The sequence below is a fragment of the Acomys minous genome (assembly GCF_964271855.1).
Source record: "Acomys minous genome assembly, chromosome: 7".
Lineage (NCBI taxonomy): Eukaryota > Metazoa > Chordata > Mammalia > Rodentia > Muridae > Acomys > Acomys minous.
Window position 1 is genome coordinate 95430510 of NC_140488.1, and position 72089 is coordinate 95502598.

A 72089-nucleotide genomic window follows, 5' to 3' on the forward strand; every position below is an offset into this window, starting at 1 on the left:
TAACAACAACAACAACAATAATGTATTGTTAACAATAAAAGGGATCCAGAATCACAGAGTGCAATCATGCAACAACTATTTTTATTGAACATTGGATACATGCATCTGTCCAGTTCATAAATTATGCTTTCTTGTCACAAAATAAGAGCAATTATCTTCTACTACTTCAAACATTCAGCTTACTACACTGGATTCAAAATACGGTCACATAGAGCACACAGGATAGAATAGTGACACTGGATGCATTTCTGGAAAACTCGAAATTCAATTGCAGAGCAGACTTTCTACAGAGAGAGTTTCACCCGGCCACACAGTTACACACATGGCAGGGTTAAAGGGATCTAAGCCAGTCACGTTCATATTGTGAATTTCTTCTACATAATTCATTAATCCAGAGTCTAGACAAAACCAAGCTATGACATTATTTACACTAAGTTCCACACCTGGAACTCATTCTGAGTTATTTAACACAGAGTATATTTTTCAGGGCAATAAATATTTATGCTAATATTAACAAGTACAATTATAATTTACAAAACATGTGCCTAGTATTTAAAACAAAACATAAAATAACACTAAAGAAGCTTGTGTAACATCGTTTCACAACTCACTGGACTGTATCATCTCAAACCCTGTTGTCTTGAATGTAAGAAAGGTCATGTACAAATCAGTAAAGCTCAGCTTAGAGAACAAAATATTTTTTAAGGGAAAACATTTTTACTTTTTCATTGTCATAGAATATCAATGACAATAGCTAGGGCCAACACAAAGAAAACTTTGAGTTATACAGTGCGTCTTAAATATTGAGGTCTTAACACACAGAAAAAAATTCAAGCTTGTCTGGGAGTTAATGAAGTCTTGAATGTACAAAGTTTTATCATCCATTAAAATGATTCTCTTAAGAAACCATAAAGTTATGAAAGTCTCCTCATGTTTTACTACTCAGGGAGTGAATTTTGAATTTGGAGAAAATGTAAATCTTATCTCCTAAAAATGTATAAGCTCAGAGAGAGAGCAGAGAGACAGTAGGATCTGGGATTCTAGCAGGGCATCCACAGCTGGGCATCCTGACTACTGAATCATTATTTGAGTTCCTGGCCAATATTCCATAAATTATTTTTAAATTAGAGGCCATTCATGTAGCTTACATCCCCAGGCTCCCAGAAACCATGCATTGCCATCCATATTTATTCATTTAATGAGGAAGAGGGAGAGTGAGTGAATGGTAATGCCTCTTTCCTGATACCTTTTCTCTAATGAATCCTTATTAAAAGAAAGCTTGATTGTTAGTATTTGGGTCCTCTTCTCAGACACTGTCCATTGCTGAGTTATTTGTTGTTGAATCGGTTTTTTTTTTTTGGTTGTGTTTGTTCTTGTTTCGAGACAAAGTCTCACTATGTCGCCCTGGCTGGCCTAGGCCTTGCATCTGTTCTTGTGCCTCATCCTCTTGAGTGCTGGGATTATGATCATGTCATTTAGTTGGTGCTTTCAACTGAAGTATATCTCTGGGTTGGAATGAGAGTGTAAGCTAAGGGACTTCCATGCTCCACCAGTTGGTGCTGCATCCCAGCCTTGGTCTTCAATGAGCCCTTTATCTGTGTGTTTTGATCTCCTTCAAGTCTATCACTAGGCCAGGTCTTTGGCCAACGTCTAGAGTAGTAGGATTTGTATTAAGTCTTGTGAACTTTATTTCTCACACATGCTGGATTTGGGGATTAATTCTGGATGGAGATGTGGAATCCAGAAAAATTATAGTCTATAGGTATATTGTGCCTCTCTACTCTTCCATGTGACCTTAGGATTACTAAGTAATGGCCTTGAATTGTGGCTTCACGTACCCAACACAGCAGTTCATATATGAATGTTTGGTTCATTGCCTTCTAGCATATTCAAAGCCATAGGACTCCAGGTTTTGGATAAGTGCTACACATTTTATGGCCATTGTTTTTCCCCAAGCATCTTGTCCTGTGTCTCTGCCTTCCACTTATACCATGGAAAGTTATTCCCACTTCCATTTAGTCAACAATAACATTATTAACTCTTTTGCACCAAGGTAAGCAGACTCTGTCTAGGAGTACCAAACTGTTCTGGAAACCAAGGAAGCAATGATTGTCATTTTCACAGAATGAGCCATAAGAATAAAGTACAGTTAATTCAGTTCAGAGGAAAATGAGATCAGATTCAATTGCAGTGTGGATGAAACAGCCTTTTCGTAGGTCAAATATGGTCTGATTTTGACAGCTCATGTTTCAGTCCCATGGTTTCATGGACATTTTAATTCAGTGCTGGATGGTCACAAGCAAGTGAATTTAATACTTCTAAATTCCCATAGTAAAAGATGTAAATGAGTTCTTTGACCAGTGGGAAAGGCTTCACTTTAATGAGGTAATGAGTGTGAGAATACTTTATAGACCATGAACATGAGGTAAATGCAATATTCTTTTAAATTAATCATGGGCTGTAATAGTCTAATCCAAGGCTCCTAAATTGAATACATGTGCAACCTTGAAACTTTAAGAAAATATTTAAAATCCACTGAGTGCCTTTCTAACATGAGGTTCTGTAGGAGGGAAGTTTGTTCTTCATGTGCTGTTTGTTGACTGCTCTAGATATATATTCTCCTGGGGCATATGCTTGATCCTCCTTTATCTAACAGAGAATACCTTCGAAGGCCCAAACAATAATACTTTAAAATTTCTTATCATTACCTTTTATCTGTGTATGTAGGGGGGTGTTATGTGTGGGACATGCATGTGCCATAGTGCATGTGTGGAGGTCAGAAGACAACTTGCTGGACAGTTGGGCCACCCTTTCTACCACATGGGTTCTCTGAGTGGACCGCAGCTTGTCTGCTTGGTGGTAAGTGCCTTTACCAGTTGAGCTATTTCACTGACCGTGAAAGGCAAAGTTATAGTAAGAAGGGAACGGTGTTAAAATTGCTGTGTCTCTGTGCTGTGGGAGAGGGGTGGCTGGGAGAAATAGCTATCCAGACACGGAAGGAAGAAGAGCTTGGAGTGGGATGTTTTCATGGAATAGCATGTGTGCGTGTATACACAGAGAGTCAAACGAAGAGAGAGAAGGAGAACAGTGAGAGAGGGTGAGAGCTAGTACACCCGAGAGATTGGTCCCATAGAAGTAAAGAAGTTCTACTTCCTTTCAGCTGCTAGTTCATTCAAGGAAAATGAGGCCAAAGTTAGAGGAATTTTGTAAAATATGCTGTTCCTTCCAAAACCCCAAGGCTAGGACTAATCCAGTTTCACAATAGCTCCCTCCTAGTACGAACGGTACAAGAGAGGATGACAAGAAAGTGTGCATCACCCTCATATTATCATGATTTAAGGCGCACTGTTCATTCAATTCTCGTACAGTCAAGTCCTCAGGGCAATTGTTTCTATCTGGCTTCTGCGGAAACTGACTTAGCCACCTTTTAGCCCATAGATGAGGGTGCCATTCACCACGTCATTCTCCAAACAAAGATAATCCCTTTTACTAGAGGCCGTCCTACATATAATGGGGCTCGGAAGCCAATAGCCAACTGCTACTCTTGGCGGAAGTGAGAAGTTTATAACCCAAGTTCTCCCACGTCCTACAGCCAAGCGCATTTATTTCTGTTCAGTGTGTACTTTTGTAAGAAGACAAGGTTGCTTCATCTGTAGCAGCTTCTGAACCATTTCCCTATAGACTCTCCATCCCCTAAGCTGAAGAACCAAGTTATTAGTGGGGCAAAGAGGCCTTGCTAATGAGGCAGAAAGTTAGTGGGGAAGTGAGAGCAGCCAGAAGGACTGTGTTGAGCCATCCACATTTATGGGGAATCATAAAATCATCAACAGGGAGGGGCCTTGTCTGCACTAAGCAGAGAGCATCATCTTGCGGTAGAATATCACTCCCAGTGGCAGCTGGACCTACGCTGCCAGCAGCAGCCCTTGGTGGGGAGACTGCTTTGTTTATTGCTTAATCTATCACTGTTGAGCTGCCCGCCTCAGGGAGGCTCAATTTAAGATAGATTGAAAGGTAGTATCTGTCAATTGAATAAACACAGATGGTTTTCCACAGCAAAAATTGATTTTTTTTCCTTCGCCAAAGACATAAGTGCTAAACGTGATTATCTTTGGAAGCCAGGCATGAAATGTCTCGGCTTCAGTCCTGTGTGTTCTGCCTGGCAAAAATTAAAAAAATAAAAAAAATAAAAAAGGGACACCACATGGGTCTCAGGTTTCTCATATGATTTTATGTTCTTGATTTTAAAATAAAACATCTACTTCCTTAGAGAAGAGATAGGCCAATTGAGTTTTTCTTAATAAGAATGTCTAGCTCAGTCCATTATTTCATTCACTATGTGTTTTGTCAGTTTTTGTCACTGCCTGGCAAAAAACTTCCTCCAACTCTTTCATTTACAAGTTACAAGGAAGTAATGAGATATGCCTTAGGACACACAGCAATACCCAGACCTTGATCTTCTCACTGTTTGTCTAGTAGCTAGTAAGGAGACACACCATCTGTGCCCTGATGTTAACTAAAGGAGACAGGAAGCTGAATAATATTTCTAAGGTGTGTCTACCAGTAGGTATGTCAGAGATGCTAAAACTATTACTGTAAAATCCATATGCCTGAATTCTAGGTATCCAAAGTGCTATCAATATTAGCGACTCTCTGGGCATGGAGCCATTTATATTAAAGGGCTTTGAAGGTTTGAGGCAAAAGAGCAGAGTTGTGACACAGCATTTCACCAGACTGAAGAACAAGAGTTCCCTCTGAGGAGTGAGAAGACCGAGCCACATGTTTCTTATGTATCTCTCAGCTCTAATTCTACAACCCTGCAAGCTCACAGAACATTATTAATGTGAATGATGCCAAGGAGTCCCTGGGTAGCAGAACAACCTAGCTTTTTTTCATTCTGCCATGTGTACAATAGCATGGAAGGGTAGTTGAGGGAGTCTCCAATACATTCTGGTTGTAAGAGAAACAGAAGTGTATTGACTGTAAGAGGGTAGGCCACACATGGGTTCTCAAGACAGAACTGGAAGAGATGGAGACACTCAGAGAACCTTAGTAATAGAAAGAACTTAGCTCTGTCTTCAAATTCTAAACAGGAAAAAGGAGTCTAGGGGAAGAATGTGGATGGCCAAAGTCATACAGCTAGGGGTGGGGTTGAGATATCAAGGCATTTTGGTTCTTTCACCTCCACTGTCTGTTTTGCTTTTCATAAAGTGCAATGTAATTACAGGCTACCAGGAGAGCTGGTGTTTCTAGTATGTAAGAGTCCAGAGAAAGCAGGAGGGAAGAGGTTTGTTCCCACTGGTACAGCGGTAAGCACAGATCCTTACACTGTCTTAGTCCTAATGCCTAAAGCTCCACAGCTAGCCAGTACTTTCCCTCATAAGCAACAGAAAACTTTCTTATAATATGTGCTATGTGCTTGCTGTTTGTATTTCACGCAGGCAGAGAAACCTTGAACTAAATTTGCCTCTGGAGTTCAGGGATACACACTAGGAAACACTTGGACAACTAGAGTTCACAGTCTGCCATAATTGGCCCATCTTTAAATTCAGAAAAAAAGCAGGATTTCCCAAATAAGATAGTCCAAACTTTCATGCAGAGCTATTTCAATGAATTTAGAAAGAGATGGAGCCATCAGGCCAGTCTTTTTCTGCATGTGAGCCACTTCATATACATTTTTAAGTGGAAACAAATATGTACCCTTTTTGGTCAGTTCAAAAATTTAAGCTTTCTGAGTTTTTTCTTTTAACGTATGTTTAGAAACATGATCATGTTACTAAAATTATGTTTTCTTCACACACTTTAGGGAAACTATACATTCAATAGAAACATGATTGTATTTCTTCACAGATAATTTCTTGTATTAAAATGACTGCTTTACTACAACAAGTGAAATTAAACCTAAGTAAGTAAACTTGGTTGAAAATATGTATGCCCAGAATAAATGTCATCCTTTACACATTTATAAATAGAAGTTACTTTGATAAAATGGATATTTATTTTTTCCACAAAAGGATTTCTCTTCTATGGTAGAATGGCACTATAATGGACAAAACTGAGTTAACAAGAATGAGAATTTCTATGAAATGAGAAGCCAGAGCATGAGCCGTTGCTCTATAGCCATACATGGATCTATGCATTTGGTTGTACTTTGCCTTAACATTTTATATTGAGTGTTTCTCCTGTGTCCTCAGCAACAACACTGAAAAAGTCAATATTTAGAGCTTTGTTTTATATTACACTGGCTTCCAATGTTATAAATGAAGTCCATTCCTCACACATGGACTCTTTTTTAGAGTTGGCTGTTTGTTTTAGGAATGTAAATTAAAGTTGTCCCTTGGTTTACATATTATAGATATTTCTGGGAAAAAGAGTCAAGCCACGCTTTGAAAGCAACCAGCTTCTGTTTAAAGAACATCTTTCACAGAGCAGATATCCAATACATGGTTTCTTTGCTCTCTTTGTTCATATAATTTCTAAGACTTAATTGACCATACACGCATAGCAGGGCTTGGTACTTTGAATAATAATTTCCAATTTGTTTCTTGTTTTTTAAAGGAAGATTTGATCTCCATCAAAAGAAGCCCTCCAAAGTTGAAATGGAGAATGAAGCCTGCTGGCTTACATTGAGATACAATAGTGTTGGTTGCATTTAAACATCTCTTTCATCCATCTGTAACTCCTGAAGGGTCTTTAGAAGGTATACGTATACAGACAACAATCAACTGCAGGGCTTCTGGACATCCATAAAACAAAATCCAGAGTCCCTTAGGAGCCAAGCTTGAGGGTTAGTCTAGACATACCCCTCATGACAGATATTCCCATTGATGAGGCTGAAGGTGGCCGAGGGGTTGGTGCTCTTGAAGGAGGTCATGCAGGTGGTACTTCTGCCTGTGCTGTGGGACCGGTTCATCAAGCCAGGCTGGCAGCAGAGGAGCTGAGTGTTGAACTGCTTCCTGAAGCTCTTGCTCAGCAGATACAGGGCAAAGGGGTTCACACAGGAGTTGGTAAAGGCCAGGAGGCGGGCACAGATGCTAGTGACGAAGTGGAGCATGGAAGTGTCCACCTCAGAGTAGTGGTAGGAGCGGTACAAGTAGATGACATGGTTGGGGAGCCAGCAGAAGGCAAAGAGGGCTACAAACACCAGGACTGTCTTGGCAAGCCGCTTCCTGGATTCGATCTGAGGAGGGAGAGAGGCAGAAGGGGGCCAGTGTTAGAGGTATGGAGACAAAGAGAAATGAGCAAGGGAGCAGAGCCACAGAAAGCGTACAGTTGGAGATGAAGAGAAGGAGAGAAGAGGGAAGAGAGGAAAAGGAAGGAAAAAAGAATCAGAAACACATAGATTGACAAGGCAGGAAACAGAAACCCGTGAGGTAAAATAGAACATGCTGCTGAGAACAGATCTTTAAACAAAGTTGATTACACGCTTGAATGAATCACACTATGAAATTCTAGCAAGTGTCCTCTTTTTCCTTCAGAGAGCATTGAGGTCATTCCACTTCATGCCTTTCTTTGCTCAACAGTTAATTATTTCTTTTCCCCTCTGATGCTCTAAACAGCAGCCAGCTTTATTCTTCCTCATTGGCCAAGGTGAGATAAGTCTGTATTATTATTATTATTTTTTTAATCTCTAGTTATTTCTGGATGACGCAATGAGGAAGGTGATTACACCACATGGAGTGAACATCTCTTTTTGTGCTTAACTCCCTTTGTGACTTCAAGGGGGAACTCCTTTCTTATTAAACAATTCGGAACACAATGGGTGTTTGCTTACTAAAAGGCTTTTCGAATAGGCAGCCAGTTGCACTGCTAATTGCCATTTCTCCTTGGTAGAAAAAAAAAAAACTTTGAAAGAGGAGCCCTCCAAATGGGGTCAACTATTTATTTCCATGGAGTTGGGGGGGTCTTTTGTTCTACCATTAAATATGTTATCAAAAATCTGCATTTGTGCTAAGAGGCAAAAAGAAGTGACTGGGGCTGGAGAGATAACTTATGGAGGACCTGTGTTCAGTTGCCAGCACTCACATGGTGGCTCACAACCATCTGTAAGTCTAGTTCCATAAGATTTGGGCACCTTCTTCTGACTTCTGTGAGTATCAGGCATGCTTCTGATATAATACGTGGCAGGTAAGCATTCATATAAATAAAACTAAAATATATAAATCTAAAGGCAATTTTAAAAAACTGACAAGGAAAGGAAAGCCAGAGCCCTTATTTTCTACTCTTTGTCTCTATAGGATAAAATTGCATGGGTTTACGGAAAATAGAAGGAGGAGTAACATATGGGGGTATCCTGCATGGTGCCATCTTTAGCTCTTACAATTCTCTCACAATTTTCCAAATAGCCTTACAAAATAGAAGCTATTGCTGTTATAACAATGATAAGGAAAAGTAAGGCATGCCACAAGAGGGAAAATAAATCTGGATTTGAGCCAGTCATTCTGTAAACCTTCACCCCCCCCCATTGGTATACATAGTGATGGCTTTCATAATGACATTGTTCAAGCATTTCACATGCTTTGACCTTAGTCACCCTTATATGCCTCCCTCTAACATGAGCCTTTTTAAAACCAGGTTGTTCCTTTTTCTTCATTCAGTCTCATTTTTCTGCTCCCTCTCCTTTATCTGTGTAGCAAGTCTCTTCCTGGGCAAACAGTGTGATTGGGTTAAAAAGAAACATCTGTAGAAAGCATTAGAGTTCCTGAGATTATTTTCCTTTTCCTAGCTCTGGGGAAGTGAACCCAGGGCCTTGGGTATGCTAGGCAGATGCCTCATCACTTAATGAAGCATCACTCACCTCCTAGAATCTCAAAATCAGGTGATGTGGCTACTCAAACACAATACTTGTCACTAAGATTCAAAATTAATGCAAGGGGCCAAGTGCCTAAGGAGGAAAATGAACCCATAATAAGCACACCCACCTGCTTCTTGACATGGATATTTCCTTCCACAGGAAGATTGTAGGCGCTCTGAATCAGATTGCGGGCAATAAAGTAGTAGTAGACAGAGATGATTGACAGTGGGATAACATAGAAAACCAGAAAGGAAGCCATAGAGTGGATTTTGGGGTGCAGCTCACTAGAGTGTGGGTAGGGAGCACAACTAATGAAGGTTTGGTTGGTATCTTTCACATGGAAGGGATGGAGGTCAGAAAACACAGCTTCTGGGATGGCCAGCAGCATAGAGACGATCCAGATGAAGGCCGCTTTGAGACAGATCTTCATCAGGGCGTGGGATGCCTGGATGTCCATTGGCCGTACAATGGCTTTGTACCTGGGTCAGCAAAAGGGAAATGGTTCTATGTAAGTTGTTCAACATCATTATGGATGATACTACAGCCGGGACCAAGGCAAGTCAAAGTTAGGCTGTTGAAGCGCAAAATTTAAGGAGATACTCCCTCTTAAATTCATGAAAATGTTTATTCTGAATTCTTATGACCCCAAAAGAAGTGAGTGCCTTCTGAAATTTGGCACCCCGAGTGTGTCTCTTGCCTCATTTTATCTGGTCTGTAATTGATGTCTTGAGAAGTAACATTCTCCTCTCTATCTATCTGTCTCTGCCTCTCTGTCACTCTGTCTCTGTCTCTGTCTGTCTGTCTGTCTGTCTGTCTGTCTGTCTGTCTGTCTCTTTCACACACACACACACACACACACACACACACACACACACACACACACACACTTAAATATAATACAATGTGCTCAGTCCATTCAGTGTTACTTGTAAGGATGGGCTGGCCATTTGTTATTGAATAACAAATTAGGCACAGCCTACTCTGGGGAGGACTAATTCCTCCCTTTCAGTATTCCTTAGATGCTTGGAGTTCTTTGTCCATGCATGGGTTCCCATGAGATTTCCTCTTTAAAATTATACATATTTATTTACTGTTTATAATATTATGTTTCAAAATATGTGTACATTATATAAAGGGTAGATTGAATAATTAGCATATGCATTCTCTTACATAGTTATCTGGTTTTTGTTTCTGTGAAGCCAATTAAAATTGACTCAATGATGTTCAAGCATATGATATGTTGTTAATAACCGCAGTCACTGTGCAGCACAATTCACCTTGCCTCTTGATTTTAAGAGTGCTTCTCAAAAATGCTGACGTTCCTTTCATTTTTCTTAATAAATTTCAGAAATGAATAACAAGTAAATTGCTACGTAAAGAGAGATATAGAGACAATGAGCTTGTTTTTATTTCGTAAAATCTTTGTTTTGAATATTCACATGCTGTTCTGGGAACTTGAAGTCGTTGAATATTCTTTATATGTCTCTTTTTTCTTTCAAAGAATGAGAATGAATAGGCCATGGAAAGGAGGCCAGAAGGAGGTTGGTGACTAATCTTTGCTTCACCTGCTTACCCTCTTCCTTTTTTCCTAGCTCCCTACTGCTTTGAGGGGTACTTGGACCACTGCTGCCTTGGGTTAAGAATGCTGGGAAGAAGACACAGGCCTGAAGTCAAAGGTACAAAGGTTTATTGGGGGTGGGTACCTGAGCTGAACCAGCTGATTCACTGTTTACTCAGGTACTAAAGACTTTCTTTTTATCTCAAACATTTAACTAGAAAAATATAGCGAGTTAATGATTGATGCTGGGGGGGGGGGGAAAGGGTTTTTCTGTCAAAGAAGTGATCATGGCAGCTGTGTTTTAACTCTAGAAAAAATAAACAGAGTAGATGGATGGGGAGAAAAAGAGAATGAAGGAAGAGAAACAGACAATGTGATTCTAAGTCATAGAGGGTTCTTGTTTTCTGATCTTGAGTTACTTTGAGTGGCTTCTGTTCTTTGCTATCAAGAGAACCTTACATGAAGTAGTCAACTATAATGGCTATTCAAAGTTTTTTTTTTTTTATCATATTTATTTCCAGGATAGTTTCCCATGTGTCATTTCCAACACCTTAAAAGAGTAAGCTGTCTGTTTAAATTGTACTCAAGGGATAGATACACAGATGCCTAAGATGTTAGGCCTCTGTTTCCCTCTTTCTCTTCAGGCTCAATCCCACAGTGTGCATACAGCTGAATCCAATCCTCCTGAACCCCAGTTTAAGTATTATCTTGTAGATTTTGCAGACTAACCAATGTCTTACACACACCCATTCTTTCTCCCAACCTATCTACATCTTTTGGATAGGGTTATCAGCTCTTATCATTTTACACTTACTATGCACTTCTTTTCATTAATTACTTAATGTTTATGGTATTGAGAATTGACTAAGACTTTGTTCATGCAAGCTAGGCAAGCTCTGAACAGAAGGAACCTCAGCTTTCTTTTTTACTTATCATTTTGAGACAGTACTTATAAATTGCTTAAGTTTGTCTTGAACATACTATGTAGCCGAATTAGGCCTTGAACATGGCAACTCTTCTGCCTCTGCCTCCTGAGTAACTTGGATTATGGGCTGCACCACCCATCTAGGCTTGAACTAATTGTTTGCTAATTTTTTATTGGTTTGGCTTTTCTACCTAACTTTTTCACCAGTTTCCTGAGGTCTGAAGATTCTGCCTTCTTCTCTCCATTTCTCTATATTTTTCATGCAAAATGACTCAAGTTCCTGCTCCACACATGTTTAAGTAGGATCTCAGCAAACACTTGCTATTGGTTGCCAATATATAACTTACAAGCGAATCACTTATTTTCAAGTTCTCACAAGTTAGGAAGAGAGGTTTCACTATTACACACTTAGTAAGAATTATTCTTCTGTAGATGGATAAATTTACTCTGCTGATAGTACGAGGCTCAAGACAATTCTTTCCCACTTCTGAAAACACTCAGGTTTCATTTTTCTTGTGTCAGCATCGGAAAGAGTGAAGGATGGTCTTCACAAAATTAATGTGTCAAAGACTCAGACTAATTGTCTCGCGTGTCTAAGATTGAAAACCTTTGTCCACCAAAAGGCATGGCTTTTATTCAAATAGTCTTCCATTTCATTATTTTATTCAAACAGTTCAGCCCTTGCTTATCTATAGTTATCTACTGTAGTCAGTAGGAATTGCTGAATACAAACACTTTAAAACTCACAGTACAATCCTAATACTCATTATACAGAAAAGATTGGTCTAGAAGAAAACAAAATAGTCTCTGCAGTAACCAACATATTGCATGAATTTAAATTACAATCCTACAGGTTAACTTTGACAAAACTACAATACCCTGGTTTTATTTTCCCTTAAGAATAGTACCTACAATCCCCCTTGAAGAAATGTGAGACTCTTATTAACTGACTTGTAAGATGCCTAACATCCAGAGCACAGAGCAGTGGAGACTAAATTTTTTTCATACAATATATACTGATAATGTATTTCCTTCCCCCAGTTCCTCCCAGATCCTTCTTGCACACCCCCCTCAGCTATTTTTCAGCAAACATCTTAGTGGTCCTTATAGCAGATCCAACTGTTCCCTTTTAAATATGTGACATATTACAGTCATCCTTCTCTAATTTTCCTCCAGGTTATTATTAGCTCCAGTTTTCTTTTCCACTCCATCTTAATATGCTCTAGTTTCTTCTCACTTATAATATAGACTTGTGATCAAAGCAGAATCCCCAGGGAGATGGCTGGGTGGGTGGAAGGAAGGGTTGAAAAAAAAGGGAAAAAGGCTCAAAGAAGGACATCAGAGAAGAGTAGAGAAGGAATCAGGAAATAGGATGAGATGGTAGGTAAATGGAGACCACAGAAGGAATGAGAAGAAAGCACTAAACATTAGTCTGAGCCAATTTGTTGTTGTGTCATGCCCTGGCCAATGTATTCACCTAGACTTTGTCAATGTACCTTGCTGCCCCCAAGGAAGCTAGTGACAGAGCAGTAGTTATTTGAGGTTCATCTTTACACCACTTTTTTTCAAGCATTTAAAAATAAAAGGCAGAGATCTCACTCAGAAAGTAGTAACTCAATGAAGCACAACTCCACCATGAGAAATGTATACATTTCAAACATGTGGGGCAGGATAGGCACTAATAGCACATGGCTAAAGATCCTGAAAACTTGTAGAGTTGATACAATTGTAGAACTTGTTTCTCTAGCCAAGGCTTGGTGGAAGTGATATGAACAAAGAAAAATTGCTCATAGAATGGAGATCATTTTTTCTTTCCTATTTCAAAAGTACCAAAGAAGGTTTCATTCCCAACAAATGAAAGAATGTAAATGCAATGATAAAAGAAGATACTTAGCTTCAAATAGAGGGTGAGGGCACTGCCCACTGTGCTAGTGAGGAAAAGGACTCAGTAAAGACAAAAAAGAAGCATGCACTTACATTGTTTTAATTCATAAATAATATACATATTTAGTAAGAAAATATATAAATGTATTACCCACTAAAAGAAAACAGAAGCTCCTGGGGAAATAGTTAGCTATACATCTGAAGTAGGAGCCGGGCGTGGTGGTGCACGCCTTTAATCCCAGCACTCGGGAGGCAGAGACAGGCGGATCGCTGTGAGTTCAAGGCCAGCCTGGTCTACAGAGTGAGTCCAGGGCAGTCAAGGCTACACAGAGAAATCCTGTCTCAAAAAACCAAAAAAAAAAAAGAAAGAAAGAAAGAAAGAAAAATGTAAGGTGAAACTTAAATACATTATTGTGCCAGACAGAGAGGAAGTGCTTGAACAATGAGAGATTTGTAATGTGACATACAAAGAATATTTGAGAGTCTTCATAGGACAAATTTAGCAATCAAATTAGAGCAGTGGAAATAGACAGTAAATTTATAGTTATTCATAAACCTATACAGTTATTATTATTTTTATTTATAAGCATATGTGTGTGCCCCTGTGCCCCTCTATCAGTTTATGTGCCCCATGTGCACACAAGTGTCTATAGATACCAGAAAAGGAGGTCAGATTCTCTGGAGCTGCAGCTGCATGCATTTATGAGCTATAGGATGGAAGGCCCAACTCAGCTACTCTGCAAAAGCATTACCTGCTCTTAACAGCTGGACCATTTTTCCAGTCCTTCTTTTAAATTTAATGAACAAAGGAAAAAAGGCTAGCTAATAAATAAAGAAGAAATGTGTATAAATGATATCCATTCATAATCATTTGTAGTCATTGGTTCAGAAGAAAATAATAAAACCATTGATCACCAAAGATCACTACCTAGTTACAAAGGGGAAAATATACCTTTTTGATAGATGATTTGGAAATTAACCCTTAACATATCAAATGCAAGGCCAAATTTTCCTTTAAATAGAGTAGGCACATGACCCAGTGCTTAAGACACTCTCAGAAGTCTAGGAAAATGCTTTAACTTTACTTAAAATTTTTAAAATTACTATTGATCTAATTTTGTCTTTATACCAATGCATTCATGAAACTAAACCTTCAGTTTGCAATCCTCCTGTGTCAGCTTCTTAAGTAGCTGAGGTTATAGTCCTGAGTCATCAGATTGGCTACCTGTGTGGCCAGTCTTCTTGGCCAAAACATTTAACCAGAATCTAAACATGAAAGAAAGGAAAAAAAAAAGACAAATCCATATTCTGGCACATTCTAGAAGACAACTGGCTTTGACTTATCAAAAATATCAATGTCCGTTGTGACTGTAACTAGATATTAAGAACCTGCTGCTACAGATACCATGTACTCTGGATGCACAACATAGAAAAATCAAGATGTAACTGATCTGGACATTTCCACCCTACTGGTTAGTATTCTAGTATCAGAAGGTGATAATGAAGGCAACCTGGGTCCAGGAAGTCATCAGTAGAATTACCCAGCAGTGAAGCCTGTATGCTACAACACTAACCTGGCAGGCAAGATGTGCCCACCTGTGCCATAATAGAATGACTATCATAGGGGGAACCAACACTTTTATGATTAGATTTGAGGCCTGCTCCACAGAAAGGATTCATGCCTGGTACTATAGGCCTGGTCAAATGCTGTTGGTAGGGACAGCCATGGACCCAAAAGAACTTACTAATGTTTTGATAAATATCAAACTACTTTCTAAATAAGTTTGAGACTAGAGAGATGGCTCTGCAGTTAAGAGCACTCAGTGATCTTACAGAGGACCAGGTTTGGTTCCCAGCACTCATATCAGTTTACAAATGTCTGTAACTCCAGTTCCAGGGCACTCAGCTCCCTACTCTTCATCCTCCATGGGCACTTGGCACACATGAAGTGTACATGTAGACAGAACATTCATAAACATAAAATAAAAATAAAAAAATCTTTAAATATGCCTGGTTTAGTCCTGTTCTCAAACTTGGTAAGAGAAGCTTCTTTTTTTTTTTAAGTGGGTAGCTGTCCATGCAGAGACTCATAACTGGTCAAAGTGCTAAGGATAAGTAACTGTTGGATGCTCAGTTCTAAATGGGTCATCTATGTCAATCTCCATGTCCAAGTCTCAGGGGACCAAAGGTGGAACCAGATGATGGTAGGGAGTACCATGAAATGGAGTCTTCTGGATTTGAGATGGCTATTGCACTCATGAACTCATAGCAGCTGTGGTGACCTGCACAAGATGAAATCAGTCAACATTCCAGTATGTTGTTGGGTGAGATCATAAAGCTATGCCCCAGCTACAGAGCTATTGGCTGTTGGTGGCTCCTGGGAGAGAAGAGTCATTTTTGTTGAGGATGTGGTAATTGGTAAGTTCCTCATTCTCCACTGGAGAGTCTTATGCTCATGCATATATGGGAAGTACTAATTGGACTTAGTTGGGTTATTTTTTAAAAAGAAGATGGGGCATGAAGTGGGAGGGAGATGTTTGAGGAAGGTCCCAAAGGGAATTGAGGGAAAATCTGGGAGTGGATACAGTCAAGATGTACTCTATACACTTATAGAATTGACAAACAACAAATTCAAAATATTCTTAAAATATCAATGTCGTTGTCATTAAAGAAATTGAGACTAAAGAAAATAGAGTTCTGCCTTGAAAATGATGAAAGGTATATATCACATGTAGTGCATAATCCTTTATTTGGTGTGTGATTATTAAAAATAAGCTATAAAATACTTTTAGGGTACAATAAGGGAAATTTGCATTATGGGTTAAATATTAGATGTTATTAAAGAATTATTTTCAAATTTGTTCAATAAAATAATAATATTGAATATTGTTCTTGTTCTGAGGGAAAACACTGACATCCATAGGGGTAAAAGTTCACAATATTTACTTTTCAAAATTCAACAAAACAGAACACAGCAAACAAACAAAAATACACATGCTGACACACATACTACATGATAAGGGCAAAATCGAGGGATGGTTATTATTGAATGTAAATGGTAGTCTAAACTATAAATTATTAAAAACATGTTAGCAGTAGAGAAAAAAGGTAAAATAATGTATGGTGATTTGAATCAGCCCTCATATTTGAATGCTTGTTCCACAATTAGTGGTACTGTTTGGGAAGGATTTGGAGGTGTGGCTTTTCTGAAAGAGATGTGCTATTGGCTTCAAAAGCCCACATCATTCTCTCATTCTCTCTCTCTCTCTCTCTCTCTCTCTCTCTCTCTCTCTCTCTCTCTCTCTCTCCTGGTTATAATCTTAACATGTAAGCTCTCAGCTGTTGCTTCAGCACCATCATGCATACCTGCCTGCCTGCCTTCTGTCATACTCCCTGCCATGATGGTCAAGGACTCATCCTATGAAATTGTAAACCCAATAACTCTTTCTTATATAAGTTGCTTTGGCCATGGTGTTTTTTCACAGTAATAGAAAAGCAACTAAGACATAAAGCCATATGTTTTACTTTTTCATTAAAGGCATGAGCCTTTGCCATATGCACATTATTAAATTATAATTGATGTGTGGTTGAATGTATCATATCTGCTAGCACCTCCACCAAAAGCAAGGAATAGGTACACTGTTCTCTTGAGTTTGTGATTTTAATATAATCTATAATCTCTCTCTCGTGTGTCCTGTGAGAGTTTGTTGGGTGCTTTTTTTTTTGTTTCATCAGGACTATTTTTAAGCCACTTGTTCATTTGGGAGGCTAGTTTAATTAAAGCTAGATTACATAAAATACATATCAGTTCTAGAGGCTGGATATGAGCTGAGAGATCAGGGAAGAGTGAGGCTGCAATTGTGGGCGTGCGTAAGGGATCCTGTGATAGTGCAAACGGAGTGAGCCTCAGTTTGGACCCTAATGTTTATTCATCCTTACATTTAAATAGAAGGTTTGATACTTTCCTTCCTTACCCATTAGGTCTCAGCTCTCCCTCCAGGTGAGTGATACCCGTTTTGGCATCCATTGTCCCATAGGAAAGTTTCTAGAAGATGTAGCTAAGGTTTTAGTGGACTTCCTAGAAGTCTTCAACAAAGATCTTCCTGCTTTGGGAAGAAGCAAGCTTTACCCTAGGCTAAGAGAGTAGGTCATTCATTATCTGTGTTGTGGTATGTAGTTTGATGTTTTATTTTCCTCAAAGAGACCAAGAAACAAATGGTGTATGCAGGCAGACCCCTCCCACACCCAAGTATAATTCTAAAGTTGTTTATCTGGGATCTGAAATTTCTCCACCATATCCTCTCAGTACATACTCAGTATTTCCTGGAGAGCATAGCTGGCTTTGGGTCTGGGGAGGCTGCCACTTATTTGTTCCATAATACAATGGAAGTCATTGTGCTCATGTTCCAATATGAAATCCTAGCAAAAGATTTTTCTAATTCCTGTACTGTTTGTGGGGAGAAAGAGATTCAGATAGACATATCTCTACTTACTTTTTGCTTCAAAGACTGGCTTTGCAGCCATCATGTAGAAACTTATTTTGTATTTAAATGTCTTCCTGTATTTGTGTGAATAGCTGTGTATGTGTTCATTCTGTGGAGACCAGAGATACAAGCCCATGTCTCCCTCTATTACTCTCCACCTTTCTTTTGAGATAGGATCTCCCACTAAATGTAAAGCTCACTAACTGAGTTAGACTGGCTGACTAGAAAGCCCTGGGAGAGCCTCCTGCCTCTGCTTCCCTATGTGCTGGGATTACAAGTACAGGAAGTCATGTTTGGGTCCTTGATTGTGAGTGTGAGGGATCTGACTCAGACTGAGGCAGATCCCAGGAATTTTCTTTTGGTGCAAATTTCTGAGGAATAAAACATCTGTATATGGGTTTCAATTATATTGACTCGGTAAAGTACACCACCACTGTAACAGCTGAGGCTTGTGAGCAACTTAGGATGGATCAGGCACTTGTGCTATGATTGATTGGGCTACACTTTGATTAAAATGATCATGCTTTGTCTTCACATCAGTCTTATAAGGTAGACACATGTTCTTTAACAGATGAGTAAACTGAGGTTCAGTAACTTATCCAAGTCCACCAATGTTAAACATTAGCAAAGAAGTTTGAGCCTATTCAATATGATTCCTAAGGCTATCTATTATCAGGACAGATAGCTTCCTAATCTGATGATCCTGTGATTGATCATGAAGCCTGGGGTTCCTGATATACTAAACCTACCACACACACACACACACACACACACACACACACACACACACACACAGAGAGAGAGAGAGAGAGAGAGAGAGAGAGAGAGAGAGAGAGAGAGGGAGAGAGAGACAGAGAGAGACAGAGACAGAGACAGAGAGAGAGAGACAGAGAGACAGAGAGAGACAGAGAGAGACAGAGAGAGAGACAGAGAAAGAGACAGAGAGAGAGACAGAGAGAGACAGAGAGAGAGACAGAGAGAGACAGAGACAGAGACAGAGACAGAGTTCCCATGTGGCTTGAGGCCTATAGTGAAGTCTGAATTATCCTTTATATTCAGAGACCCCCAAGGCTGAAAGGGTCATCTGAGTGAGACCATGGAGTAATGTTTAAAAAGGAAAAGGCATTGGCATCAATGAATACCCAGAAGCCTATAGGCTAGAATTCAGCCAGAATGATGCCAGGAATGTTGCAGAGAGATACTGATTCTGGGAGATGAGGCTAGGCATGTCTCAGTTGTGAAGCACTTGCCTAGCCTGTGGGAGGCCTTGAGTTCAATCCTCAGTACCACAAAAACAACAGTAGCACAGCCCTTGGATTCTAGGATTTGAGGGCTGTAAAATCTTAGGGATAAACTGGAAAGAGAGGGGTAATCAGTTGTTGGACATCTTAAAATGCTTTCTCATAAGGAATCGCGCATCAACTGAACCTTGAGGTAAAAATGAGTTTCATCAAGATGATCTAATTCCAGAGTTCAATGTTAATCTTGTAAGAGAGCCTGTCCGAAGGGGTATAAGTAGACTGAAATATTGCTCCTGCCCTTGGGTATGTTTAAAATGACAAAGGAAAGCAGTCACCCAGTAAAACTCCAGTAGGTATGCAAGCATCTTGGCACAAACTGTGCATAGACCATTCTTCAAAAACTTTATGGATAAGATGAACATATATTTAGATCATCTTAGCATGTTCAACAGTTTGTTAGGCCCAAAGTTGGGAAAACATTTCCAGATTCCATTTGCACACTGAAGTCAGACATGGTAAAATTACTCTACTTGGCAGCCTAGAAAATACAGAGAATGAGAAGAGCCCCAAGGACAAAGTTTTCCCGTGTTCTCTGGGAGAATATACCACTGATTTGGGGTCTTCGATAGTCTTCAAAATTGGTCATTCACACTCAAACAGATTCGGAGGTAATTATTTAAATTAAGTAAGTTTAAATTTACCAGAAATACTGGGGGTGTGTGAAGAGTGAGACAAGAAGAAGAAGGAGTAAGGGAACACCTAAGAGCCTCAGGAGAATGTTGCAGAACTATGTCAGACAAGGACAAAGTGACATTACTCATCCAGCAGTCCCTAGCCCTCTTTGAGCCCTCTTTGGGTGAGAATTGTCTTAGTTGTTAATTCTACGATGGCTCCAGCTTGCCCCTTGGGCACAGTGCTCACTCTGAGAAAAGAAGCCCAACTCTCCCAGGGCACACCAGGGGATACAACCACCAACTACAGCGCAAATTCTTCTCCTGGTCCATTTAGTTTACCTAACATATAGGTAAACTTTGAAATATCACAGAGTGTGTAGTTTTAAATATATTTCACATTACTGTGGCTAAAAATATAATTTCTAGATTGCCTTAATAAAGCATCTTACAATTTTTTTTCCAAAACAAGATTCATTGATGTTGAAAAATACCATCATGGCATATGACTCACTGTGTCTAATTATAAAAGTTTAACAGCAGTATATTTAAATAAACTTTGGTGAGAAGTAGTAAGAGGGTGATTGAGCTTTGCAACTTAATGAGTCCTCCAGCTTAGGTTGACATTGGCAGTGTTGGGGATGTCTTGTTGTGTAAGGAAAAAGCCAGAGGCAAGGAGAGCGGCAGGATGAGGCCTAGGGTTCATTTTGATTTTTTGACTATTTTGTTATTTAACAAAAACTTACATTGCATATACTGTGTTCCTGGCACAATTCTCAACTGGTTTCAAGAATTAACTTAAAAGAAGTGATAGATTGACACTAAATGATAAAAAGGTCTCTAATTTGAATTTTACTATGTAAGAGATGGATAGCTTTTAAAATGTTTTTTGTCATTAAATTCTAAATTTAACTTTAATGCAGTTATGCCTGTATCTATTAGCATCCTCAGTCAAATGACTTTGGACCTCGTGCTTGTGAAAGAAAGAGCATATATTCTATGAAATACATTTTAATAGTTAGTTATGCTTTACCTTTAAAAAAATCCTTAGAACAAGCCAGGCGGTGGTAGTGCATGCCTTTAATCTCAGCACTAGGGAAGCAGAAGCAGGTGGATGTCTGTGAGTTCTAAGCCAGCCTTCTCTACAGAGTGGAGTCCAGCACAGCCAGGGCTAGAGAGAAACTCTGCTCAAAACAAAAGCAAAAGCAAAAAAAAAAAAAAAAGAAAGAAAGAAAAAAGAAAAGAAAAGAAAAGTGGCTTTTGCTGGGCGGTGGTGATAGCACACACCTTTAACCCCAGCACTTGGGAGGCAGAGGCAGAAGAAGGTGGATCTCTGCGAGTTCGCGGCCAGCCCTGATCTACAAAGGGAGTCCAGGACACTCAAGGCTACACAGAGAAACCCTGTCTCAAAAAACAACAACAAAAAAATCCTTATTACAATAGGATGCTGTAAGTACTGTTCATCATTTTTTTCGCCCCTCACTTCATTCTCTCTCTCCCTTCTTCTTCCTCACCATCTTCCCTTCCCATTCCTCCTTCTCTCTTACAACTCTTACAAATGGAAGAATGTATAGAGTGACCAACTTTCTCAAGGCCACATAAATAAACTTCAGAGCTAGAATCTGAACAGAGGCCATGTGGCTCCTGAGGCCAGGCTTCAGAACCTAAGATTTTAGTTCTGTGAGTCCTGAGGTTCCATCCCCAGTCTCTGTCTCTGTCTCTGTCTCTGTCTCTGTCTCTGTCTCTGTCTCTGTCTCTGTCTCTGTCTCTGTCTCTATCTCTGTCTCTGTCTCTCTCTCTCTCTCTCTCTCTCTCTCTCTCTCTCTCTCTCTCTCTCTCTCACACACACACACACACACACACACAGAGAGAGAGAGAGAGAGAGAGAGAGAGAGAGAGAGAGAGAGAGAGAGAGAGAGAGAGAGAGAGAGAGAACCAATTGACATAGTTGCCTTGAGTGAGTAAAGATTCAACAAGGATGGTGGATGTGAGAGCTAATTTGAAAGCCTTTTCAGTCAAAACAACACTGCAAGAGTCCCAAGAGCTCACCATAAAAAATTAGAAAGTGGAGAATCCTACGGACAAAAGAGAATCATTCAGTAGTCTTATACATGATATTGTGATATTCTTTCCAATTTCTCGTGTGTCTTTTAACGGGATTAAAAGTAGACTTTTTCTATCTTTTAACATCAGTCTGTCATGTAAATATTTTGTGACATCACACGGATGCCTCTCCAGACGTCAGGTCATATACAATGCAGATGCTAACAAGCATCTTTGGCTAGTGTGTCTTTTCAAGGAGGTCTGGCGATCTCTAGGGAACAGAGTCTCTACTTTCTCATGTGCCTCCTCCAATGAGCTCAAATTAAGCAAACACTCTCAACTACCTAGAAAGCAGCATGTCTGGTAACACACAAGCAGATCTTAAGTATCTCCTTTTACAGGGTCCTATACAAGCAACGCGTTAATGCAAATGAATCCATAAACCTGGACAGTTAGTGACTTTTTTTTTTGCCTACTCTAGTCTGGAAATTAAGGTTTATGATTCAGGCTGGAAAAATGGTTCAGCGCCCAGCATCCATGTTAGGCAGCTTACAACCATATGTAACTACAGCTCCAGAAGATGCAATGCTTCTGACCTCCCTGAGTACCTACATTCATGTGCACATATCCACATACAGACAGACACACCTACACATATATATTCCTAAATACAACCTGCTCAGTCTGTACAATGTTATTTGTAGGTGTATTTTTGGGGTTGACCATTTGGTATTAGCTAAACAGTTGGTATGCTCTTCCCTGGGGATGTCTATTTCTCCCACTTGCAGCATTCCTTAGTTGCCTGTAGTTCTTTCTGTAGGATTGAAGAGCTCATGAGCTCTCCTTTCCATGTCATTAGGACTAGAGTCTATATCATGTTAATTTTAATGCTTGCTTCATTTATTAAATAAACAACTAAAACTAAACATCGGGAACTCTTGATTCTATTTGCCTGCCCATAATGTGCTTTAGACTAGGAAACAAGTTTGAGATGTTCCAAGTGACCCGTTCTTCTCCTGCCATGCACTTAGCTAAATCATCCTCTTCAGGTCTTACACGTCATTGCTTAGAACACCTTACACAGCCCAAATGCGTCCTATTTCTCAGTCTTCATTTCAAGTCTTCCAAATCCACTAGGGATAAATAAGGAAGTGATGTGGTCAGGCCCAGTTCCTGCCCCCTCCCCTCCTCTTCACTTTTTACAACATATTAAACCTGTTCAGTGAACATGGTGGAAAGACCTTGGAGGAAGCAACACCATGCACAATGGTGAGACACAAAGGCAGGGATTGCAAGAAGCCTGATGTGTGTTGGAATCCAGCTAAACTTTGTCTCTAAAAGACTTTCCCTTTTTTCTATGTATTTATTTTATTTACTTATTTTTATTAATTTTTTATTTTTACATATATATATATATATATATATATATATATATATATATATTTGATGGAGTTGAAGACCAGCTAGTTTAGTTTTACAATTAAGCTTAGTTGTTTAAGGGTTAAGACGTTTTTAGGTCTAGATAGATGTTTTAAGTTGATAATGGTGAGATATGATAGATACTCATATACATTCAGAATTTTAGGTGCAATAAGATAGAAAAGATGTTCTCCTTTTGTCTATTTAAACTTTTCACATCACAGACAACCAAGGGTGTGCAGGAGCTGGCTGAAATACCTTAGCGTTTCTCTCACTTTTACTGTTCGCTGATCATATGCTATAGAGTCCCACTTTACCAATTAAAAGCATAGATGACAGTTGTTCTTGATGATTTGAAAAGCTAAAGGGTATACCATGGCAGAGCCTCAAACCATTGCAATACCCCAGAGATGTAGGAGTATGTGTGTATGTGTGTGTGTGTGTGTGTGTGTGTGTGTGTGTGTGTGTGCGTGTACTCATGTGCATGACATGGGATCAGAAGATAATGTTGGGAATTTCTCCTCAACTGCCATCTACTTTGCTTCTTGAGACAGCATCTCTCACTGACCTGGGTTCATCATATAGATCAGGCCAGATGGCTAGTGAGTCCCAGAATCACTCTTGCCTTTGACTCCCAAGAGTTGGCATTAGAATTGTGCACAATCATGGGCAGCTTTTTCACACGTGTGTTCAGAATCAAACTCGTATTTCCAAGGCAAACACTTGACCCATTTGAGCTACCCCCACACCCAGCCAAAATTTAGGGGTTTGATATGTAATATTCCCCAGAACATTTTCCTGGTAACTGGAACAGGATCATTGATTCTCCTAGGTACACTCCATTTAAACAGGGCCCTCTCACTCTTAAATGACCATCCCAGAAAGTGTGCACACAAGTGTTCATCTTAGACAGGAAACTATATGGGACTCATTGATCAAATCTGGTCTTCTGTCTCTTTTGGTATGACCATGAACTAATAATTTTATTTTACATTTTAGGTGGTTGAGAAAAAAATCCAAAAAAGACTAATATTTATAGGGTGTGCAAATTTTACATGGAATTCAAATTCAGCATCCATAAATCAAGTTTTACTGGAACATGGTCTATCCATGTATTTATACAATATCTATAGCTGTTTTGATGCTACAAAACAGAATTTAGTGGTTCAATGGAGACCCTATGGTCTTCAAATCCTCAAATGTTTATCATCTGGCCCTTTCCAGAATTGTTTGCCAAGCTCTGGCCTATGTGCACTGAATACAGAACATGACTAATGTTCCTGTGTTCTCTGCTTGTCCCTCTCAAAGCTGTTCATTCCATCTTTAAATAGAAGTAAGCCTGCCTTTCATCACACAACACTGCTTATTAGCCTTATTACTTCGTGACAATAAAGACAATAGGCCAGTGAGCTCTGCCATTGGACTTCTAGTACCAAACTCTCACTGCTCAGCACGCTTAGTCAATTCAGCAGCACTGAAGTACTAAGGTGGTATTCAGGCTCAGATTGGCACTCTGAATGTGAAAGTTCCTGGCCAATGAGGATTTAAAATCTAACGGGAAAAATATGCCCAGAAAAAACCCTTAATGAACATGGCAATGATTTCTCCATAGATCTTTGTGAAGAGCTCTTAGAGCTGATGGCAGTAGATCAATATGTGAAGTGCTGCTACCACAATGCTGACAAATGCACGCACCCTCCTAGTTACTAATCTTTCTCCTATAGAACTATAGACCTGAAAAACAAGCTGTCATCAAGTATAATTTCTTTCTCTTGAAGAAGACATCAAAGCTAAGAGAAATCCCATAGTCAATTAGCTAAACCTCCCAGAGCCTAAGGTGCTGGATGTCCAAACAGTGATAATGTCCTATGACATGTTTGTTTTTTAACTTTTGTTTTATTTTTGAGATTATAATATAATTACATTTCTTCCTTGACTTTTCTCCTTCTAAGTCCCCCCATAGACCCCCTCCACTCTTCTGCAAATTCACAGCCTTTTTGCATTAATTTTTGTTTCATGCATATATATATATTCTGATATATATTGTATAGGACATATATTAGATAGAAATAACACACACACACACACACACACACACACACACACACACACACACACACAGACATCTGCTCAAGTCCATATACTGTTACTTGTATACATGTTTTCAGGGCTGACTATCTATTTAGGACAACCAATTGGTGTGCTCTTTCATGGGGTAGACCACCTCTTCAACTTTCAGCTTTCCTCAGCTGCCTATAATTCTTTGTGTAGTGTTGAGGCCTTGAAGTCTTTTCCCTTTCCACTTTGGCATGCCCACTGGTGCCATCCTTGTTCCACTCATTCTTGGGCAGTCAAGTTGGTAAGACCTTATTGGTACAGCTTCTGATATTACTAGGAGACACTATCTCACAGCAAAGTCCCTGCCCCTTCTTCCACGATGTTCCCAGAGCTTTGGGTGTAGGAGTGGTTTTTAGACGTATCTGCTGGGGCTGGCCTCCACAGCTCTGCATTTTGATTGTGTGTATGATTTTCTGTATTTCTCTCCATCTGTTGCAAAGAGAAGTTTCCCTGATGAGGGGTAAATACTATAACTATGCTCATCTGTAAGTATAGGGGTAAATGTTTATAGATTGCTGTTAGAAATTATGTTAATGTAGTAACTTAGTGATTCTCCTCCAATAACCATGATTTCAGAGGCACTGAGTAGATATCTGGGTTTCTAGTACCAGGTATGGTTTACCTCTTGTTGAGTGAATCCTAAGTCCAATTAGAGAGGTTTTGGTTATTGCCAAGGTATGTAAGCCACTACCTGCATGCTTATGGGTAATGTACTATGATATTCATTGATGTGGTTCATAGGCATTATAGCTGAATAGAACTGTTGGTTACCCCCTTCCTCTGGATGCTAGCGTGGTACCTTCTGGTACCATAAAAGTTAATGCCCAGAGAAGAGCCAAGAGCATTGCTCTTTAGATCCTCATGTCTTCCTCTAAAGCACAATTAAAGGATGCTTAAAATTAAATACTATTTATGTGCATTGTATGATACATGCCTTCTTCACATCATCATTTTTCAGTATTTTCATTAAATGTTTTATTTTTTACATTTATGTCATTACATATTTGCATCATTATGCATATATACAATAAACTACCTATAGCAAGAAGAACCATGACACAATCAGGAATTATATAAATGTTACGTTCTTCACACTGTCATTTTAACCTTCAGTTCTATTTTTGATGACAGATTTGGGAAGAAATTGTGCTCCAGTTTTTCTGTAATGTGTTTGATCACCTAATGTAAGAACATGCAATATTTAATTATATAATCACTCAATAATGAGATTTTTGTAAAATTTAGTTTGGATCACCATATTTTAGAAAGCATTCCCAGGGCTGGAGAGATGGCTTGGTGATTAAGTGTTCTTGTTGCTCTTGTAGAGGACCTGGGTTCAATTTCCAACACACATACAGTGGGCTCACAATCATCTGTAACTACAATTCCAGGGGACCCAACACCATCTCTGACCTCTGAAGTTCCAAGCCACATAAGTGGTGCACACACATACAGACAGACAGACAAACATCCATACACATAAAATTTAAAAAATAATGTAAAAACCAGTATGCTCCATGTTTTCATGGGGGAAAACTACTGTTGTTTGCTGTAGCATAATTTTCTATTGTTCTAAAAATTGTGTTTAAAGTACTTTTCATAACAGACATTTGACCCAAGTATGACACATCCTAACTCAACAGAACAGACTAGAACAGACCAAAATTAGCAAAGGGCAAAAGAGAACTTTGAGAAGCTTGAAAGTGACCTATAGTTCTCTTTATATGTAGACAGTGTAAAGAAACAAGTGAGTCACATAGACATGTTATTATCACAGTTAGTCCTTCTGCTTGAAAATAAATTTCCTCCCAGAGACCTATTCTGATTTAAGTCTCCTGCTCTGAGAGGATATGAGGAGAAGTCTAGCAGCAACTCCTAGTAGCAGGAGCTATGGAGACTGAACAGGACACCCTCTAACTAGACAGGACTCCTTGTGGGGGGGAGAAGAACCCTAACCCGCCCACAAAAATTTCAATCTAAAACTTACCCTGCCTACAAAATGTGCGGGGATCCTGGCCCAACCGAAGACCCGCCCCATGGGAGAGAGCAAACCCTTGATACCATTAATGATACTCTGCTGTGCTTGCAGATAGTAGCCTACCAGAGTTGTTCTCTGAGAGGCTCCACCCAGCAGTGCCTCAAAACAGATGTTAAAACTCACAGCCAAACATTGGGGAAGCATAGGGAGTCTAGGGGGAAAGTGGAAAAAGGATAAAAGAACCTAGAGGTGCCAAGAGCTCCACAAGAAGACAACAAAGCCAACTAAGCAGGGCCCAGAGGGGCCTGTGGAGTCTGAAGCACTAAGCAAGGGCCATGCATGGACTGGACATAGGCCCTGTACACAGATGTAGCTGATGGACAGTTCAAGCTTCATGTGGGTCTGCTAGTAAGAGAGCTAGGGGCTGTCTCTGACATGGACTCTGTTGCCTGCTTTTTGATCACTTTCCGCTGGCGGGGCTGCCTTGCCAGGCCACAGGGAAAGAAGAGGAACTCAGTTCTGATGCAACTTGATGAGGGATGGGGGGGTAGTGGGGCTCCCATATTCTGAGGAATAGTGAAGGGGCATGGGAAAGGGAGGGTGGGACTGGGAAGAGAGGAGGACGGTGGCTACGGCTGGAATGTAAAGTGAATAAATAAATTAATTAATAAAAAGAAAATAAATTTCCTTATTGCCATATTTATATTTCCCCCTATATCTTTACCATAATCTTCAGTAGTTTCTACTGGCCAATTAGCTCGAGTAGAATATAAGAGAAAGAGACAGAGGTGATAGAAACAGAGATAGGGATAGAAAAGGAGAAAGTCAAGGAAGAGAGGAAAATAATAAAGAAATAAAACTAAAAATAGATTTTTCCATAGAACCCAGTCATGCCACTCCTGGGTGTTTACCCAAGAGACTCCAAGCTAATATATCACAGAGCTATTTGCACATCGATGTTTATTGCAGCACTATTCATGATAGCTAAGTGAGGGAGCTAACTCAAGTAGCCAAGAACAACGAAAGAGATAAAAATGACTTGTGTGTGTGTGCGTGTGTGTGCGTGTGTGTGCACGTGTGCACATGTGTGTGTGTGTGTGTGTGTATGAGTTTTCAGTCATAAAAAAGAATGAAGTCATATCATTTACAGGAAAATAGATTTTAGTTTCTTTTCCTGTTACTATAAAAAAAAAACCTCATGGAAAAACCACTTAAGAAGGGAAGAGGGTTTTTCTTTTGTTTTTTGGTTTTTGTTTTTGGTCCCAACTCTAGGTGGGGAAGTCACAGAAACAAGAGCTTAAAACAGCTGTCACAGGAAGTCCATACTCAGAAGAAGGGGGCCTATGAACACACGGGTGCTGCTCCTCAGCTCTCTGTTTTACACAGGTCAGGATCCCCTGGCACTACGCACCACGGACAGGTCTTCCTACCTCAATTCCTGTAATAAGACAATCCCTCACAGACCTTCTCAGAGGTCTTTCTTGCAGGTGATTCAAGATCATATTGACAATGAAAACGAACCATTACTCATATAAGCAAATTAAGCCAGTGCTGCAAAGATAGCATATGCTTTCTCATACGTGGTGCCTGGATTTTTTTTTATTATATATAACATAAAATTATGCATCTGTATATATTATGAAAGCAGAAGCAAAATCATCTAGGGCAACAAATAGGACTATGAGAAGAAATGAGAGGGGAGAAAACAGAAGGAGTAAAGTCGTGTGGGGCATTTGCTCAGCATGCAATTGATATTGTATGAAAATGTTCTCATGCAGCCCACCACTGTGTACAACAATGAAACACAATGGCTGTAAAAATCAAACTTGAACTGGACAAAATGTAGAGAATAAATGACCATATGGTGACCAGCCTCAGTGGGTCCATCTACAACTCAACCCCTCCCCCCACCCCACACACACCTCAGGCTCAGGGAGCATTTTGGCAGAGGAGGTGGAAACACTGCGAGGTGCGGAGGATCGGGACACCACTGTGAGACACACACATGCAGAGCTGCTGAGAGAGAAAGAATCCATTTTCTCCAGGGATTAGCCTCCTGAAATGTTATCCAATCCTAAGTGGTCAGCCTTAAACACATGTACGTATAGGCAAAACTAATTCTACTCAGTAGGATAATAGAATATATATATATATATATATATATATATATATATATATATACACATATATGTGTCTATATCATATGTGTGTATGCACATATATGTGACAACAATAATTATAGGAAAAGAGGTCATACATTTGAGAGGGAAGGAGGGACATAGGAGAAATTGGAGGAGAGAAAGAGGGGTGGAAATTATGTAAATACAGCACTCAGGTATAAAACTCTCAAAATATTAAATAATGAAATTTAAAGAAACATACCTTAAGACCATTCTGGCTCTTTTCTTCCCATGAAAACTCAACTGTTATAAACTCATTGTGTAGCTAAAGGTCAGCTCCAACTCGTGCTTACTGGGCTGAGAGTCCCGGCCTACTTTCAAGATCCCTGAGGCTTTGATGAGCTTGCACCCTCAGCACTGCCTAGTGCTGCACACCTCTGCTGAGATTTCTGACTGGCTTCACTTTGAAGTGAGCCAGAACTCCATTCTCTGATGCTAAATTGCTGAGACTCTGAAGGCTCACCTCACAGGGGGTGGGGGAGCAACTAGGTATCTGGGAACTCCTTGTTAGCAGGCCTGTGCTCAGTGCCCCCTTCAAGGGCAGCAGAGGTTTTTCAGAGAGCTGGTGTAGGATTTTCCACTCCTGATCAGGGCAAACTAGCTGGTGCTTCAGACTCAAAAAAAAAATTTTATTTTAATCTCTCTGATAACAACGTGAGAAGCTGGAATCCTGACGAGAAATTAAGTGTAGCACAAGGCCGAAATTCAGCATCATTCTCCCCTGGAGGCCTTCACAAATTTCAAGCAGCTTTAGGGTGAAGACGGGTAACACGTGGAGTCCAGTATCCACTGAAGAAGAGAAAGACTGAAAATGGTCCAGGTCCCTGCTTGTATATGAAGTGTCCCCCAACCCAGACTAACTCTCATGGTGGCCAAAGCTCAGCTTCCAATTTGCTCCCTTTCTAGTTAAGTCTGATACAATACTACCTTCCGACTGCCAGCAAGAGCAAAGGCTAGTACTTTCTAGAAGGTAATATCACCCAAAGCCACAACTTGCCTACAGTTTTTTTAATACACAAAATTAAACATTCATATAAAAATTACATGGTCTTCCATAAAAGAAAATAAAGGTGGCCATAAAATAAGGAGAAAAAAGTTACAACAGAAATAGATTTATAGGCATTTCAGAGGTTAGAATTTGTCACGCTCATTTACCTACTTATATATACCTGAATGAGATTATGTGCACCATGTGTGTGCCAGGAAGCCCCAGGAAGTCAGAAGAGGGTTTTGGGTCCCCTGAACGTGAAGTTATAAACAGTTGTGAGCTATCATGTGGTTCTGTGAACCGAACCTGGGTCCTCTTCAAGAGCAGCCAGTGCTCTTAACACTGAGCCATTGCTCCAGCCCCCACCAGAAGTTTAAAAAGTATAATATGACTCTATTTGTGAACCAAATAGAAATTCTAGAATTCCAATAGAGAAACGAGAGAAGCGTCTCACTTTAGTCATGACAAAATTGTGACATTAAAATGTGTTTAAAACAGTTTTTATCTCCAGTAATCCAAAATAAAAATTTCAAAGCATACAGGTCAAGAAATGAAATTTTCTTCAGTAACAGAGCTTTTAAGAAACTGCTAGTTTTAATAACATTGAAAGGGGCAGACTTTAAAATTGTGAGCTTGGCTCATAATTATTCTGTGCATATGTAGAAAGATAAGAAAGAGAGTAAGGAATGGAATTTCTGTTTGAAGTTGTAATGATTACAAACTTCCCCAAAACAACTAAAATCTTCAGGTCACAGATTGAAGAAACATTATGAACCCCAAGCATGGAAAACAATGAAAGAGAGAAAGAAAGGGAAAAAACTACATCTATACACATTACTGTACATGATTCAAAGTCAAAGAGAAAGATAAAAAAAAAATGTTGAGTCAGAAAAAAATAACTTGCAATGTTGTTAAAGGAACTACGGTAAACTGTGACTTCACAGAAGAATTCGGAGGATGGTGAATGGCAGCTGCCAAGTGTCAAAAGATAGAAACCCTCCTCTTAGAGCTCTGAAAATATTCTCCAAAATAAACACAGAACAAAATAGTGTCAAACATAAAGTGAGAGAAAGTGTCACCATTGAAGTTAGTGCTGAATGAAAAGTTCTTTGGACAGGAGGAAAATAATCTCTGGTGAAAAGCCACAGAGATGCAGACAGGAATGGAGAGTACATAAAAGAGCAATGAGAGAAATCTACATCTAAATTTAAATATTAAATAAGCATGTGGTTAAATATAAAGTATGTACAAACAACACGAATGGTGTGCTGTGGGTTATAAAAATACACATGGAGATAGCTAGGTTGTTTCCAGATTCTGGCTATTACCAATTAGGCTGCTATAAACATGGGGAGGCCTGGTGGCACACAGAGGAAGGGGAAGCAGGCTATCCAGATGAGACCTGATAGGCTGTGGTCATATGGTGGGGGAGGAGGTCCTGTTCTGTCAGAGGTCTAAGGGAGGGGAATAGGGTGGAAGAGGGAGAGAGGGAGGGTGGGAACAGGAAGATACAAGCAAATGAAGGGATAACAATCTGGATGCAATCTGAATAAATTATAATAAAAATGATACTTTAACAAACACAGAGAATTAAAATATTGAACAGACAGGGCCTAGCAAGATGTCTCAGTAGATAAAGAAGCTTGAAGCCAAGCCTGGCAACCAGAGTTCAATCCCAGAAACTCACGTAAACGTGGCAGATGACAACCACATACACACCATGCCACGTGATAGCCTTCCACCCAGATACACACAAATAAATAAAATGCAAAATATAGCACAGAACTCAAAGGCAAGGAGGAATTTTGTTTATTTATTTAATTAATTTATTCAGATTATAAATCAATTGCCATCCCATCACTTGTATCCTCCCATTCCTCCCTCCCTCCCACTTTCACCCTATTCCCCTCCCCTAGGTCTATGACCAAGGGGGACCTCCTCCTCCTGTATATGATCATAGGCTATCAAGTCTCATCTTGGTAGCCTGCTTATTCTTTCTTTGAGTGCCACCAGGCCTCCCCACCAAGGGGAGGTGGTCAAATATGGAGCACCAGAGTTCATGTCAGAGTCAGTCCCGCGATTACGTGGAGAATGTCCTGTCCATTGGGTAGATCAGAGTAGGGGTTCAATGTTTACTATTTGTATTGTCCTTGGTTAGTGCAAAAGTTTGAGCAGACCCTCCCAGGGCCCCTATCCACCCATCATGATGTTCTTTTTGTAAGTTTCTAGGACCCTCTGGGTCCTTCTATTTCCCCATCTCCTGTATTTCTCTTGCCTAGAGTCACAGTAGGATGTCCTCACATCTATCCCAATCTCCTGGTGACTGAAGACTTTCATGGGACATGCCTTTTGGGCTAGTGCCCAATTATAAGTGAGTATAAACCATGTGAGTCTTTTGCTTCTGGGTTAACTCACTCAGTATCATCATTTCTAGTCCCATCAATTTGTCCACAAATTTCTGGATTTCATTGTTTTTAATAGCTGAGTAGTATTCCATGTTGTAAAGGTACCACAGTTTCTTTATCCATTCTTCAACTGAGGGGCATTTAAGCTGTTTCCAGGTTCTGGCTATTATGAATAAGGCCACTATGAGCATGGTTGAGCATATATCCTTGTGGTGTGGTGGAGCACTTTCTGGGTATATTCCAAGGAGTGGAATAGCTGGGACTTGAGGAAGCCCTATTCCCAGTTTTCTGAGAAAGTGCCAGATAGGTGTCCAAAGTGGTTGTACAAGTTTGCATTCCCACCAGCAACGAAAGAGTGTTCTTCTTTCTCCACATCCTCGCCAGCATGTAGTGTCACTTGAATTTTTTTGTCTTAGGCAAGGAGGAATTCTCAATGAAATAGAAGTGTCCTCACAGGCCTGTATTGTGAGGAAATTCTAATGTATAGTAGACTCTGTGAAGGACACATATTGCAAACTTTAGGGATGCACCTGAATGAATATTGAAAAGGATTTCTATAATTAACAAACTCACAGGGGAGTGAAATAAAATAATTAAAATATTAAGTTAACTTAAAATCTGCCATAGAGTTACTATTGCTGTGAGGAAACATCATGATCAATATAGCAACTTGGGGAGGAAAGGGTTTATTTCACTCACAGCTCCACATAACAGTTCATCCTCAAGATCAGTGAGGGAAGGACCTCAAACAGGGCATAAGCTGAGGCAATGGATGGGACCTGTTTATTGGCTTGCTCCTCATGACTTGTTCAGACTGATTTCTTATAAAACTCAGAACCGCCAGCCCAGAGGAATGAGCTGGACTGTCCTACCCCCACACCAATCGCTAACTAAGAAAATGCCTTTAGACTTGCATACAGCCCAGTGTTATGGAGGCCTTTTCTCATTGAGGTTTTGTCCTCTCAGATCAGTCTAGCTTGGACATAAAAACTAGCCAGAAATTAATAAACTATATTTAAAAATAAATAAATAAGTAGAAGAAATACTAGCCAGCACAGAAGGTAAAATAGATAGATAGACAGATAGATTCATAGAGTGAACTAATAAAGAAAAATCAAGTAATAAGGTAAAATATTTGATTTAGATACATAAATAGAACTGAATTTGTAAAGCAGAAGCCTGTGGCCAATTTATAAATATCACATATATTGCATCAATTCACTTCTATTATACATACTCATAGAATACCAAGACTGATGAAGATAGCAAAGAGCTCATAGTAGGTGCCGTTCATCAAAAGAATACTTAAGATTACTCAAAACCCAAGGAAGTGGAACTGCGGTCAATTTTAGCAGCCTACATAGGAAACAAAGCTTGGGAGTGGTTGCAGAAGTTTGAATGCCCACCTAAAAGTTTCATGTTGAAATTTGGTCATCATTCAAATAATACAGTGTTAAATTGTAGGGGGTATTCAGATTATAAGGTCTCTGTCCTTAGGAATGGATTAATGCCATTACTGTAGAAATATATTAGTTACACCAATGGTGAAGGGCTACTTTTTTTTTTTTTTACTTTTTTCATTCATTGAATTTATTATATTTATCATTACTTTTTTGAGTATATGCATCATAGTGTTTTGTTCATATTCACCCCTCTGCTATTGTTATTTTTCCTCCTTTCCAATAGTTCTCCTTCTGTTTTCATGTCATATATAAGAAACAAGCAAGAAAATTCTCAAGAAAATAATTATGGGTTATATGTATCCAGAAGAGCAGAAGACCTGTATCCATACTGAAAGTGTAAATGAGTATTTATGCCAGATTTGTTCACCACTATCCCAAACTGAAAACAGTCCTATGGATCACAAACTAGAGGACAGATAAAGAAACCATGACATATAAACGCTGTGAATCATTAGCCACGAGCAATATAAAATATGTAGGAGTTACTCTAACTAAGCAAGTGAAGGACTTGTTTGAAAAAATTTCAAAACTCTGAAGAAAGAAGATGACATGAGAAGATGGAATGATCTTCCTTGCTCATGGATCGGGAGAATTAACATAGTAAAAATGGCCATCCCCTACACAATTTTTAAAAGACATTGAAATTTCAATTCTGAACGTCATATGGAAAAACAAAAAACCCAGAATAGCGAAAACAATCTTGTACAATAAAAGGTGCTCCGGAGGAATCTCTATACCTGATCTCAAACTGTACTATAAAGCAATAGTAATTAAAACAGCATGGTACTGGCAAAGCAACAGGCTGGTTGATCAGTGGAATTGAATCGAACACCCAGATATGAATCCACACACATATGGTCACTTGATTTTCGACAAAGAAGCCAAATCCATTCAATGGAAAAAGGATAGCATCTTCAACAAATGGTGCTGGTCTAACTGGATGTCTATGTGTAAAAAAATGCAACTGGACCCATATTTGTCACCTTGCACAAAACTCAAATCCAAGTGGATTAAAGACCTCAACATAAAACCAGAGACACTAAGTCACTTAGAAGAAAAAGTGGGGAAGAGCCTGGAACATATTGGCACAGGAGACAACTTCCTGAACAGAACACCAACAGCCCAGACATTAATGTCAACAATTAATAAATGGGACCCCATGAGGCTGAGAAGCTTCTGTAAGGCTGGAGGCACTGTCAAGAGAACAAAGCGACAGCCTACAGACTGGGAAAAGATCTTCACCAACCCTACATCTGACAAAGGGCTAATATCCAAACTATATAAAGAACTCAAGAAATTAAACACCACCAAACCAAATAACCCAATTGAGAAATGGGGCTTGGAACTAAACAGAGAATTCTCAACAGAGGAATATCAAATGGCTGAGAAACACTTAAAGAAATGCTCCACCTCCTTAGTCATCAGGGAAATGCAAATCAAAACAACTCTGAGATTCCATCTTATACCCATCAGAATGGCTAAGATCAAAAATTCAAGCGACACCACATGCTGGTGAGGATGTGGGGAGAGAGGAACACTCCTTCATTGCTGGTGGGAATGCAAACTAGTACAACCACTTTGGAAATCTATCTGGTGCTATCTCAGAAAAATGGGAATAGGGCTTCCTCAAGACCCAGCTATTCCACTCCTTGGAATATACCCAGAAGATGCTCCAGTACACAACAAGGACATATGCTCAACCATGTTCATAGCAGCCTTATTCATAATAGCCAGAACATGGAAACAGCCTAAGTGTCCCTCAGTAGAAGAATGGATAAAGAAACTGTGGTACATATACACTATGGAATACTACTCAGCTATTAAAAACAAGGAATTCCAGAAATTTGTGGATAAATGGATTGAGCTAGAAATGATCATAATGAGTGAGTTAACCCAGAAGCAGAAAGATTCAAATGGTATATACTCACTTATATCTGCATATTAGCCCAAGGGGCATGTCCCACGAAAGCCTTCACTTACCAGGAAACTGGGACGTAGGGGAGGACATTCTGTTGGGACTCTAGATGAGAGAAGCATGGGAGAATAGCAAAGTAGAAGGATCCAGAGGGTCCTAGAAACCTACAAGTAGAACATTATGATAGGCAGATTTAGGCCCAGGGGTCCTGCTCAAAGGCACCAGCCAAGGACAATACAGGCGGTAAACTTTAAACCCCTACCCAGATCTAGCCAATGGTCAGAACAGTCTCCACAGTTGAGTGGAGAGTGGGATATGACTTTCTCACGTACTCTGGTGCCTCACATTTGACCATGCCCCCTGGAGGGGGAGACCTGGTGGCACTCAGAGGAAGGATAGCAGGTTACCAAGAAGAGACTTGATACCCTTTGAGCATATACAGGGGGAGGTAATCCCCCTTAGGAACAGTCATAGGGGAGGGGAATAAGGGGAAAATGGGAGGGAGGGAAGAATGGGAGGATACAAGGGATGGGATAACCATTGAGATGTAACAAGAACAAATTAATAATAAAAAAATAAACGCTGTGAATACTATCCAGCCGAATAGGAGTGCGCTACTTACACATGCAGTACAGTGTCTGAAATGAAACCAGGCTGTTTGCTACCATTCATGGGACGTTCTGGAAAAGATCAAGGTTTCTAGGAACTGAAGGGGAGGGAGGGGGTACACTACACTACAAAGGATTAGAAAAGAACTTTAGGAGGTGATAGAAGAATAATTATCTATCTATCTATCATCTATCTATCTATCTATCTATCTATCTATCTATCTATCTATCTATCTATCTATGTATCTATGCCTGTCTGTCTGTGTGTATGTATCTATGTCTATTTGTATGTATGTATGTATGTATGTATGTATGTCTATCTATCTATCTATCTATCTATCTATCTATCTATCATCTATGTATCTTTTTAACATATGAGACAAAAAGTGTGATAGTTTGCTTTTCTCCTCTCCCCTGCCACACTGCCTTCTCTGGTTCCCCTTCTCGACAGTACATTGTTATAAAATTTCAGGTTGCTGAGTGTCTCACACACATTTTCTTTCCTTCATGCCATGTCACAGTACCATGTCACAGTGGGTCCCTCTCTACCTGCTCACACTTCTTGGATGTCACAGCCTCCAGAGCCATGAGATAAATATATTTCTACTTTTTGTAAATTTACTCAATTTGTACTATTCAGTTGTAATAAGAGAGAAACAAGATTAAGACCACAGTTTTCTAAAACTTGATAATTCTAAACATTTATATATGACAGGCTCAATAATGAGCTGTGAAATTGGATGAAAACTTTTCTAACCTCTAATAAAAAGCTGAGTTTAATAAACCATAGTAAAACACAGCTGTATCCTTCTAATTCCCTTTTTTTAAAATTCTCATTTTAATGCCAATTTTTCATTTTTTTTAAAGGAAATGGTATTTGCGAGCCTTGGTTTTTTTTTTTATTGAGAACGTCATTTCCATCCCTCCTTCTCTCCATCCTGTTCCTTCCACATTTCCCTCAATTCTTCTCATTTCCCTGATCTCTTCTTTAAGAGTTGCAATTTACGTATAATATGCATATGTATATATAAATACAGCTCATGGAGTCCATTTAGTGCTGCCCTTGTACATGTGTTTAGCACTGACCTCTTGGGAACCTGTCCTTGGAGGAAGACTGATTTTAACTTCTTACAGAAGTAACTGTTCTCAGGCTGGGAGTGTGGCTCGGTTGTAGAATGCATGCCAGTATGTATGCATAAGGCCTTCAATTCAGTGTCCAGCACTTAAAAAAGAAAGCAAAGAAAAGGAAATGAATATGTCCAAATGATGGCTGTTTTAAGAAGAGACAGATGAGGATGGGGCCAAAATATTTAAGAAAAAGAGCATGGCCAAGGAGAGTCAGGAAACTAGTTGCTAGGCATTACAGTACTTTCCTAAATTTTAGATGACTGTGGAATTTAACTCATTTAATGTGTAATTCGTTTGAGTACCAACTCCATTGTATAAGCTCTAAGTAATTTTAAATATTCGTTTATCTGCCTTCTGTTCAAAATTTTGTTTGCTTTTTCTTTTTAAAAGCACTCTTCAGTTCCTACAAAGCCTAGCTCTTGTCATCTGCGGCTGGAACTATGATTGGTCTAGTGTTACTCTGTGAATCATCAGAGGAAATGAACATGATTTGGGGATCCTAATCAAGTATTCTGGGTTCATCCGGTATGAATGAACTAGGTTCATCCGGTATGAGCCATCTGAATCCACTCCTCCGTTCACTCGTCCTTCATTTCATCTGTTCAGCAAGAATATCTTGAGCATTTAGTACAGGCTAGGTACTGGTCTAGTATCAGACAAAATATTAGTGAATGCTGTAGAATCCTACTTTGTACGTGTGTGTGTGTGTGTGTGTGTGTGTGTGTGTGTGTGTGTGTAGAAGGCAGAAATTGACATCAATTGCTCTTTATCTTATATTTTGAAACAGGGTCTCTCACTGACCCCAGAAGTTGAGAATTCAGGTTGAACGGCTGCCGAGCAAACCCGTTATCTTCCTACCCCTGCCTTCTCTGTGCTGGGATTGCAGGCATGTTCTGCGGATCTAACTCAGTTCCTCATGCTAGCATGACAAGCACTTTGCCGACGGAGCCATCCCTGCAGGCCCCTAGACTCACAGTGTGTGTGTGTGTGTGTGTGTGTGTGTGTGTGTGTGTGTGTGTATGCAGTATGACAAAAATGGAACAATTAAGCAAGGAAACTCAGGAGAAGTTAATCATGGATTGTATGTACCCATGAGGACTGAAGACCTTTATCCATACTAAAACTTTCAATAATAATGTATGCCAGATTTATTCGTCATCATCCCAAACAGAAAACTGGGAGACAGATAAACAAACACATAAACACTGCGAATATTACACAGCAAAATAGGAGTGGGCTACTTACGTATGCAATACGGTGTGTTAAGGGAACCACACCATATGCTATCATTCATGGGACATCCTGGAAAAGATCAAAGTCTGCAGGAACTGAGCTGGAAGGAAGGGATACACTAGACAGGGACCAGAAAGAATCGGGGGAGGACAGGAAGGATTATGTGTTTGGACGGTGTTGGTGAAGGTCATGTGGTGGGGGTGGGAGTGCCAAGGTTCACAGACCTGTCCCCCTAAGAACTTATTATATACAACTTACATCCCAATAAACCTGAAAAACAAAGAAACTGGTTGATAGGATGCCATTGGCCATTCTGTTAGACTGACAGTGGCCAAAGAAAGCCTCTTAGAGTAGGCGATGACTGTGCAAAAGAACCTTGTTGGATGTCCTTTTTTTTTTTTTTTTTTGCTTTTACTCAGAGGTGGAAAAGGGAAAAACTTCCGCTTTATTCTGAAAGCATGTGTTTTAATTAAAAGAGAATTTATGCGACTCCACACACCAGGAAGATTTATAAGTGCAAGAATGCAAATTTAGTCTATTTTTAAAGGATGTTATTGACAGGCACAGTTCAAAAAAAACCTCACCAGGGAGCCCTTCATGAGATGCTGCGTGTTTCATGATGAAGTTTGTGCTTTTTTTTTTCCTTCATGCATATTAAGTTGCCAGAATGATACTTAATTAATCACATAAAAGCCTGACACTTGAAAAAATAATGTGTTAGAGACAAGTTGAAGGTTCTTTGTTCCCTCCTCTCCGCTTCCACTGCATTCTTATTGAGAGAGAGCCTGGCTGGGAGAGCCCACCTGCACACCACCTGGCCTCTGGGCATTCCCAGAACCTGCTGGCAGCAGTGCTGGTTCACCGTGGCTGTGGGCAGACACACTTTTCCTTTCATGCAGAGTGGCAACATATGCCTCTGAAAACCAAACCATAAAGGACTAGGAACTGTCAGCCCACACAACCTCCTCTTACTGGGGGATTTGGGGGAAGGATGCTCTATAAGAAACTAAATTCCTGGTAAGTGAAGACTTTCATGGGACATGCCTTTTGGGTTAGTGCCCAATTATAAATGAGTATATACCATGTGAGTCTTTCTGCTTCTGGGTTAACTCATTCATTATGATCATTTCTAGTCCCATCCGTTTGCTCACAAATTTTGGGATTTCCTTGTTTTTAATAGCTAAGTAGTATTCCATAGTGTAGGGATAGATGAGAACACATCCTACTGGGACTCTAGGTAAGAAAAATATAGAAGATGCGGAAATAGAAGGACCCAGAGGGTCCTAGAAACCTACAAGAAGAACATCGTGATGGGTGGATACGGGCCCAGGGGGATCTGCTCAAATTATTGCACTAACCAAGGACAATACAAGCAGTAAGCATCGAACCCCTACTCTGATGTACCCAATGGACAGGACATTCTCCACAGTTATGTGGAGAGCGGGGACTGACTCTGACATGAACTCTGGTGCCCCATATTTGACCATCTCCCCTTGGTGGGGAGGCCTGGTGGCACTCAAAGAAAGAATAAGCAGGCTACCAAGATGAGACTTGATAGCCTATGACCATATAGTGGGGGAGGAGGTCCTCCTTGGTCATAGACCTAGGGGAGGGGAATAGGGTGAAAGTGGGAGGGAGGGAGGAATGGGAGGACACAAGTGATGGCAATTGAGTTGTAATCTGAATAAATTAATACAATTAGAAAAAGAAAACTAAATTGAGTCTTCTTTTGTGTGTGTGAGAGAGATCGATCTCTTTAGAAGCCAGAAAGCTGAGCACAATAACCTAATATCTGTTGAAGTGACCAGGGAAGGACCCTTTCCAAACTGATCATGCTTTGGGTCACTGAGCACCATCTTATAAAACAGCCAGATTTGGAGTCTGGAGCTCCATGTCAGGAGAAGGGAAACGGAATCAGACTGTACTATGATAGTTTCTTAAGAAAAGTGTCTAGCTTTGCTAAAAGATTTGTAGCTTGCAGCGAGGGGGAGTGGGGCTTTAGTTTCACTTTCCTTCAATTTTGTCCTGAAGGTTAAATCTCATCACCAGCTTTTTGGTTTCTGTGTCAAACAAGGGTTTGAACTTGAAAAATGCCTTCTACTGTTAGCTGCTTAGTTGTATTGTGTGCCCGCTCTTCAAATATCAGTCAAACTGTAGTTATCCAACTCTTAGAAGTAGAATGGATCCTGTTACAGAGAATACAGATTTTATGGAGCTTCCAAGTGCTGAGGAAGCAGAGAGACAAGCTAGTGAGAGACTCTGTCTCAAACAATAAAAAAATAAAAAAATAAAAAGGGCGGCTCCTGATGACTGACACCTGAGGTTGACCTTTGGCCTCCACACACATGCACACAACTCCCTCCCCCACCTGTCTCTCTCTCTCTCTCTCTCTCTCTCTCTCTCTCTCTCTCTCTCTCTCTCTCCCTCCCTCCCTCCCTCCCTCCCTCCCTCCCTCCCTCCATATCTCTCAAAACAACTCAGACATTTTACAGGTAATTAAAGCAAGGCCCGAGAGGTAGCACAACTCTTTCATACGGATAGCAGCAGTAGCAGATAAATGTCTACAATTCCAGCCTTTTGATGCCTACCCAGGCCTATGCCATGGGGATGAGCAATGGAACTGTTTCCCTGGGAAAGGAGGAGGCCTTTGAAGAGTGGATTCAACAAGAATGGGACGTGCTCAAAGCACGTATGAAGGCATGCAGACGTGTATGTGGACACAGTGGACGTATGAAGGCATGCAGACGTGTATGTGGACACAGTGGATGTATGAAGGCATGCAGACGTGTATGCGGACACAGTGGATGTATGAAGGCATGCAGACGTGTATGCGGACAGAGTGGACGTGGAGATTTAATTTTAAAGTTAAGCTTAGTTGTTTAGGACTTAAAAAAATCCTTTTGAGTCTAGATAGATACTTTTAGGCCGATAGATTTGAGCTTTAATAGATGTTGATTTAGGTTCAAAACTTCAGATTTACCAAGATAAAATAGATAATATTTTCCACATGGTTGCCAAATACATTTGGGTTAAAAATTACGTGTGTAAATCTTACCTGTTGGTTTTTATACTTTTTCATAATTGTACTTACTGTATGTAAAAATGGCCTTTTTATTTAGACAGAAAAGGGGAGATGTTGGGGGACGGTCTGATGTATTTTTATGCTGATTACTGCTTGCTGTCTGTGTGACCCACCTTTTGCTTAATAAAAAGTCATCCCACTTGGGCAGGGAAAAGGAGATAGGTAGGGCTAGGAGAGAGAGGAATTCAGGGAAGAAAAGAGACCACCAGGAGGAGGAAGGAGAGAGACCCAAGGAGGAGAGGAAGTCTGCCATGGGTTAGGTGGAAGAGAAGAACATGGCTGGCGTGGATGGGGAATTTGGCCCAGATGAAGAACATTAACAAATATTTGGGATTATGGACAGGAAGTAGCTTGAAAGAAATTGGTAGAAACAGATGGCATGGGATTGGGGCAGGTATACCTGCCCCACTATGGGAAGTGGTTTAGAGGATTAATATCTTCCCTGCTTCAGGTTAACTAAGGCTATTTTAAAATATAACGAGTGTCTGTGTCTTGATTGATTGCTAGCTGGGCCTACAGATAATACTAATAATACTGGTAAATTAAAAACAGTAGGAGAGAGAAGACAGGAACCAAAATTGAAGGTGCTTAACTGAGAACCTGAAATTAGTCAGCTGTGGCAATCCCAGGATCCTATGTGCTGAGGCTACCTTGCAATCTCCCTTTTGGGATGGTGACACTGGTATAAAGTTTTGTAGAAAAACGTTCTTTTCAACACTCTCCACAGTAGAGTGGAGAGTGGGATATGATTTTCTCACGTACTCTGGTGCCTCACCTTTGACCATGTCCCCTGGAGGGGGAGACCTGGTGGCACTCAGAGGAAGGACAGCAGGCTACCAAGAAGAGACTTGATACCCTATGAGCATATACAGGGGGAGGTAATCCCCCTCAGGAACAGTCATAGGGTAGGGGAATAAGGGGAAAATGGGAGGGAGGGAAGAATGGGAGGACACAAGGGATGGGATAACCATTGAGATGTAACAAGAATAAATTAATAAAGGAGAAAAACAAAAGAAAGAAAAACGTTCTTTTCTTAGTGACAAAGACTAAAGTTCACCTGTGGGTAGAGAAGGCTGCAGAAGGGTGACTGAGATGAACACTGGTACTGAAGACAACCTACAATGGTTACTTATGAGTCTCTCTCACATGCTGGAAACTTTGCTTCTGTAGCTTGGGATGGGGCCTAGGCTTCTGTAAGGTTTCAAAGTCCCTGTTTAGTTCAGATGGTCATCCACATTGGACAGTTTGATTCTCCCTTTCACCAAGCTACCAAACACGGAGGCTCACTTGGAAACTGGCAATATCTACTAAATATATACACTAATGACAGCATTTCAGACTTGAACAGATGCCTAAAAGAAATCAGTTTTTATGTCAACCCAAGGATATATAAAGTCCCACCTGTAACCAAGAAGCTATCTGCAGCCAACAGCTACTGAGAGAGGCAAAAATCAGTTCTCTTCAATGGAGTGACAACTGGGTCTATCAACCACACTCCAGGGCAGGTCTCATGCTCAGGAAAACCTTCCAATACAAAGCGGACCCTGTGTTTGTTTGTTTGTTGTGTGCTTTTGCTTGCTTGTTTTTTTTTTTTAAAGAAGAATGTGGAGTTGGGTGGGTAGGGAGGGCATAGGATCTGAGAGGAGTTGGGGAAGGGCCAAGAATCAGATCAAAATCCATTGTATGAAATCCTTTAAAAAATGTAAATATCTAGAAAAGTTTTTCAGCCCTAAATAAGAACACACCAATATTCATCAGGATAACCCAAGGTTTTTTTTTTTTTCCTCCAATGGGACCGTGCACACAATCAAAAAACCACTACTAAGCATGCGATCATGGATGAATAACACAGAACTATGTCAAGCATAATAAGGCAAACACAAAGCTACATTTACTGTATGATTTCACTTGTATGTTCGAGAAGTGCACTAAGTAATGTCGGGTGAATGAAATGACAAAGCAACTGCCTCTTTGTAGGAATATTAAACTAGAAATGAGCAAGGTACTGGAGCGCCTTAATACCTCACCGAGGTGGTGGTTACACAGTTACATAGACACCATATAAAATATCGAGCTGTTAGCTTACTCTTTTGACACATCGTTGAGTATAGAACTCACATTTGTCTTGCCAAGCCCATAAGGCTGTTTTAAGAATCCTGCAGCTTTCAAACGCAAGATAAATAGAGAAGTACAGTCTCATACTATCAAACTGACTGGGTACCTATTCTTGCTGAAGCCGGTGTAATGCACCACCCGTAATTCCGGTGACCCATCAGCCTTTGCAAGGCACTGCGAAATACAAAAAGTTGATGAGGACACACTGCAGCTGCGCCGGCATTCAACTCAGCTTTGCACAGAGCTTTCCCTGACTGCTGATGGCGAGTTCAGCCTGCTCTGAAACTCTGGGAAGAGGGTCCCTGCAGCTGCTGTTTTCCATTCCATGCCCTCCCTTTCTACTCTGTTCGCCTCCCTGAGGAGACAGTAAACACCATCTGGACCACTGTATTCACCAGCCCGGAAACCCAAATCTCTTCTTCCCATCAAGAAAATTACGCTGAGCCTGACGTGCCCTCCACCAGTGGGAACCAGCCATGGAACTTCTGCCAGCTTCGAAGTTTGCTGGCCCTGAACAAACACAGAAAGTATCTGTGGTCATTAGTACCTGGAGGGCAAATAGGCGGGGTGCAAGCAAGAGGAGGGCGAGTGGAGAAACCCTGTCCGGTCCACACAGTATCCTCATTTCTGGACCATTACTTTTCAGTCTCTAAGAATATCATCTGTTCTGAGCAGTGTACTTTAAGTAGCTTAAGATAAACACGTGGCCGCAACTACTGATAACACTATCTTTATTTGTCTATTACTTATCAAGGCCAGCTCACCTGAGGACAGTGTGTTCCTTTACAAAAAGAGACTCCAGAAGCACATGTGTGAAAATGTAAGCCGTTTTCTTCCGATTTTAAACTTTTAAGAACTGCACCTATGCCTTTTCTAGTACACACTCGGGTCCTATGTGTCTTTACTATATACCACATAGTTGACTTGAGATAACAATTTATAATCTTTGGTCTACTGGACCCATTTTTCTTAATTTAGCCATTTAGCATATGTTGTATCTGATAGCCTAATCACTTCTGTTTTCACTCTTCAGAACATAAGATACAGTCAGCAATGTGTGGAATAGCCTGCAAATATTTTTTTGCTTGCTTGTTCAAGCATGAGTATTCTTTTTTAGCATGGTAGATATTTGATAAATATAGGTTTTAAAATTATGCCAATATATTGTGAATCACATGATATCTAAATATATATATGGAGTTCACAAAGATGTGTATTTTCCAGGATAAAAAGTGACACCCTCACCAAGCTCTGAAGACATTGTACATAGAAGGACATTAATAAAGCTATTAAAATTAGAAGTCGATCATGAACAGTACTTGCTTAGCTGGACCAAAGGGAGCAATCATGTTTAAATTCACTGAAAGGAGACTTAGAAAATCAGCACACAACTGTTCTGTTCAACCACACTCAAAAATGAGATGTAAGAACAGTTAAGAGTTTCAAGGAAGACAAAGTTCAGAGGAATGGAGCCTATTTTTTGTACTTCCTCAAAGAAGATTTCACGGAGGAGCAGTGGGAACTTCTCTGTTTCCTGAAAGGTTCTGAATTGCTTCTAAGACATATTAGCCTGAGGTTGGACCTATGGGCTGTGACTGCCCTTCTCAGTCACAATTAATTTTTCAGAGGAGGAGAAGGCAGGGAGAGACAATGATTTCTCTTCTGGAAAAAGTACCCCTCAGTCTCAGGCTTAGAGCGTTAACTCTCATTTATCTCCTCCGGGCTCCACCATTCACTCATTTTTCTTTTCTTAAACTAATATGCCAAACTCCAGAAGTAATTTCCAGGACAAAGCCATGCCTAGAACAGAATGTGAGTTTGTGTAAAACTTCCCTTTTGGGCAAACAGCTCTCCTGTGTGGTCCAGCACCCCAAAAGAGGATATAACTTCCCCTGAGTACTCACCTGTCTGCCGACAGTGCCGTAAGTGTGAAGACAGACACCCCCACTGAAGTAAGTTGTATAAAGGGGATCAGTTTGCACCCAATCCTGCCAAAAAGCCACCTGTCAGCCAGGTACTTGCTGGCATCCACAGGGGCGCAGGTTACCAGCAGCAGCAAATCTCCCAAAGCCAGGCTGGAGATGAACAGGTTTGGCACGTTTCTCATGGACTTGACGGTACAGAAAATCTTGATCAGGGTGATGTTTCCAATGAGACCTATCACGATGATAACCCCATAAACTGCAGGAATGACATAGATGATTCCTGGGTGAAACCAGTTGTCCATCTTGGGGGGATTCAGACTTTGATTGAAGGTGCTGTTGCAGGACAGGAAAGGATCTTCTTCCCAGTTCAGGTGGGAACAATTATTTGCAGCCATCTCAAGACTTCTCTCTTAAAAAGTGCCTTCAAGATGCTGCTTCTTAGCTAACTTCTTAGTTTTTCAGTTAGGTGACGAAGGTAAGATCTGGGCCAGGCTCTTCATCTTCCTTAATAAAAGCACTCTGAATTCACACACACACACACACACACACACACACACACACACACAGAGAGAGAGAGAGAGAGAGAGAGAGAGAGACAGAGAGAGAGAGACAGAGAGAGAGAGAGAGAGAGAGAGAGACAGAGAGAGAGAGAGAGACAGAGAGAGAGAGACAGAGAGAGAGAGACAGAGAAAGACACACACACACACACACACACACACACACACACACACACAGGTATTACAAACTCTGGCTGAGTATGTTGATGTTGGTTCTATTCCAGTCTTCACACCACCAGTGAGCAGCACATCTGTAAATTCACTAAGTTAACAAGCAACAGAAACTCAGCCTGAAGAAACGCTTAGAATTGCACCCACTCTGTCTCCCCTCTTCCTACCTCCATCCCAGTCTGGGTCTCTCTGGCTGTAGTTTACTAAGAACTTTTGGAGTGCTGTTTTCACACAGCATTTCCCGTCTTTCCTGATATGTGGAACCTGAAGGTTTAAAGTGGGTAGAAAAAAACTGCACCAAGAAAGTCTCCAATCCTATAGGCAGGATGCTTTGCACGTCACTGGCTTCCCCAGCAAACAGCAGCTCTGCTGAGCTGTGGCTCTGAAGAGGAGCCAGGATCACGTATAGACAGCGAATGCCAGCCCCCTGCTGGACACTTCAATCACTGCCCAGCTGCCTGCTTTCTCCAACTGAGAATCAGGCAGCAGATCACAACTCCTAAGTGGCTTAACAGATAGATACCTTTGCCTTTTCATTTAAACTGGCAGCACCCATAGTCGGTATTTAATAAATGCAGTTGGCTGCAAAGACTGAGGATATCTCTGATACTATCTCCATGGGTTCAGATGTGACTCATGACCCCTCTTGTTTCTAATCTTTACTAATGCATTAGAAGGCACCTCTGGGTCTGTGTGTGAGCTGTCCCAATTAGTCCCCTTGAAATAGGGACTGCTACTGAGAATGGCATGCACAGGACTCACACCTTGAACCTTCAGCAACAGACTCCAGGAAAACCAGAAGCACAATGCACATGTGCTCTTTCCTGAAAATTTCCCAGGCCCCTGTGTTCCTTAACCATGGAGCCAGCTGTGTGCTCAACACTCAAAAATCAACAATCTCTTTCAGAAAAAAAAATGCCCCTTATTTCTAATATAAAAATCATATGAGCTGGCTTTTCTCTTTTTTTTCCTTTTTTTCCTTTTTTTCTTTTTTCTTTGTGTGTGTGTGTGTGTGTGTGTGTGTGTGTGTGTGTGTGTGTGTGTAGCTCTTGCAATTTTTTGGCAAGCTTTCAATTTCCTCAGAAGTATACAACAGTTGTGGATCCTTCCCAAGATTGGGCAGGGCGGGGGAAAAGAGGCTGGTGAAAGAAATCAGTTATGGCTGAAGAAGTGCTAAGAAAGACTCTATTTAAAAGACTATCAGAATCATGTTTGATGTTTAGCTAGCACTAATAAATACACCAGAAGGCTATACCTTCATGATATCAGTGGAGCCGGCCCTTCTTGATGTGTCTCAGAAAGCCAATTAATAAGAGTGGTAGTGAAAGGCTCATTTCAGGACCCATAAAGAAATAACAAATCAGGGCTCACCAAGAAAGCTTCCAAGTGTGTTGTCATGGATGCTTGCAGCATTTGATGTCCAGGAGGCTGAGGTACCCTTTCTGTAATATGAAAGGTTCCCTGTAGGCAGCAGGCAGTAGACTGGTGCTCCATGCTTGCAGGAGGAAGAGTGTCTCACTGGAGTCCAGCATTGCCAGTACTGAGTCAATAACTATGAGCCTGGTGATGTCAATCAGTTGCTAGCACTACAACTTACTGATGCAGGGCATGAGCTTCAGTCCTGACTAACCCTCTCATTTATTACCTTGGTACAACTGCTTGAGCAAGTTATTTATGTATCTTCAGGGTTAAGTTCTTTATCTGTAAAGCAAGTATAATTTGTGAAGTTCAATAGAAAAACAATCCCTAGTAAGACTGTATACTGTTTATTCCACTTGATTAATTTTGACTACTTATCACTATTACCATGATTACCATTTGGGGATTGGCGGGGGGAAAAGATTTGCTTTGGAACAGCTCAGAAGACTGATTGATCTCAAATCAATAGACAGATGCTACACACACACACACACACACACACACACACACACACACACACACACCAGTGAGTCATCAACTCCTCTGTTTACTTGAGGGAAATTTACAGCTGCCAGGTACTACATAAGTAAGAGGCTAGACAGGCACCGAGCAAGAGGACCATTCTTTAGCGCCCATTCCATTTGTAGAATGGAGTAACCACCTTTCCTTACAAAAAAAGTGACACTTGATGTTGAAGGTTTGCTAAGTGTGTGCTAGAGCTTTTTGAACAGAGAAAAAGCAGCATGTGCTTGGTGGCACAAATGAAGGGGTGTGGTACTGAGCTAATGAACCACTATAAACCCTGTTACAAAGGTCACTCAACTATGAAGAAACAGGGCAAGGAAAGTGCAACATGAGACCCAGCAGGAGGCAAGTCGGATGAGACAGTGTTGAATCCCCTGTCCTTGCTATGAAGTTCTGCCTGTAGAGGCTGGGTAAACAAAGAGGACTTGTAGGTATCATTTTTTGTTATTTCTTCAGATACCTTCATGTGCTGAGTCGATCTCACTTCTTAAGTTCAACTAGGCTATTGGTGGTTTTTCCCATGTAAGTTAAGCAGATGTGGACAGGTGTTGATTTCTCAAAGCAGCTCTTGGCATTATGCCTTCCACAGCCATATAGAAATGTTCTAGTGGTAATTTAAGAGCGAATGTATATTGAGGCTTGACATCCACTACATTCATTTAAGAATGTTGTAAAAGGCTAACCAGGAAAATCTGACGCCTTTTCAGCTAATTATCTGTAAGGACTCTGTCCATAGCTGGTGCTGTGCCATCTTCTAGGCAAGTGCTGAACATATGCAGACAGACCTTTGCTTAGCTTGTTGTTTAGTGGTGAGCACGAGATGCCTGCGACTTATGAAAATGACCTAGGATAAATATAAATGGCGTCCCTGTCCTTGAGGAATCCCGTGTCTCAGTGGGATTGGAATGTGATAATGCCTTTTCTTGTGTGCTAGGTTTAAAGATGTCACTTGTATTTCCATTGCCGCCAACACAACTAAGTTTTCTACTCTTCCAGAAAAGTCACTCTTCTCTGGAAAATTAATGAGAGGGACAATGACTTGGTAAAATTTAAAGAGAGTAACTTGATTCCATAGAGTCAAAGAGAAAGTTTCTTCCCATGGTACTATGTTTTGCATTCTTCGTAAGATAAATGCGTATGTATGTGTACACACACACACACACACACACACACACACACACACACACACACACACCTAAGATGAATTAGTTACAGTGATTTTGTCCAGATCAAAGAGGGATAGGGAGAAGGAGGAGGGGTGAGAGAGGGAGAGGGAGGGAGAGGGTGGGGGAAAGAGAGAGACAGAGAGAGGGGGGGGAGGGAGGGAGAGAGGGGGGAGGGAGGGAGGGGGGAGGGAGGGAGAGAGAGAGAGAGAGAGAGAGAGAGAGAGAGAGAGAGAGAGAGAGAGAGAGAGAGAGAGAGAACAAAATAAAATAAAGGACATTGGATCTGTTGGGGAAAGACTTTTCATTTAAGATTTTAGGTTGGCCAATAGCCTATAAGATACAAGTCTTTTAAAAAAAGTTTTCCTGGAAAGATGGTTCAGTGATTAAGAGTATATATTACTCTTTCAGAGGACCTGACTTTGATTTCCAGCACTCACATCCCACAAACTCCAGCTCTAGGGAGATCTGATGCTTCTGGCATATGCAAGTACCTGCACTGACAAGCATGGACCTACCCACAGATACACACATATACATAATTAACAAAATATTTTTAAAGCAGCAAGATTGTTGAGGTACTTTGTAAAAAATATAACTTCTGGGGCCCTATCCTATATATACTATTTTTAAATCTTCAATGACAGAACCCAATAATCACTATTTTTCATTATGTCCCTAAGGGGGTTATAGCACTTTGTTATACTGGCGCTAATGAGGCAAACAGCATAGGCTATAGAGATGATGTCAACAAGACAGTACATATTCTGTCCCTTCTGGTGAGAGAGTAAAAAAGGGAATGTATTTAGGAATTTCAGTTGTTGCTGTAGGTTCTTGCTACCACAGAGTAAATCCTTAATCCAGTAGCATGGCCTCAGGGTTTGTTAGCAGTGCAGAGTCTTGGGTGAGTGACATTGCTCAACTAGTAGAGGCATTTGCTTAGGCCTAGCAATTTGACTTCAATCCATGAACCCCACCAGGTGGCAGGAGAGAACTGACTCCAGAGAGTTGTCCTCTGACCTCCACGCTACGTGGCACATGCACCTCTGCATGCTCTATACATACATACATACATACATACATAAATAAATAAATAAATAAATAAATAAACACAACAGTGGAAATGCAGAATCCTAGGCACTATCTCGAGCCTCCTAATAAGCTATATTTAAAAGAAATAATCTTCACTGTAACAAGATGTTCAGGTAATTCCATGCGGGTTAAAGTCTATGATACATGGATGTAGGCATCAGTAATACATGGGAACAGTGGTTAAGAAACCAAAATAGGAACAAGAAATGGGAGGGAGGCTGGAGTCTCAAGCTCAGCATGAAAGCAGAGACTGAACCTCCTCAAAATTAAACTAGGAACTACTGCTGCCCTGCAGCTCAGAATGGTAATGTGTACGTGTAGTCCTAATACATAGGAGCCCTGAGGCAGGAGGATCAAGAGGTTCAGATTACAAAACAAATACATAAAATAGCAACCTACTGCATGATGCTTCTTCATAGTCCTGATAATGGCTAAGGATTTCCCCAGATTCCTGATAATGGCTGAGAGTTGTCCCAGTAGCTTAGACTCCGTCACTACATCGAGGAGGAAGACTCCAACTAACTCTACTGGCCTCTGCCTTCTGAGTTTTGAGATCCAGGTATGTGCCAGTTCACCCAGCCATAGGATGATGGTTTTTTTTTTCTTCTTAATTTTAGGGATATCGCCCTGAGAATAAAAAGCATGGACAAAATGGAAGTTACTCTAGAGGGAAATTCTGAACTTGATCTTTGGCAAACTAAATTCACTATAGAAACAAAGGAAAGTAAGCGCTTCAATGGAAATTAGAGATGAAGGCAGAGAGGTAAATGCTGCAGAGAACCGAGAGAACCAGAATGCTGAATACCAAATAGTTAAGAGTAGAGTGATATCACTTTTGATGAGAGGTTGTACTGAATGTCGGTGGGCACTGGGCATGGTTTCAATGTGAGATTTGTGACAGCAGCATGGAGGAGCTGTGCAGAGGACTGCAGCAACTCTTGCTTGAAAAGAATCCGAGATGTCAAATTTTAGTGCTGCAACAGGAACAGGCAAGGCAGATGAGTCTATCCAGATCCCACAATGCTGGGGTTGTTTCGAGTTCCCTTTTCTGTTCTCAACACTCTGTGACTTTTTGTGGGCTGGGAAATTTCCGTGAAAGATGAAGGGAGTGTTCCCAAAGAGTCAACATCAGTTTGAGCCCTATGAAGATGCAGAAATAAATTCAGATGGCCAGACAAAACCTGGAGAGGAAGTCCACGCTTTAACCCCACCTCAAAGCTAAAGGAATATCTAATGTTATGCTTTTTAAGTAAGTCCACTCATTCTTGATATGTGTGATGGATGATGACCTTGATTGTCAACTTGATGGGGTTAGAATCACCTTGGGAACAAATCCTTGAGCTTATCTATGAGGGAGTTTCTTGATTGTGTGCATTGAGACCAGGAAGGCCTATCCTAAATGTGGGCAGTACTTGTTTATGCCTTGGGGTCCTGAATTGAATATAACGAATGTGAGGTAATCACAGGAATTCATGGCTCCCTGTTTCTTTTGATTCAGTGTGCCCAGCTGCCTCAAGCTCCTCCCACTGTAACTTCTCCTCCATGTTAGACTGTCCCCAGGAACCGTGAGTCAAAATAAATGCTTCCTTCCTTAACTGACTTCCGTCGGGTATTTAGTCATAGCAATGAGACAAGTAAGGAACACAGCATGTCTGCTTAGGAAACCAGGATTAATATCCTTTCTCTTAGATTTGAGTTGTACTGAGCCTCTTGGTTCCAACAAGTAAAATGGTAACGCAGAGGACAATGTACAACCCCCAAGACTAGATGGTAAAAATGCGTCACAGCCTCTTTGGGAGCACTTGCCCTGGAGGAAACCAGCTACAGTGTCATGAAGACATTTGCTATGGTTTGAATGTGAACTGTCTCCCTTCAGATCCATGCATTTGAACACTTGGTCAAAGACAGTGGTGCTTTGTGGCGGGGGTGGGGTGGGGTGATGAATCCTTCTAGACATGGGGCCTAGCTGGATCATGTAGCCTGACAAAGGAGAGTCTTGAATGACATCTGCCTTTAGCTCTGGTCTGCCAAGATGTAGCAAGCAGCCACAAGGTCCCATAGCCCCAGACCAAGCCACCATGCTTTCCACCATCATGATGAAATGTACCCTCTAAACTGTGAGCCCAAATAAATCCCTCTTCCTTTAAATTGCACCAGTCAGACTTTTAGTCACAGGTGCTAATTAAGTACTTAATATAATACGACATTCAAATGTCCTTGTTGATAGGCTTACTTGATGAAGAACTGATGCAGTTGTGTGTCATTTTGGGAGTGGGTGCCACTAAAGCAGTGGTTCTCAGCCTTCCTAATGCTGCAACCCTTCAAAACAGTTCCTCATGTTGTGGTGACCCCTGACCATAAAGTTATTCTTGTTGCTACTTCACAACTGTAATTTTGTTACTATTATGAACCATGATGTAAATATCCAGTACTGCAGATGGTCTTAGGTAACCCCTGTGAAAAAGTCCTTCAACCTCCAAAGAGGCCATGACCTACAGGTTGAAAATCACTGTTGTAGAGCCAAAGCCTCAACTGATACATGACTGCAGGTTCATGGCAGTCCCTGAGTCAGGGCCACCCAGCCCAAGTATTCCCAAAGTACTGACCACGAGAGACTGTGAATTAATAAATGTTTGTTATTGTTAAACCACTATTTGATGGTAATTTGTTATACAGCAATGGATTACACTTCATCAGTAAAATGGATGGACAGGTGGAAGAAAGACGAACCACTAAAAAAGAAAGAAGAAACAAAAAAGACCACAAGAGGCAAGTGCTATATAAACCTAGGTTGAACCATAGTATTTACTCAGGGTGTTCATTGAAGTAAAAGTCTGGTCAAGTCTGCAGAAGTTATGCAGACTCCAATCCATTTGTCATCGTAGAAACCAGAGTTTCTTATCTGGATAAGATATACGTATTTTGAAAATAGTATAAATGAACTGAACTTAGCTGCTCAGTCACCATATATCTGGAAATTAGACAATTTATATGCCATCTCTATATCTGCTCAGTGAGCTTGGGCAAGTCAAATCAATTCAATGAACATTATTTGTTACTGAAGTGTTCTGTTCTGTGGTTTTCCATCTGTGAAATACAGGAACATTTCCCCCTTGCCTTTGCCCCAGGACAACATGAAGCACCGGTCCTGACCAATAACAGTTATGGCATGTGAGAGAGGCACCATCATAACATCAGCCCTTTCTTCCCAGTCTTTTTCCCTCTCCCCTCAAGAGTACTAAATGCCCTGAAAGGCAACCCTAAGTTATTTCTGCCTATTCACAATAGGTGAGTGAAATAACTTTAGAAGTTTAGAGAAAAGTTGAAAAGACAGGGCAAAGACTGCAGATGTATCCTTCACCCAATTCCCGATGGCATTAACATCTCACAAAATTAAGAGATTCACATTTATATAATACTATTGCACAAACTATAGACTTTATTCGAACTTCTGGTCCTTATACTATCATATTCTATTCCAGGGTCCAATCCAGGAGGCTTCATGGTAGTTAATCATTATTCTTTAGACTAGTGCTGTATCTGTGACAGTTTCTCAGTCTTTCTCTCTCTCTGTCTCTCTGCCTCTGTTTCTGTCTCTGTCTCTTTCTGTCTCTGCCTCTGTCTGTCTGTCTGTCTGTCTGTCTGTCTGTCTGTCTGTCTGTCTGTCTCTCCCTGTCTCTCTCTCTTTCTTTCTGTGTGTGTGTGTGTGTGTGTGTGTGTGTGTGTGTGTGTGTGTCCATTATTGGGGATTGAACCCAGCTTTTCTTTTTCTGTCCTTTAAAAGAAATTTAACAGGCTTGAACTCATTCTGTAGCTCACACAGGCCTCAAATGTGTGATCCTCCTGCCTCATCTTCCTGAGTATCTGGCATTTCAGACATGTGCTATTAGACCTAGATTGATCGTAACACTATTTTAGAAAGTATGGGTCAGGTATTTTGTAGAATATTCTTCAACTTTGGATTTCCTAATGCTTTATTATTAAACTTGGGAGATGAATTCTAGAGAGAAAACCACAAAGCAGTAGCCTTTCTAATCAAATATTATCAGAGAGTGTGTGTTATCTGCTTCTATAACCAAGGGGCACTACTGATGGCATAAAAGAAGATGAATTTTTTCTCTTAAAGTTCTGAAAGGAATCTTTATGACTAAATTCAAATTGTTGTTCAGGAGGGCTCCTCTGAAGGCTCTAGGGAGAACTACATCCAGTATTCCTTGGCTTCTGGCCATACTACTGCATTCTCTGTTTCCATCATCACATTGCCTTTTCTTCTTATATGAGCACGTCTTCCTCTGCGTCCAACTTATAAGGACCCTTGTGATACATTGGCTCCACTCAGATAATCCAGGATAATTGTTACATCTGAAAAGCCTTAATTAATTCTTAATAAAAAATCTTTGTCTACAAAGAATTTGTCATATAAGGGGATATATTCATCCTGGATCTAGGACCAGGGCTTAGAAGCAATTATTAAGTCCACATCAGTATCATTCCTCTGTGGCAATGTTAAACTTGACCACTTGGTTATAGTGGTGCCTGATAGGACTCTCCACTGCGAGGTAATATTTAGGCTAATCTCTTAATTACTATAAATGTGATTTTAATTATGTATAGACAAGGAATGATGTTGACATTGTATAGCTATTCAGTGCCACATACAAGAAATGACATCCCTCCCAGACCCAGCTCTAAGTCCTGGACATTCAAAAAACTACTAAGCAGTGTGCTCTGCTTCCAATTGACTTCTGAGGAAAACATTTTAAATTTCTTTAAGAAAAATTATCTCATTAGTCAGCATAAACAAGCCTTCCCTGTCAACAATGTGGAATTTGCTTCAGTAATGATCTTTGGTGGTTTGATGGGTTTGAGGTTATATAAAGGTAGGAATGGGGGGCCAGAGAGATGGCTCAGTGCTTAAGTGTATGGAGTAGTCTTGCGGAGGACTGAAATTCAGTTCCCAGCACCTACATCAGATGGCTCATACCATCCATAACTTTAGGTCTAGGGGATCCATACCCTCTTCTGGTCTTTTCTGGCATTTCACTGATGTATGGGAACAAAACTGGGTGTGGTGTCACAGGCTCTGACTCTTAGCACCTGTAAGGCTGAGGCAGGAGGATCAGGTACTTGAAGTTATCCTGTGCTACATGAGATTCTATCATAAAAATAATAAATACATCAATAAATAAAAGAATAAAAGAAAATATTATTGTTAACAGTTTTTAAGTATTACTGAACATACTGATTTTCTTGGATTCTCTTCTCAAATATATAATATTATTTCCAAGAAAAACATTCTGTTGGGTTTCTCCAAAGTAAATCTAGTTTTTATTTTGTTTGCAGCAGGTTTTACGGAACAGATGAGCCAGGCTGTGCCTCCAGATTCTAGGTGCTCATGAAACTAAAGAGAGCCCAAATATCACATTTCACCTCCCCCGGCTTCCTCTAGCCTGTAAAATAACACACCATGTTCTTCTTGAAGGAAGATACTAGAAAAGTCTTTCCCATAGATCTCTTTCCTCCAAATGCCAGTATGGCACTTCAAACTCAAAGTGGTTCCATGGGAACTCTTACTCAATATAAAACTGCTGTTATTTTTACTGCTTGAAGGAGGCTCACCTTAAATTAACTCCAAATCATGTCTGAAATATATTTCCCATACAAGCTTCTTCAAGTCAAATACTCTTGACGCAGAGCGCCTAAGAAATGTATGAAGAATTCCTCAGTCACATACTATACCCCATCATATGCAACAGAGACATGCTATAAAATAATATTTTATCAATTGTTTGAGAATTTCATACAGTGTATCTTGATCATATTCACTTCAACTCGTCCTACATCTACCCTCTCCACCGTCATCACCTTATCTATCCAGCTTTGAGTTTTCTTTTTCAAAACAATTAATACATTGAGTCCAATTTGTGTTGTCCAGTGACTCTTGGAAGTGGGCCCTGCCGTGGACTATTGTTGACTTACTAGGGATCAGACTCTTAATACAACAGATTCCCTCTTCTAGCAGCTATCACATGCCAATAGCTCCTCAGCTAGTGATAGGATCTCATGTCCACCTCTCTTCCATCTTGAGATTTTATCTGGCTTGAGTTTATGGACATCTTGTTAAAGCGCCACAACCCCTGTGAGTTCATATGTGCAACTGCCCTGTTATGACCAGAAAATAATGCTTCATTGAAGCTGATCACCATCTCTGGCTCTTATAATCTTTCTGCCTCTCCTCTTCCTTGAAGATCCCTGAGCCTTGGGGGTGGATTTTATAATCAATTTAATTCTGAGCATGCTATGGTTTCTTATTCTCTTCACATTGATCAGTTGGGGGTCAATTTATAAAACTCTCTAATCTTCCATGTTTTTTGCATACAAAGGAATTTAAAGACTATTATGATTTGGTTTTCCTTCTGATCCTCTATTTGCAAGATTCAAAGGATATAACAAATAACAAAGAATCTGAAAATATATAAATTCCTAAACAATTTTATATGACTATGGAGTATTAACACCTTTGAGACTTGGTGATGATCTTGATTATTTTTAAAAGTCATTACTTTTATGGTTTAATTAATTATTATTTTTTCAGTCATTTTTGTTTAAAGCAGGTCTCAGTATACTTTTTCTTAAGGGAGAAAATGATAAATATTTTATTTTGTGAAGCCTTAGGCTGGCTCTGTTTAAGAGCCAAGAGACTGTAGGAAAATGAAAGTATGTGGCTGCACTCCAGGAAACTTTATTTATAAGATGCCATCCTGGCCCACAGAAACTTGCTGAAAAGGATATGGCCAAAATGGTGTGATAAACTTGTTTCAACATCATGGGAGAAGTGGAGGAATGTGCAGGGGCAAAACCAAAGCAAGAGTGAGTTGACAGTTACTTAAGGATGGTTGTACATGGGGCTCATGCTCTGCAAGCATTTCTGTGTACGCTTGAAACTCTCCATTATAAATAGGCTTTTTTCCAGTGTCAGAAGTGTACTCCATCATGAACACGGGTCATAGTGCTGCCCACAGAACACCCCTCCTAACTTGGAAACTTCTGCTGAGTAGGAAGAAAGGAACTTCCACCAAAGAGCAAGCCAACAGTCCACCCTTCAAGTGTGCCCTGCTAGTGCTCCACATCATCAAGGTCCAACAGTGAAGTGACAATGGCAGCAGGTGATTTCGTAGTGGCTGCTCACTTGTCGGCCTGGAATGCCTCGTAGACGCATTGAAAACTTTCCGCTGTTACTACCTTCCTACCCCATCCTTTTGCATTCCATTCTATGGGCATTACATTTTATCTATGAGACATGTTCTTGCCGTGTATCACTTGGCTGACCTTTGTAACCCAGGTTGGCCTTGAACTCATAGTAATCTTATTTCATCCTCCAAGAATGCTTGCACTAACATGCCTGGCTGCATATGGGTGTATTTCAAATCTCTTTGTTTTCCATAAAAGACAAGCTAGCTAGCTACGTAATAGCTAGTACAAGATCTGTGGAAAGAGGACAGACAGAGGACACAGTCATAGAAAGAACAAACATTGATTCTCTTCTGGAGTCCTTAAAAACAGCTGATGATGTAAGGCTATCTGCACTCCTCTTCAAAGAGAGGAGTTGGGAGAGGAGAAGCAATATGGCTGCAGTCCCATGACTGATAGCTCTCTTCTGAAAATTGGAAGCTCAGCCATCAGTTCACACTTCTTTTCTGGGTACAAAAGGTATAAATAGAAAGATAACCATGACTCAGCATTCTCCTGAGCAGTCTCATAGACAAAAGGGAAAAAGGAAAAAAAATATGTTGAGACACAGGTTAGTAGAAACCATGGATAAAGAATTAGGGAACTGAAAGCAGAGCCAAGAAAAAGAGAGGAGATAAAAACAAGACAGAGCATCCAGCAGCTGCAGCTTCTTCTTCAGCAAAGATGCATTTTTTTTGCTTTCTTTCTCCTTTTTGTGGGGTTTTTACCTCTGGGGAAATAAACATGCTGTTCATTTCCTATCGCGTGTCTACAGTCACATTTCTTTAATATCAAAGTAATTTAAGATAAAGAGTAGAAAGGCACGGAAGCTCTCAGATTCCCAGTGGTGACAGGACTGCAGTTGTGCTTCTCTTTGCAATAAACGAGGTGAGATATCCTCCCAGAAACGTGCGATGGATTATGCCACATTTTGCGGGAAATGCTTCTAGGTTTCTGAAGGGCTCATAACAACAACCACGCCCCCACTTCCCATTTCCTGGCAAAGAAGCTGGGACGAGAGCTGATACTCTGCTGCTCATTTTCCTCTACTATACTCCACTCCCTGTCCTGACCAAACTGCTTTCTCTCGCCAATCATGAGAAGCCACCTTTCCAGCAGGAGGAGCCAATCAGCTTGCACCTCGCCATAGCTATTCAGACACACTCATTTTGGTCCGAGGATGTAGCTCAATGATGGAGTGCTTGCTTAGCACAGCCAAGGCCTCTAAACCAAACTGTGTGCTTTTGCCCTCCTCATCTCTCCTTTTCTCATGACTGTGATCCATAGGAGTTGTACCACTGGACCAATTATCAAAGCACATCCTCTTCGGTCTGAAGATGTGGGAACCTTGGTTTTCAGAAGAAATGAGTGAGACCCACCCCCTTCCACCCTATCTCCCAACACAGGTCGTAAGGCCAACGTAAGAGCAAGTCTTTTCTTTTTCTCTGTAAAAGAAAACTGGGTTGCCAAGCACACTAACAGAAAAGAAAGTGAGTAACTGTGCAGGTTACAGCAGATGATAATGTTTGTGTGCTTCCCCAACATTTTGTTTGAGATTCAATGACTTCAAATGACTAGGGAAGTAAAACACAATTAATTTTTTTTAAACTTTCAATCGAAAAAAAATGGTTGCACTGAAAATAATCAGGTCAGAAAAAGAACAAGCAGAGGCTTTTTGTTACTAGGCAATCCAGAAACAACACAAACTGTACTCTGGAAGAAAAATGCCTTTTACCCTTTCCCAGAAACCAGGGCACTCCACTTCCTCCTAGATAATAACTGCTCTTTAGCTCAAAGCAGGTGAATTCACTTCTTTTTAAAGGTGTGTGTGTGTGTGTGTGTGTGTGTGTGTGTGTGTGTGTGTGCTGTTAGCCACCTGATATAAATGCTTGTAAGAGCAGCAATCAATCTTAATGGCTGAACCATTACTTTAGCTTCTGCTTGCCCTTCCTTCCTTCTTTCCTTCCTTCCTTCTTTCTTTCCTTCCTTCCATCCATCCTTCCTTCCCATAGGATCTCAGGAAGTTGACTTAGAACTCTCCACTTAGTCAAAAGTGACTTCAGATGCTCCTGCTGAGCTCCTACATTAAAACCTCTTACGTTTTCATGGCAAGTTCTGAGCTTTTGCTAGAATGTTTGTAACAGTAATGTTTCATAAGTTCATCTATTTTTTTCTGAAAATTTTGTAATTTCATTTGTCGTTAGTGATGAATAATATTTCATCAAATATGTGCCTATGTTCATCTATTCATATATGTGTACACATATACAAACACACACACTCTCTCTCTCCCTCCTTCCCTCCCTCCCTCCCTCCCTCCCTCCCTCCCTCCCTCCCTCCCCTCTCTCTCCCTCCCTCTCTCTCTCTCTCTCTCTCTCTCTCTCTCTCTCTCTCTCTCTCTCTCTCTCTCACTCACACAGGCCTCTCAAGTGCTGGGATTAAAGGCATTTGCCACCACCACCTGGCTACAGGTTGATCTCTTAAGAAGTATTTCATTAGTGGAACCATGACACCATCAGAGATGTTTTATGCAGATTGCACTTCAAGACAAAACGTGTTGTCCAGCTGAGAATCTGTAGCTGTTAAATGCTTGCAAGAGCCACCTCTGCTTTCTAGTTGGAGGGGGTCTTACTTTTCCTAGGAAGCTATCAGTCAAAGATAGGAAGCTATCAGCCATGACAGGCATACCAAGACCTGGTTATTTTGCCCAGTGAGGGGCTCTCTTTATGGACAATATTTGTGTCAGATCTCCCTTTGGCTTAGCAGAGTCTTTTTCAGAGCTGCTTCATGATCCCAGGCTCTCCACAGCCCACTGTTTCGTTTCCCTTTTCCTTCTTACAGGTATTACCGATGAAAGGTCTCTCTCAAATCATTCTTGTTATCCTTTGTTTCCCAGAGATCAATTTAGCACAGGATTCACGTGTGTGTGTGTGTGTGTGTGTGTGTGTGTGTGTATGAGAGAGAGAGAGAGAGAGAGAGAGAGAGAGAGAGAGAGAGAGAGAGAGAGAGAGAGAGGCTTGCATGCGTGGATTCACTTGCTTATGCACTTGCTTACGGAACCCAAAGACATTGAGGGGCTTCCACTATCTCATTCCACCTACTTTTGTTGAAACAGGGGCTCTTACTGAACCTGGACCTCACCGTTTTGGCTACAGTGCCTGGCCAGTGAGCCTGTGGGATCCACATGTCTCTGTCCCTCCAGCATTAGGATTACACAGACACAGACACACACACACACACACGCACACACACACACACACACACACACACACACACACACACACTTATGCGAGTGCTGGGGAGCCAAACTGAAGCTGGTGCTTGAATAGCATGCATTTTATCCACTAAGCTATCTCCCCTCAGATATTTTTTTTTATATTTCTAACACTGAACATAGAAGAAATTAATCAAATGTAGAGACCAATCATTTGAACAATTGCTTTATTCCTTTCTCTTGTCTTTGATAGATGTGAATTCTCTTAGTATTGACACACAAATTAAGATTTTTAACAGTGTCCTTCATGAAAGTGAGTCTCAAATTAACATTAATGAGTTCTCCCAATCAGGGACTCAGCAGTACTAGAACCCAGTAAGTGGCCCTTTCTGGCCCCCTCAGACACAGTATGCACACGAAAAATATGAACTCATACAAGTGAGTGTGCTTGTTTGTTGATTGATGTGGGGATTTTTTGTAGGCTCTTTCAGAAGTGCCTTATAATTCTTTCAGTGTTGCTTGCAATGTCCTAAGGATCTTTTGCTTTCTCCTTTAGGTAGAAAATCTTTCTGATTTTTACTCCATGTTCAAATGTCACCATTCTACCAAGTCTTCCTGGACCACTCTTGGAAGAATTGTTCTATAGCATCATTACTACAATTACCATCATCTCATGACCACCATCACCATCATCACTTCATCACCATTGACACCTATTAAATCTCACTCAATTCCTTAAAAGTACACAATAGCATAGATGTTATTCCAGCATTCATTTCATGGGTGGGGAGTCAGAGGCACAGAAAGGTCAAAGTCACATATCAAGAAAGAAAACCAAGAGTATGAATTCCAAAGACCATGAAGTAAACTTATACTTGAAAACACCAAGTCCTGCCCTTTGACTTTCCTCGAGGTCTAGTCTTAAGAGGTTAATGACTTGCAGTGATGATCAATAGTCAACTGGCCTGCCCAGAAGGGCAACTAGTGAGAGGGACTCATTTCATTGGTTTTGCTGGGAATAAGGTTAATCCTGTGGATAAAATTGATCCTGGAGTGTTTTCAGGTCCTCTCTGTTCTCCACTCACTTTGTTTACCACCTCCTCTTTTTTTCTATTCCCTAATTCCTTGGAATGCAACGTAAAAAACCTGACTCAGTAGGTTTACTTCAGAAACAATGCAGTTACTATTATGATATGACATCTTGAGCCACAGTCGACACTCCCATAAGAAAAGACAGATTAGTAAGGACAAAGCATAATCTTAATTTATTCAAAGTTTGGTGGCACAGGAAGCTTTAGAAATGACCCAGAGAAAACTACTCTTGTGCTTAAGTTCCACCAAAAAAAAAAAAAATAGAGAGTGAGATAAGTGGCTGTACTTAATAGTAACTGGTTGAGAGGAAGCCTAGCAAAGCCAGTCTGTTCCCATTTTTCTTGGCCTTTCTTTGGGCCTTCCTCTCAGGCTCTGGGCAGTATCTCTCTGGAATGAGGGTTTTGTGATCAAGTGTCAGACAAGGTAGCTCAGAGAATTTCTTTATGGCAAGGTCCTAGAGTGAAATATGGGGAAAGGATCAGGACAGTGTTTTGAGGCTTTTTGGCTATCTTCAGGATATAAGATCTGCCTAAGGGAGAGGAATTCCAGTTTATATAGTCTGTCTCAGGAAAGAATAGGGAACAAGAGAAAGAAGGGCAGGCTGTGAGAATTAAATGATGCGGAGCAATATGCAATAAATAGTGGTTTGTTTTCCTAAGAACATTGCCAAATTTTGCGTGTAATATTTAAAGTCATCTCCATTACCATATCTTGAACCATGTTTCTGCAAAATTAGCTATTTTCCATTTTTTATAGAAGAGCTATGTTTTTCTTCAATCACACTGTGTTTATGTTTATTTATAAGGAAATTATGATAATATACTTTTTAAGTAGACAGAATTATTGGATAAAGGGATTAACGTATAAATTTTACCAGAAGAAACAAATCACATTGATAAGTAGGAGAAACTGTTTTGATTCATGATATGATGAGAAGAGATGTTAGAGCACTAATAAGGCATGAAAGGATAAAATGATTATTAATTGGAATGTGACCTTTGAGTAATTGATGCCTATGTCTATGAAGGATTGAAGTATTAGGGGAAATGACTTTTGAAACAGCTATTACATTTATCCACACATCCACTCACTTATCTATGTACCTCTTCATCTACCCATCCATTCATTATTCACTCATCTTCCATCTGTGCATCTATCTTTTTCATCCATCTGTCAAATCGCTATCCAGCTCTTCATCTATCCATATCCTTCCAGTCATCTATTCATCTCACTGACTCATTTTCTTATTGTGTGAGTACTTTCCTTTGAATAAGAAAGAAAATAGAATGGCTCTGGAGAGATGGTTCTGCAGTTAAGAGCACTAGCTGCTCTTCCAGAGGACCCAGATTCACTTCCCAGAACCCATCTATCAGCTGTGCTGGCTAGTTTTATAAGTCAACTTGACACAACCTATAGTTATCTGAGAAGAGGGATCCTCAGTTGAGAAAATGCCTCCATAAGATCTGGCTGTAAGACTACTTTGGAAGTCAAACCTGGTGCTTTCTCAGAAAATTGGGAATAATGCTACTGCAAGACCCAGCCACTCCTGGGAATATACCCAAATGATACTTCACCATACAACAGGGACCTTTGCTCTGCTATGTTCATAGCAGCTCTATTTGTAATATCCAGAATCTGGAAAAAACCTAGATGCCTCTCAACTGAAGAATGGATAAAGAAACATTTACACAATGGAATACTACTCATCTATTAAAAACAAGGAACTCATGAAATTTGTAGTCAAATGCATGGAACTAGAAATGATCATCTAGAGTGAGGTAACCCAGGCCCAGAATGACACCCATGATATATGATCACTTATAAGTGGATATTAGCCCAAGATAGATGTCCTCTGAGAGACTCCACCCAGCAGGGGATCAGGACAGATGCTCAAACTCACTGCTGGACTCCAGGTGTGTCACTGAGAGTGGTATGGACGAATGGGGGGATGGAAGGACCCAGAGGGTTCAGGAGCCCCACAAGGAGACCATCAAGGTCAGCAGATCCAGACACAGTGGGCCTGCATAAACTGTTTCACTAACCAAGGACAATGCATGCAGTAAACCTAGATCCCCAAGCCCCTGTTCAGATTTAGCCAATAGACAGCGCATTCTCTACAGTTGTCAGGGGACTGGGGACTGCCTCTGAAATGAACTCTGATAGCCCTGATTTGATCACTTCCTCTTGGTGGGCAGGCCCTGTGGACACACAGAGGAAGGAGAAGCAAGCTATTTGGATGAGACCTGATAGGCTGTGGTCATATGGTAAGGGAGGAGGTTCCCTTCTGTTAGAGGTCTAGAGGAGAGGAATAGGATAGAAGAGGGAGGGCGGGTGGGAATGGAAAGATACAAGTGAGGGGATAACAATTAGGATACAATCGGAATAAATTATAATAAATAATAAATAAAATAAATATAAATAAATAATAAAAATTTAAAAGATTTGGCTATACAGCCTTTTCTTAATTAATGGTCAATGTGAGAAGCCCCAACCCATTGTGGGTTGTGCCTTCCTTGGGCTGGTAGTCCTGGGTTCTATAATAAAGCAAGCTGAGCAAGACACGGAGAGCAAGCCAGTAAGCAGCATCCATCCATGCCTCTGCATCATCTCCTGCCTCCAGGTTCCTTCCCTGTTTGAGTTCCTGTCCTGCCTTCCTTCTATGATGACCAGTGATATGGAACTATAAGGTGAAATAAACTTTCTCAAGCTTCTTTGGTCATGGTGTTTAACTATGATAGTAATAACTTCAATTAAGACAGAAATTGGTACCATGATAATGGAGTATTGCTGTAATAAACCTGACCATGTGTTTTGGGGAGGATTATGGAAAGACTTTGGAACTTTGGGCAAAAAAAATCCATTGACTGTTCAAAGCTTAGTGAGCTGTTCTGTGGAAGCTTGAAAGAAAAGAGTGTTAAGAGAAATGCAGATGCTGGTCTGCCTTGAGGAATTCTAAAGGGAAATTTGAGAGTTACTTAAATACTACTGGGGTCCTTGTATATTTTCTGTGTTGAACAGGAATATGGAAGTATAAACCAAGTAAACCTTTTCCTCTCCAAGTTGCAATAGTAACCCTAACTAGTGCAGCAACAGACAAATGTCTATAATTCAAGTTTCATGTAATTAAATGTTCTCTTCTGGCCTCTTGGGATACCAGGCATGCAGATGGTGGTACATGGGCATATATTCATGTAAAACACCCATATACAAAACAAATCAAGCTTTTTTAAAAGTAAAGAAAGTATGAGATAAATGTATTTGAATTATAAGAGTTGTTATAGCTTGTAAGTATGAGAATTCATATCAACAGAAAGCACATGTACAATTCCTGGCTATAACAGGGATAACATTTATCCTGCCATTGAAAAGATCGTGGAAGAATTGATAGGTCGCCATGGTGGAAAAGTCCTCATATGTGGACCGTAAAGCTGGAAGAGAGGGCAAGTTGGACTCTTTAGATGGTGAGTGTTTCAATTTAACAAGATGATGATGGCAGATTAGGTATAAAAGATATATTTAAAAAGATCATGGGAGATGTATAACTATATGTAACCATGGGCTGGAACTTTTAGTGTCTTCTTGGCAGGCATGCAAAGGTTCGGTGATTTTTTTTCTAGGTAGTAGGCAGCTACAAAGCAGCATGCGATGAATACTTTTAATTAATTTCTATTTTAATTGGCTATTTAATAGCTAAGATATATACAAGGCTCTGAGTTTCTTTAGATCATAGCACCCTGTGTGTTTGTAATTTGTTCATGGAATCTTAAGGAAAAAAGTCCTTAACAATTCTATTAAGTTCAAACAACATGTTAAATATTTATTTGTATCTAAGCAACTTATTAACAACTTAAAACAATAACATAAATGTGTTTTAAATTTTGGCAAAAATTTCACCATTGAATAACTATGGCTAGTTCTCCTGTGAGATGTGTGTGTGTTAGTGGGATATATTTGGCACGCAGAATTTCTCCAACCTTGGTTTTAAGTTGGGCCCCACACCTTCACTTTCTATTATCCACTGATTTTCACTTGGTATTTGTTTTTTAGCGTAGCAAATGCTGAAAACCCAACCACACAAAGACATCATGTTAGCAAAAGCCATGTCAACAGACCATATGTGGAAACAGCACATTACAATAAGGTGGTAGTTTGAGAGGCATCCAAAAGGTAGTGTGCATCCCTGTGTTTCCTTCAACAATGTAAACTGGACTGCTGTGCCTTTATGAATCCACTGTAGGGACATGGGATTCTTCAGAGTATATCAGAAAATAAGTATTAAGTCATAACCATCCACCAAGTACTATCTTATGCACTCTATAAATGTTGTTTAATTTAATATACACAATGGGGGTGATTCTTAATATTATCCTTAATTTTCAGGTGATGAACTTGAGATTATAGGGCTGGAAACTGGTAGGATGTTCATAAATTCCATATATCGCATGTTTACTGATTCATGTCAAAAGACATTGTATTCTTATGCTTTCATCAACCTTTCCCCCAGTAGATTCTAATAAATACTTGGAGTAGAAATCATATCCAATGTGTTTTGTATTCTGTGTCAGGAGTATTCCACTTGTTGTTATAGGGCAAGATGGCTTTCTTGACTTCAGTAAGTTTCATTTCCCTCAGTAGACCTTGAGGCACGAATCTGACAGCATTCATTTATTGGGGCTGGTGATGGTGCTCAGTGGTAGAGCATTTGCCTACTATGTCCAAAATTCAAGTTTCACTCCCCAGCATCACCAAAACATTTATACTAATTTAGACACAAGATAATTCAGGAAATTCTAGAAGATAAATTGGTCATGTATCAGGGAAGGAAAACAGCCAATAAAAGTGAGATTAACAAGCCAGTTTCCATTGTAGGCAAGTTGAACTCAATCACATAGAGAAATGCTGGGAATCAAATAGAAGACACATCTGGTAATTGTTCTCCCAAATAGACAATGGAGTGCTCATATTTCTAGTCAACATTACTCATACGTTGAAGGACTTCTCCCAGCAAGATGTTAATTTTTAGCACCTCTGGTCTGCCATGTGTGCTCATGGAGAGGGCTTCAATGGCCACAGAAAGCCCCGAGGAAGATAGCTATACTCAACGAAACTGTGGAAGCTAAAAATTAAATCTGTTCCCCAAAACTGTAAGACAAAGTAGATATGGGAGAGATCCAAACAGTAACCGCTTTGTTAGTAGAGTATCAGAAGACAGCACTCATAAAAATGATCAGGGCAGTACTAGGCAGTGGTTGCACACACCTTTAATCCAACACTTGGGAGGCAGAGACAAACAGATTCCTGAGTTCAAGGCCAGCCTGGTCTACCTAGTGAGTTCTAGGACAGCCAGGGCTACAAAGAGAAACCTTGTCTCAAGAAAACTAAAAAGAAAGAAAGAAAGAAAGAAGAAAAGAAAAGAAAAGAAAAAAGATCATGGCAGTGCTTTTCTGTAATGATGGGTCAGAATACCTGGGAAGCATGGGTACTTTGAAGAACTGTATTTAATAGAGTATAATTTTATATCAACGGAGTAAAAACACACTTATTTCTTTGGTTGGTGAGCATAGAGAGATGACAGTCATTTTCAAGAGAGTCAGCATGAAAGCACAGCACTGGGCTAGAAACATCTCAGAAGCAGATGTTCATGTTTTCTGGGGCTGGAGCTCAGTGGTAATAGAGTGCTTGCTCAGCATGTGTGAGGCTTCAGTTCCATCCTTCCATCCTCAGTGTCAGGAGAGAGGGGGAGGGTGGGGAGAGGGAGAGAGAAAGAGGAGAGAGAAGGTAGGTAGGTAAGAAGGAAGGAAGGAAGGAAGGAAGGAAGGAAGGAAGAAGGGAAGGAATATATTTGATGTTTGAGAAGGGCTAAGCCACCCCCCTCCTTGCAAAGTGGTACCAAAAGAGGGAAATACATGCTGAAGTGGTTTTGTTTTTGTGACTGAAATAAAACAAGGTATAGACCTTTAAATTGCAAAAGGAAAGTTGGAACATGGGTCCCCATTTCATCTATTAATATATGTTCAGAGCTTTGTTAAATGTGTGCTTGAGCAGGAGAAAATGGCCTTTGGGGATACGCAAGAGCACCGAGGAGAAGCTGCAGTTTCTAAATGCATTCTCAACAAAATTAAATGGATTCACCATATTCTAATTCAACTTAGTTATGCCTCATGAAGTTGAGAAGTTTCCTATAAATTACACTGTAGAAATCATTAAGCAAATTCTCAAGCAATACTTTCCAAGGAGGAAAATATGAGAACTGGCAAGCAAGTCACGAAAATGCGCAATCCACCATTAGTTTCTCTTTCCTCATGAAAATGACTGACTGCTCTGCTGACTTCTAACTGGGAGGATGTTGTTTCTGTTGATCTGAGAGTTCATCCTTCAAACAAACTATGCCAACAAGGCCTTCCTTTAGGCCTGAATTCTGAAAAATCTCTCACATGAGTTTGTGTCTATAAACATTTCCATGAGCCTCCTTGGAGAAAGCAAGAAGAAATTTGCCCTAGCTCACAGAGATGGATCATGAGTGTCTTGAGGCTACCAGTCTTTGGTTCCCTGTGTGAGCTCTGTGGAGATATGGACTACACAAGAAAAGAGGAGACATTGTTCTCATGAAAAATGCCAAAGGTACAGGTCAGAAGCAGTACCGTGCTGCCATCCAGCTAAAAATTGTGAATTGGGCTGTAGGGCACACGATGTCCCCTTGATAACTTAAGGATTCAGAGGTCTGAAACATCAACACCCCCACCCAGGTGTGATAAGAAGTACTAGGTAGCAAGAAGAAGATGATGAGAAGGCTTCTCATGAGGCAAAAAGAAAGAGAATTTGCAAAGTGAATAAAATATGACTCCCTCTCTCTTTGTCTCTGTCTCTGTCTCTCTCTCTCTGTCTCTCTCATGTGTGTGTGTGTGTGTGTGTGAGAGAGAGAGAGAGTATATATAGAGAGACAGAGACAGACAGAGACAGAGACAAAGACAAATATAGAGAAAGACAGAGACAGAAAGACAGAGAGATTGAGGTACACATGGGTGTGTAGTTGCCTCGGGAGTCCAGCAGAGGACAGATGAGGGTGCTGGGAACTGAACTCTGGTCTTCTGCAAGAGCACTATGGATTCTTATCTACTGAGTCTCTCTCTCTCTCTCTCTCTCTCTCTCTCTCTCTCTCTCTCTCTCTCTCTCTCTCTCTCTCTCTCTCTCCTCCCCTCACAACTGGCTTTTTAAAAATGTCAGTTTTAGGGATCAAACTCAAGTCCTCACGCTTACAAAGCAAGTACTTTACCAAGCAAGCTTTCAAGCTGTCTCCCTGGCTAGGGGACTCAGAAGCTCTTAATTCTGTGTCTTGATTGGGGCACTATGTAGTTCTTTGACCTTTAGCAAATCATGTGTGGATAATTAAATGATTGTCCCTTAAATGGTTGCTCATGAGTTTTCCCCTTTAGATGAGCCTCATTGTGGGCCACTTTGGGCTTGGTGATCGGACTTACTTTCAATAGTGACATGTAGGCATAGGGAAGTTCTTCGATTTCAGGTGTAGGCTTTAAAAGGCCATTTATAGCTCTGCTTGTTCTCTTGGTCCTCCATTATCATGTTAAGGAAATCTACTTCAGTTGTCACACTGGTTCAAGGAAGATAAGAGTCACACTGAACTAAACACAAAACATAAGCCCAAATTGGCTGTGACCACAAAAACCTAGTCCAGAAAGCCTCTAGCTACTCTAGGTATATAGTAGGTAAATGCATGTCTTTTATAAAGTGCTAAGACTCTGTGCTTACTTATTACGCATCACTAGCTGGCTGACATATCCTACTGTCTTTAAAAGCCATCAGTTTCCTCATCTCTAAACTGACTCCAAACTAAGTTGAGTACTCTTTTATTTTTAATCACACTTTCCCCCACAAACCTCTTTTATGTTATATGCAGCTGGTTTGTAAAAAGCAAACCCCATATCCCTAAAGCACACTGATTTCTGAAAGTGTTGCTCTTCTGAGTGTAAGGTCATCTGTGTATTTAATGTCACCCACTAGACAGAATAAAATGTACTAACTAAGGCTGAAGATCCACATGAAAGCCACAGTGATTAGGCCTCCGATAAACAGTTTACATTTAATTTCTGTCCTTCAAGGGCAATGTTGCCAAACAAGGCCTTATTTATTTATTGCTTGAAGACAAGTGAGTATCTTTGAAGAAGGGGGTAGTAAAATGGGAAATTCACATCTCCTGGGCTTCAGAAAGACTTTATAGTTTTGGGTTACACAATTCAAGATTAAAGTATCCAACCAATATTTGCTTTTGGGGATCAGCAATTAACAATCTGGAGGCAGGAATTATTTGGGATTATCAGGATGGGCACCAAATGAAGTCAAATGTCCTTGTCAGAGAAAGGCAGAGAGAGATGTGATAGAAGAGGAGACACAGGGTGACCAGAGAGGCAGAGATTGGAGTGACCAGGACACAAGCTCTAATGCAAGTGACCACCAGAAGGCAGAAGAGAGAAAGAGTTCTCCTGATTCTGTCAGGAGCCTTAACTGAGTCACATCTGTTGTAAAGCTCCTCTTTCACAAGAAGGTAACCCCTTATTACCCCTCTTTTCCACTGTCCAAGCAAATGTCAAACTGAATAGCACTGAACATGGCTTTCTCTATTTGCAGACAGACCAGTCTCAAAAACTATTTCATTCCTCCCCTGTCAGCACTTTCTAGGGTTTTCCAGGTGGAAGACAAAATAATTTTATAGTTATTTCTTAATCACATTTTCTGAAGTGATTAAGAATTCAGGCATATATAATTCATCAAGTGGTAGAACTTGCAATGAAGAGATACGTTTCACTTTTCCCCCCTGCAGTATCATCACCCACACTCTAGCCTAGAGACACTTAGAAGGTTTATTTGGTCCAATTCAACTGTTCCCATCATCTCAGGCTTTGAACATTGCCCAGAAGCCAATTCAGTTCTGCATGGTTTGTTCAAGAACGATTAGAGTTCAGGCTGATCTTCTTTTCCTAATTGTTGAAGTGAACAAGGAGTCCTGAGGCTGTCCCCAGGTTGGGGCCAACTGCTTGATAATCACTCCTTGCTGGCTTTTGAACACTGTGGAAGGAGATGGGTCCCTGGCAGAAGCAGCTGGGTTATAGATTCACTATCTTAGTTCCCTCTGAGTGTTCCAATAAACCTCAAATGCAAAGACTTACCAAGGGTTGGAGGGAAAGCTCCCCAAGCTACACATTGTCAATGAGATGCTATTGAACTGACCCTCTCATTCTTCTGCTGGTCTTTAAAATACCAGATGAGTTTTTAGAGAATTCACCATGTCATGCAGGTAATGTCAGTTTGAGTTGTTGGCAGCAATTCTTAATGAAATCTCAATAATGTGAGCATGCTGTTTCAGAGTAAGCAAATGTAAAAGAAACCTATTTATCCTCACCATACTTCTGGGGAGATGTGGTGTGTGTGTGTGTGTGTGTGTGTGTGTGTGTGTGTG

General features: G+C 40.5%; 1 protein-coding gene across 1 annotated transcript; it reads right to left on the reverse strand.

The window, feature by feature from the left end:
• Window positions 1–6032: 6032 nt before the first annotated feature.
• GRPR (gastrin releasing peptide receptor) lies at window positions 6033–46549 on the reverse strand (the record flags this gene model as incomplete). Its single annotated transcript, XM_084788887.1, has 3 exons — window positions 6033–7177; window positions 8919–9270; window positions 46134–46549. The coding sequence occupies 3 exons, from the start codon at window positions 46547–46549 to the stop codon at window positions 6791–6793; spliced, it is 1155 nt and encodes a 384-aa protein (XP_084645013.1). The 3' UTR covers window positions 6033–6790.
• Window positions 46550–72089: the final 25540 nt, after the last annotated feature.